General features: G+C 39.5%; 5 protein-coding genes across 9 annotated transcripts; 2 read left to right on the top strand and 3 right to left on the bottom strand.

The window, feature by feature from the left end:
• Positions 1-1,282: 1,282 nt before the first annotated feature.
• On the top strand, positions 1,283-11,769 carry LOC105050564 (cytosolic enolase 3). 5 transcript variants are annotated; one of them, XM_073244916.1, is made up of 15 exons: positions 1,283-1,453; positions 1,608-1,760; positions 1,902-2,056; positions 2,870-3,044; positions 3,372-3,470; positions 3,554-3,670; positions 8,473-8,553; positions 8,855-8,931; positions 9,390-9,493; positions 9,845-9,943; positions 10,033-10,118; positions 10,186-10,272; positions 10,796-10,993; positions 11,353-11,429; positions 11,535-11,769. In XM_073244916.1, the coding sequence occupies exons 2-14, from the start codon at positions 1,656-1,658 to the stop codon at positions 11,419-11,421; spliced, it is 1,452 nt and encodes a 483-aa protein (XP_073101017.1). In that variant the 5' UTR covers positions 1,283-1,453; positions 1,608-1,655; the 3' UTR covers positions 11,422-11,429; positions 11,535-11,769. The 5 variants fall into 5 exon arrangements, with proteins under 5 accessions (XP_073101017.1, XP_073101018.1, XP_073101020.1 ...); XM_073244917.1 differs by having other exon boundaries at positions 1,285-1,453; positions 3,399-3,470; positions 11,353-11,769; XM_073244919.1 differs by having other exon boundaries at positions 1,311-1,494; positions 11,353-11,769.
• Positions 11,770-12,671: 902 nt separating this feature from the next.
• Positions 12,672-15,151, bottom strand: LOC105050563 (proliferating cell nuclear antigen). Its single transcript, XM_073244921.1, has 4 exons — positions 14,566-15,151; positions 13,855-14,007; positions 13,628-13,725; positions 12,672-13,154 (listed from the first exon to the last, which is right to left on the bottom strand). Exons 1-4 carry the CDS (start codon positions 14,882-14,884, stop codon positions 12,930-12,932), a joined length of 795 nt encoding a protein of 264 aa, XP_073101022.1. The 5' UTR covers positions 14,885-15,151; the 3' UTR covers positions 12,672-12,929.
• Positions 15,152-16,704: 1,553 nt separating this feature from the next.
• LOC105050562 (LIM domain-containing protein WLIM2b) lies at positions 16,705-21,320 on the bottom strand. The gene is made up of 5 exons (XM_010930639.4): positions 20,824-21,320; positions 18,400-18,499; positions 18,268-18,302; positions 18,057-18,146; positions 16,705-17,132 (listed from the first exon to the last, which is right to left on the bottom strand). The coding sequence occupies exons 1-5, from the start codon at positions 20,956-20,958 to the stop codon at positions 16,923-16,925; spliced, it is 570 nt and encodes a 189-aa protein (XP_010928941.1). The 5' UTR covers positions 20,959-21,320; the 3' UTR covers positions 16,705-16,922.
• Positions 21,321-24,432: 3,112 nt separating this feature from the next.
• LOC105050560 (mitochondrial uncoupling protein 1) lies at positions 24,433-29,837 on the top strand. Its single transcript, XM_010930637.3, has 9 exons — positions 24,433-24,751; positions 25,958-26,176; positions 26,263-26,341; positions 26,509-26,642; positions 26,723-26,821; positions 26,934-27,038; positions 27,819-27,893; positions 29,024-29,110; positions 29,489-29,837. The coding sequence occupies exons 1-9, from the start codon at positions 24,668-24,670 to the stop codon at positions 29,522-29,524; spliced, it is 918 nt and encodes a 305-aa protein (XP_010928939.1). The 5' UTR covers positions 24,433-24,667; the 3' UTR covers positions 29,525-29,837.
• A 1,886-nt stretch (positions 29,838-31,723) lies between these two features.
• LOC105050559 (reticulon-like protein B12) lies at positions 31,724-34,575 on the bottom strand. Its single transcript, XM_019852190.3, is given in 6 exon segments — positions 31,724-32,434; positions 32,932-33,143; positions 33,618-33,810; positions 34,372-34,484; positions 34,486-34,544; positions 34,546-34,575. Coding segments are annotated over 6 exon segments (774 nt in total). The 3' UTR covers positions 31,724-32,267.
• Positions 34,576-71,698: the final 37,123 nt, after the last annotated feature.

Consider the following 71,698-nt stretch of genomic DNA (forward strand, 5'->3'; position numbering starts at 1 on the left):
ATGCCTATTTATAGGGGCTCAGACGGCTCTGATCTACTGACGAATTATCTCCCCCTGCTAATGTACGTCAAGTGGCAACCCATGATTGGTCAGAACATGTCTCTTGTGGATCCGATGATTCGACGGTCCAGATTTAAAGATTGTTCACCTTAAGAAGCCGATCCTTGACATATGTCAACAGAAAATAGTTCAACAAAGTCAGCCTCGACCTCGGACTAATATTCTCTTTGACCGACCTTATTTAAGTTCGGCCTCAAGAATGAGGGGCATTTGTTGTGGACCTATACCTTGGCCTCGGCTGGAAGGATCCTCGGTTCCGATCGATCTACGAGAGATGTATGCTTGTCAGATCATGTGTATATAATAGTCACAAAGGTCATCGGATACACTCCATCGAGCTAGCTGTGGCTGCTATTTGTCCTCAGTCCTTACCGACGATTTCATCTCGGCCTTGGACGACCTATTTTAGATCATCCATAGCTAATTAATTCCAAATTGCCTAAGGTCAACAACGTGCGCTCCACGATCTCCAAAATCTTGGTTTTGGACGATCTATTTTAGCTCGTCCATAACTGAGCTAAGCCCTTCACCGATAGATCCATCTCTCTCTCTTCTAAACTAGGAAAGTCCAGATAAAGAAGGATTCCTCCGCAATTGAGGCTCCCGCAAAAAGAAATAATTTTTCTGAATCAATCCACATGCCAAATCTGAAAAGCTATCAAGACTTTAAGACGTATACGACTCCAATTTTTTTCTTATAAATAAAAGGATACAGGGATCCTCGAAGTAAGTTCTCCACTCCCACTCTCTGATTCTCATTATTCTTTATCTCTCTATCTTCTAATTTGAGCATCGAAGGATCTTCACTGGAGGACACTCCGATGAGAATTTTTTGCACATATTCGGATGAAGCTTCAGCGACAGCATCACCTTGGCTATTCTCACCTCGGCATTCGATCTCAGACGTGAAGATCAGGAGCAACAACCAATGCTTTTATATCAGCTTCTTTTGTCATATAAATAATTTGATACTATATAAGCAAGCCGAGGTAATTCAATCATGGTAGGACAATAAAAATTAGAGTCAAAATTCAAATTGAAATAATTTAAAAAGTAGATGGCCTAATTGTATTAATAAAAATCAGGATGAAATTAAAAATTTTTGGTTTGGAATTTTCGTATAATCAATAATAAAAAATAAAAAAATATAAATAAGACCACATGAAATGACTGATTTAACCTTGACCCTAAAGGTCGGCGCCGGGGACTGTTCCCTATGACGTGCTCTTGTTCGTTCAGGCAAGGCAGGAGCGCGAGGGAGTTGGGACCAGGCGTCCGCCGATTGAAGAGATCACTGGTGGGCGGTTTTTTCTCGTGGAAATCGACGAGGCGGGTTCATCCGAGACATCGCAACCCGAATGCGCGATCAAGAAGGAAGAAGCATCGCAGCGCGGTAGAATCTTGAAATCCTCTTCTTGATTTCTCCTCCTCGAGGTAGTGAAAGAGAGATCTAGGGCAGAGTTTCGTTTCGAAATCAAGGACCTTATTCCTTTATTCGATCTTGGCGTAAAAGTAAAAAGGTTATCTTTTTAATTCTTCTTCCGGAGAAAGGGAAACGAGCTAGGGTTGCAATTCTTCGACAACGAGCAGAGAAAATGTCGGTCCAGGAGTATCTCGACAAGCACATGCTCTCTCGGAAGATCGAAGACGCCGTCAATGCGGCCGTCAGAGCCAAGACCCCAGACCCCGTTCTCTTCATTGTACGCTTCCTGGTTCCAACTTCTTTGGTTATAATTCTTCTTATTTTCTCCTTTCGAGTTCATCCAATGTTATGTGTTCTTCTAAAAGTATTTAACCTCCTCCTTCTTCTTCTTTTTAACTTGTTGTTGGGAATGACGCAGTCAAATCATATGAAGAAAGCTGTTCCTTCTGCGATCACAAAGATCAAAGCACGGCAGATCTTGGATAGCAGGGGGATCCCTACTGTGGAGGTGGATCTCTACACAAACAAGGGAATGTACCGAGCCTCGGTTCCCAGCGGCGCCTCTACTGGAATGTGAGCCATTTTCTCTATTCAGCTGCTCGTCTTTCTTATGCCTGCTTTTCTTATACCTTTTTCGGCTTCTTTGGAATTAGTAGCCGGGTCAAAATATCCAGGCTAGGGTGAAAGAAATATCTTCTGAAATCTAATTCTCCAGCTGTTCTATTTTCCTCTGAGATGGATGAGATATTAGATTTTTGAAGTAAAAGGGTGACTTGGAAATTAAGAATCAAGAATAGTAGCAGCATTGCTGGTAGTATGTACAACCAGAAGATAGTTGTCGAAGATATGGATCGATCAAGTTGTCTACAGGACTTCACGAATGCTTTAGAGAAATATAGAAGCGCAACCCTAGAAAATGTCTTGACAGCATATTTGGCTATTTAACATTGCTTTTTGCTTATTTTCCTTCAGAAGGCTGGAAAGGTTGCCTTTTCATGATGTGAATCACCACTGTTACAGCCTATCTGGGAATGTGAAAAGCCATGTAGGAAATATCATGACCCATATTAGTGGACCATATGAAGCTGCTTTATTCTGTGACTCTCTTCTTTAGTCTGTGACTCTCTTCATGTGATTTGTCTTCTGCAATTTTTAATGCATTATGCTTATGCTTCTATGTTTCTGTATTCATTTTCTTTCTTCATATGATTACTAATTTTGCTATCATTCCGGCACTAGGGAATAGCAAGCATATGAATGCCTAGTTTGTCTTTATTGCTTTGTGCTATTTTGAAAGGTCAACCACATTTGCTATTTTGACATATTTAAAACCTATCAACCAAACTGTAGTCAAGTTATTGACCTTGGCTTAATTACTGATCCTAGGTATGAGGCTGTTGAAATGCGTGATGGAGAGAAAGGGAAATACCTTGGAAAGGGCGTTTCAAAAGCTGTGAAGATTGTTAATGAAAAGATTTCTGAAGCCTTAATTGGCATGGACCCTGTGCTTCAATCCCAGATTGATCAAGCAATGATGGGTTTGGACAAAACTGAGAATAAGGCAAGTTGTCTTATCTGACTCTGCTTCTTGGTTGATTGTTTGCTTGAGTGTGCATTTTGGTTTATTGGGTTTTCATTTTCTTGAGTCCTGTTGTATTTTGTATTATGCTATGGAAGGAACCATGTTTGTCTATTACTTATGGAGTATTCTAGTTGCTTTCGTGAGTTATTTATCCATCTTGCATGCTGAAATTCCTCACAAGCATTGAAAATAATAAATATTCTAATATGATCTTTTTTTGTCAATAGATATATTTTGCATCAGAAATTTCATCTTTTTCCTCTGTAAATCTATAATAGTGGGACTTATATGACTTACATATAGCAGAATATAAGACTTGGCAACATTTCGCAGGCTGAGCTTGGAGCAAATGCTATGTTAGCTGTGTCAATTGCTGCATGCAAAGCTGGTGCTGCAGAAAAAGAGGCATGACATCATTTCTAATAAGTTTTTGGTTTCCTCTGCTTGAAATCATTCTAGTTATTTTGGGTTACTGCTTGATCTTGCAGGTTCCTCTCTACAAACACATTGCTGATCTTTCGGGTAAAAGCAATCCAATCCTTCCTGTTCCAGCCATCACCGTCATTAGTGGTGGAAAACATGCTGGGAATAATTTGGCTGTCCAAGTATGACCTATATTAATCCAGGTTATGAATCATATAGTAGATTAATATTCTCGATTTGGAGGATGGTGTGATATAAGTCATATACTCAAGGGAACTGTTAGTGTTTGAAAACAGAAGATGCAAAGTGCTTGTTGCTACAAAATTGTTAACCTGAACACCTGCCCAAATTAACATGGAATGGCCTGAGAACATGCATGTCGTATGGTGTTTATGTGAACTGTAATCTGTGTTACTTTATTCTGCACTGAATCTGTTGACAGTCTTTGTACTGTATCAAAAGGATGACTATTCCTAGCATGAAAATAAATACAAATAAACATACATTTTATATAGTTTAATGATCTTGTAGAAACTCTGTAACCCATAATCATGCCATTGTTAAAACAAGAACGGGAAGGAGATAAACAAAGAGTACAGCAAATCGGGGTCTCATTTACAAAACTAGTATACTGAAAACATCCATCAAGTCATTCTAGGCTATATTTAAAGTGCTATCAAGATGTTCAAGTGATTTTTTGCTGTCAAGGAACCTTTTTTATGTTGTGTTTGTCAGAATACAATCGCCTATAAATCTTATTCAGCATATCATAATAGTAACATAAAAGATAGGCCTTTTCAATCAACCTGGGTGGACTGTAAGAATTGTCTTTTGTCATTACTAATTCTTCCAATTGGATGACATTTTACTGTCCATAAAACATTTTCAACAATGCACATATGTTTCCTTTGGTTCATCACCCTCCTTTCAAACTCTTCAACCAATACACTGGAACCTCCCCTTTTCAGCCCATGTTGACTGAGTCATTGAAACAGTTTTGCTCTATTTAATCTTCTAAAACAGCTATTGATTTATTTTATCTTCTAAATTTTGAGTAAACAGCAAAGAAGTGTTCTCTTACAGATTCTCTTTTTTTCCGAAGCTCTTTTATAGCTTTTCAATCTTGCAGGATTGACTTTTATATCTTAAACTGCAACAATGATTTATTTGTTGAAGCCCTATGCATGTTGTACCTATTGGTTGCATTGTTCTAAATTTAGGAGCTTCTATATGTTCTCAAGTGTCTCCAAAACCATCTCATATATACCGGATGAGGGCCACTGGTGATTCCAAATTGTCGGATAATTTACCAATATTTTTAATGACAATGTACACGAGCTGCAAGTCCTCAAATGTTTTTCTATACTTTGATGATAATGGAGACAAACTTCTTTTTAATTTATGAAATATTATAAGGTTTGAAGTTCAAACATGTGAAATAAATTACATAAATATACAGATAAGAAAGGGGGGAAAAAAGGTAGTGGTGCTTTTACTTGTGATGTCATACTTCCCACCTTGTTTCATAACTAAAATTATAAATTCTCTAGCAGGTTGTAGACTATGCGTTGTAGGTCGTGCTACTTCTGTGGGATACATCCAACATTCCAGCTAATTCTGGTCTGCTCCAACAGAGGACGCACGTATTACGGAGAGATAGATTTTATTATTGCATGTGATCATGTAGCAGAACCATAACCATCCAGACTTTTCCCAACTATTTGGGGCCAGTTTTACTAGACCCTCATTCAACAAGTACTTCTATTTAGGATCACCTTTGATGTTATTCCAAGTTTCTCTATATCTTTCCTTATAACCTCTACCATGTTATCTTATGTCTCTTCCTTCTTTCCTTACGACCCTCTACACAAAATAAGGTGCTTCTCTTTACTGGATCTCTTCAGATTTTCATTGTATATGTCCATACCGACTTAATTGAACTTTCATTATTTTGTCGTTAATTTATGCAACTCCAGTAGTTCCTCTAATACCTTCATTTTTTTTATTTTATCTTGTTCTTGTTTTACCATAGTCCAGCTTAACATTCTCATTTCTGCTAAATCAGCTTGTTTTCATGTACTTTTTTTATTGCCCAGTAGTTTGAGTCATTCAACATGGCAGGCCTTACTATTGTTCTATAAATTTTTGCCTAGATCTTCAAAGTATGCAGTTATCACATAATATTCCAGATACACCTCTCCTTTTCATCTAATCAGCTCTAATTGTATTACATATTCTCATCGTCCATCTTCCAGTTATTTTGTATGATGTATCCAAAGTAACAAAACCCCTCACTTTGTGGTATTTCTTGGTCAGTAGTCTTAATTGATATCACATATTTATTTCCATTTTCACTAAATTTTGTATTTCGTACTTGGTGTCTGTTCTACTAATATTTAAGCCCTTATCCAAAAGGTTTTTTCTTCAGAAGTCTAATTTGGTATTTAGTTTAGTTCTCTTTTAATTAGTGAAAACTATGTTGTCCACTAATAGTAGACAATGTGGTACATCAGACTTAGTGCTGATCCTTGATGCAGGCCTAAGGTAACTAGAAATATTCATGGTGTACTGCAGCAACTCCTAACGCTCATCAATGCTCCAACAGATATAAGCTCAATTATTTTAATATTATCATTTATATGCACCATTTCTTCTTAAAGTTCACCAAAGTTCTTTTCTTGTTACCCTATCATAAGGTTTCTTCAAGTCAATGAAGACCATATGTAGATATTTTGCTTCCATTGTTGATCTTTCATGCATAAATCCAAATTGGTTATCTCAAAGACATTCAGTTACCCTTTTCCATGATTCCATAGAATGACTCATAAGCTTCCTGATAATTAAAATATTTTGGTATGTCGCTTTTATTCTTATAGATAGGTACACAATACCTCTTCTCATTTGGTATTTTTGTTTTTGTAAATAATTTTATTAAATAAACTAGTAAGCCAATATAGTCCCATAACTTTCATGATACAGATATTTTAGTGGTTATAATGCATTACATTTTTGTCCTCTTTTGAAAGCTTTCTCCTCATTGTTTTTATGAATTCTACGAATAAAACATTGACTTATCATTAATTTTACTTCTTCAATGAAGATTTCTTTAATAGAATCCTCATTTAACAATTTTTCAAAGAGTAATATCTCCATCTTTTTTAATTTTTTTTCATCTCTCACTAATATCTTATAATCGTCACTCTAACTCAATCGATGTCTTTAGATTCTTTTCCTAACCTTAGTTCTTTGTATAGATTTCATTCTTACCTTCTTTTGAACCCTATCTGTCTTATAAATTATTATATGCTATACTATTTATCCTTGCTAGCATTTTTGCATCTTTTTAGGAATATTTTGTCATTGTTCATGATGAATCCCTTTTATTTTAATTGCCTCTTATATCTCATTTTTCCACCAGCAAGTTTTTTTATTTGTATATCTTTTCTCTTTTCATTCTCCCTAAATATCTTTAGCTATTAATATAATTGGCCATTTGGTTCCATATTTTATATAGTTTACACTTCTTAAGTGCCAATGTTCCTCCTTTAGTAATGTATACCTAAACTATATAATATTTTTTTCTTTTTTAAATTTCACTATCTTATCTTTGGATATTTATTAATTTTTTTCTTTTTTTTTTTTGCACTTATTGTATAAATCTAAGACTAATAATCAATATTGTGTGGTTAAACTCTCTTGACAACACATTGCAATTCTTGTCTGCTGATCTTTTTCTTGTCTTGGTAAAAGGTAATCTATTTGTGGCAAACTTGATCCACTCTTAAAGATTAGTAAATGCTCATTTCTCTTCTTAAAAATATGTATTTGCAATCGATAAGTTATATGCTAAACTCAAGAATTCGATCTTTCATTAAGTTTATATTCTCAAAATCAAATTCTCCATGTACTCCCTCATGTTTCTTATTGCTCTTCCTACATGCCATTTAAGTCATCACCTATAAGTATCGTTTCCCTTTTAGGAATGTCTTGTATTAATCCATCAATTTGCTCCCAAAATTGTTTCTCAGTCCTCTCTTTTTATCCTACTTGCAGTGCATAAGCACTAGCTACTTTAGAAATTTCCTCATCTGAAACTAATATAATAGCCATTAGTCTGTCATTTTTATCCACTATTATTTTTACTCTATGTTTATTATTTTTATCACCTCCATATAATAATTTATTAGCCATCCCAAATATTCTTGGATTTTTACTTACCTTTCATTTAGTTTCTTGTAAGCAAGTGATATTGATTTTTCTATATGTTATTGTAGTCAAATTCAGATCTACTTCATAGTTATTGACATATTTTGACAATCAACTATCAACCTGACATTAACCCTCTAAATTTCTCATCTGCGCTTGGGACTAGCCATGGCAGTGTTTTTGCATATGATCATGATAATGCTTTCCAGAATCAATACCATGTTAATATATTCTCTCATTGCAGGTTTTTTTATTAGGGTGGTGATATTGCCAGAGCTAGTTTTGTCATTTCTAGAGCACTAAATTACAGAATTATTATGTCCTCCACTACACTTTTGATTAGTTAGTCAACCTATAACTTATTGCTCCAGAAATAACAAAACTAGCTATTTCAAGATAGCCACCCTTTTTTAAAATAATACCTTTTTAAGGTGTATGTATACGGTGACTTTATGTTAAATCATTTTATTCACCAACTAAAGTTGTCATGTTGACTCTTTCTTTTGGACACTGTTGCTTGCCTTCTATCTCTAACTTCATTAGACCATATGTTCGGACCTGCCCGGAGCTTCTCTAGATACTTTCATGTCAATTTTTCTACTTGACTATTTTATGTTGCACTTTCATGCATTTTCAGGGCTTAGCTGTGATCGCATCAACTTATCCCCTTTCTCAACTTAAAACTTCATGAGATCACATAATTATGTAAACATAATTGCATGTTAATGTTTTTATTATTGTTGTTAAAATAAAGTTTGACTGAAAATTGTTTTTTTAGGAAATTATGATTCTTCCAGTTGGTGCAAGTAACTTTGAGGAAGCAATGCAAATGGGTTGTGAGACCTATCACCACCTGAAGGTATTTCATTTGGATGCCCTGAACCAATTTTGTTGTTAATTCTTCCTATAATAACCCAATCATCTCCCTGCATATCCTTTCCAAGATTGCAATCTTAACTGTTGCTAAACCCACAACACTGTGTAACAACTTGATGAACTTTCTAATAGAGTTGACACATTCCAGTTCTTTTGGAGGTCTTAGTCATCAAACATCTGAAAACCAATCTGTATGATAGGATTTTAGAACAATTTTTATGTCTTGGTGGGGCTAAACCCCAACTTGTTACCTAAATTTTCTTACTAATTCTGGCTAAGTACAGGCTATAATTTTAGAGAAAAATGGTTCAAATGGGTGCAATGTTGGCGACGATGGCGGATTTGCTCCAAATATCTCCAGGCAAGCATCTTTATAATTTTATTTGTCATATGTGATGCTCTTGTGATGGTGGGCCTTGGCGTGATAGTAAAGTTGCTCCATTGTGACCTTGGTGTCATGGGTTCGAAATGTGGAACATGCTTTCTATATATGGGGATGAGGCTGCTTATATGTGACGCTCCTCAGACCCTGCAATGATGGGAGCCTTATGCACTTGGATGCCCTTATATGTGTTACTCTTGTATAATAGCAAACAACCTCTATTATAAAATAATGTGTTACTTCATTGGCTGTGACATGGTGGTTTGTTTCTCAGGTGTCACAAGTTGGCACATCTTTGTTGTGCTGTGGGATAATTCAGAAAATGTATTTCATTGCTAAATAGAACAGATTCAGCAATTCAGTGATAGAAGTTATTTTAACTTTTCTTGTTAGGAATTTTCTTTAACCTACTAAGCTAGTTTATTTCCGTGTATCAGCATTGAGGAGGGCCTGGATCTTGTTAGAGAGGCAATTGACAGAGCTGGATATACTGGAAGAGTTAAGTTGGCAATAGATGTTGCTGCTACTGATTTTTGCATGGGTAAAGATGAATTTGTTTGTTAATATTGTACAACCTCAATTTCATATAAAAGGCACTGTTGTATTCTCCAAGATACTGTCAATTTGATAAGTTTGAAAGCAAATGCCTTTTATCTCCTCTAGTGGTTCCAACTTTTAACAGGCAACTGATTATTCCTGCATCAAGCTTAAAACACTAATGGGGCAAAATCTTCTTATTATGGGATTATTATTTTTTCAATTCTTGTTGAACCATGCATGTGATTTCTATTCACCCTGGTTACCATGTGCACATTTGCCTCTTAAGAAATGCTGCCCAAGTGCACTGAGATATCACTGAGCTCACTCATGTAAGGTTATTTGTTCTGATTAGGAAAGAAATATGATTTAGACTTCAAAGCACCAAATAAGTCAGGGCAGAATTTCAAGACAGGAGAAGATATGGTTGAGATGTACACCCAACTCTGTAAAGGTATCCATGTGATTTGCATCATAATTTCTTATTTTGCTGCTTCTAAAATGCAGTATAAAACTAATAGACAATTTATTTATGTATGACAGAATATCCTGTTGTCTCTATTGAGCAACCATTTGACAAGGATGACTGGGAGCACACGAAGTTATTTACCAGCCTTGGAATATGTCAGGTACATCCAGTGTTTTGAATGATTTTCAGTTGGCCTGGAGACAACTCTTGAGAAAACAGTTTTGCAGGTTGTAGGAGATGACTTATTGATGTCCAATCCAAAACGCATAGAACGGGCGATACATGAGTCTACTTGCAATGCCCTTCTTCTGAAGGTACTCACTTATAAGCATGGTCTGGTTTTCATCCAAATATTGAGTAGAGTCAGCAATGCAACAATCTTAAATTACAACCTTGATATCTTTGAAAATAATATAACAATACATTGAGAGTGTTTTGAAGCTGGTTTGAGGCTTTATTGGGTTAAAATTTCTGAAATGTCTGAGTATTTTTTTTTGTTAAAAAAAATGAAGCAAGTGGATGACTCAAATGTACCTTCTTTTCATTTTAAACATAAAATGATACAGTGATAGTAAGCTTAATGCTGCTTGCAAGAGAATTCCATATTTAATCCCAAATGCACCTTAATCAATATTTCTATTCTAGAATTTAACATGGACCTTATTGGACTTCGATGAATCATGTGATGGTCAAATAAAGACTATAAAGTTAGAACTCATGATCAGACTGGGATAATCTATCGATCTGCATATGTACTTCACCAGTCAAGTTTTTGATCCAATTAACTTCTGCCGGTTTTCCTCAAAACTATGATAAAACATATCAACGTACAACCAGGTAAATCAGGTTGGAACTGTGACAGAGGCTATAGAAGTTGTGAAGCAGGCTAAAACTGCTCACTGGGGAGTAATCATATCACATAGAAGTGGAGAGACTGAAGATTCCTTCATTGCTGATTTAGCAGTTGGCCTTGCAACTGGCCAGATCAAAGCTGGAGCACCTTGTCGTGGGGAGCGACTTGCAAAATACAATCAGGTTTGTCAAAATTCAGGCATTGCTTTATGAGAGCATTGTCAAATTTAAAAATGGGCTACTTGTGATGTTATTCGACACAAGACACATTTGTGCATGCTCACGTGCTAGATGCAACACAAATACTATAATTTGGACACTAATGTCATTTTAGATGGCAGCCTTTCTAAATGCAATTGCAGTTATCTGTGGGGTCAGTGCCATGTTTGTGCATTCTAGATAGTACACCAAATTGCTCTTTTACAAAACTGCAACCATAAGTATACCCTATCGATATAGGCTAATCTAGTTTCAAATTGCAATATTGTTTTTGGTCACTAATTTTCTCATGATGGCTCTTTCCCCCCTTTTTTTTCCTACAGCTACTTAGAATTGAGGAAGAACTTGGAGCTGAAGCCACTTATTCTGGAGAGAACTGGAGACAACAATGATACAGCAGGTTTTTACTCTTACAATTTTGCTTTACATGTGATCTCATGAAGCTAATGGGGGTCGAGGTCATGTCGTTCACATCCAATTCTCTTGCATCTTGTCTTGATGATAGTTCGGACACAAGCTTTGCAAGTTTTTTGAGTTGAATTCTTCAGTGCAGTTGATGTGGTTGAGGGATGTTCCAATGGTTTCGGTGAATTATTGAGATTGCAGATAATTTGTGATTGAGCGTGGTACCTTCGAATGTAAAAGGGATTTGATATACTTTTTGAAGAGAGGGGTTGGAGATCATGATTAGATTCTGTTTTCTATTTTTGCAAATCTGCAATGAGATGATCTATTTGACATGAGTGGGATTAGATTGCTTTGGCACCTACAGCCTTTATCTTGCATACGGGAGGTTCATATAATGAATTTGAACCTCAAAACTCTCTGGCCTAAGAATTCATGCCTGTGAAATGTAAATGTAACATCTGATTCTTATAGGTCTCTTGAAATAAGTAAATCAGGGACTGTAATCAAATTGTTTGTGCATTGCACCATCAGAAGTTTACAGGCTCGATGGTAACGGTACTTCGTTTCAAGGAACCCATCTGAAATATGGATGTTTGTTCATTTGTTCCACAACAATTTTACAGTAATGCATATGAGCATCAGAACTGACCTAGATGTGAAAGTTGTTATGCATTACTAGAGCACATTTTTCCTCTCCTTTTGCGAAAACATGGAAATAGCTCCAGTTTTTCATATCCTCTTTGATGATCCAAATAAAATATTCCCCACGTTTTGGTAGATTCTACGAATTGCGTAGACTGGGTCATTTCTTCTCGTGCTAGAACCCCGGTGTACGAGTGGTGGTACATCCTGCTGATAAAATTAGCCTCGGTGAATAGGTGCAAGAGTTCTTTCCTCGCCATTACGGTAATGCACCATAAGGCGAATATGAAGGGTATACATTACAGCTAACCACGTACAGGTTACAATAAATTGGTGAATCATTTTTTATCAGTTACAATGCAGGCAGCATAACCAAACCACAAAAATCCTCGGCAGCAAATTACAAGCGACGACTAGTAACACGATGCATCAAGATATATCGTGTTCGACCAAGGAGCAGCATAGAACTGTCGTTATCGTAAGCACACTGCATGCAGAACGTTTTTTTTCTCCAGAGCAAGATGCTCCATTTGACCGCCATCCCGCCAAACAGGCTACCCACAGCAATCAGAGCTAAATGATCACCGATTGATGATGCTATAATGAATTTTCTTGCAGAACAGCACGAGGCTCTCGTTCTTGTTCATCAAGGCCCATGGCCTGGTTGTTACAAGATGGAAAATGCAAAATCTGCCATAAAAACTTGGGAAATATGATCATCAATCTACACAACCTTCCAGATGCTCCCAGCATTTAAAATTCTTCCAATACCCCCATACAAGTGGAACCAGACCAACCCTCTTGTATAGAATAAACTTAAGGAAAGAAAGGAGGAGAAAAATAGAACTGATTATGGCTTCATATCCTCCTCATCCTCTTCAATCTTGGGAGCCAAGTAATATCGTATGTAACCCATGTCAGCAATCTTGTATTCCACAACCACAGGCAGCTCAGAAGAAAGGCTGATGGTTACAGTTTCAGATAGCGGTGTTGCCTTGGTGAAGGAGTTCATATACCTAAGGGCAAAAGTCAAGGACACCGGCTCTTGCATCTCTATGATGGTTGCTTCCTCTGGCTGTACAGAACAAACAAAATGACTAACAGTTCAAGGCATTGTATAGGATATAAAGGCAACTAACTTATTAAGGAATTGAATGCAACAAAAAATCAATTCAATGGATGTTAGAACACCACAATTCTAGTACATTACTAGGCAAAAGCAATATAAATAATCATATAGTCCTGAGCAGAGGGGAGTAGCAACCAAGTTGTCCTATGAGTCAACAGAGAGTTAGACATAAATGTTGAAAGATTTTTGATTTTTTTCTGAGTAACTTAAATTCTGAAAGATTTTTTTTTTTCCTTTATTTCGTGTTAAGAAACAACTGTTAGAAGCATAATTGACCAGGCATCAGAGCTGGAAACAGGTACAAGTAAAGACCACAGATCTATGTAGGAAAATCACATACTAATTATCCAACTCTGATAGGCAAGTAAAATACATAGAAGCGGAACAATATTTGCAGATGTACTGATTTTAGTAGGCACCTTGTCAAAAGTCTTGTTCTGTCTGCAAACAATATTTGCCGTTCCAATGTCTCCCGCGGTCGAAAACTTCACACCTTCCTTCGTCACTGAAATAACAACTACCATCCCAAAACCACAAAAATTTATAAGACGAGCAGTATATATATATATATATATATATATATATATATATATATATATATATATATATATATATATATATATAAGAGATAAGAATAAGATAGTACCAGTATCGCCAATGCTGCTGAGATCTTTGCAAATCCTTGCAAATTCTGAGGACGGCATTCGCACAATGGCATGGTACTCCGCATCTGGAATGCCCAGATGCTCGCTATCAATGTCCATAAGCTTCATCTCAAAATCCGCAATCTTATCTTGATCTGACACAGATAGTGAAATGAAGTCGCTTACAATCATTGAGAAATCCATAGTAATCCAACACCGCCCTCCCAAATTTTCAAAATAATAAAGCTTATACATATTAAATCAATCTTTCTTCGACATTAACGGATAAGGAATGAAAGTAAAAAAATGCAGCAAGGCAAACAACAAATCTGGGAAACAGCTGGAATTATATAGAAAAGAAGCATGTTGTTGGTTCTAAATATTAACACATGGTAGGAAAAAGATTCTACCTCCCCAATCCCCGCAGCCCTCAACTGCGTACCAGCATAACCAAATAATTCCACGATACTACAGTAATAAAACTGATAACCCAAATGAGGTATTTAAGCCGATTTGAACCCCTCAATTCAATAATTTAGGTCGATTCTTAAGGAACAAAAGATCAATGGAAAGCAAGATCTGGTAATAGCGAAGCAAGTATATCTACAAAATTCCAAATATCTGCACAAATGACAGAAAGGTACAGATATACCAGAAGAAAACCCTAACCCAAAGAAAGAAAACGAGGAAAAGATGGGATCTTTCGATCTTACTGGGGCTTTCAAACATGAAGGTGACGGTGTCACTGCCATCGTCGGCCTTGATGGTGATGATGTCGTCGTTGCCAGCACAACGGAGCATCTTGGCCATGTTGTTGAGGTTCATGCCCATGGACAGGTTGCGGTCGCAGCGGTAGTGCTCGAAGCCCTCGGATCGGAGGAGGAGAGCAACCAGCGCCACGTGGCTCGAGTCCATGGCCTGGAGGGAGAAGCCCGTCGCCGAGCAGTCGAAGTTGGCGTCGTTCACCAACTCCCGGATCGCCTCCAGGACCTTCTTCAGGAGGCTCCCCTGCACCAGCCTTAGTTCCAACATCTTCTCGAGAGAAAGAAAGAGGCCTTCGTTATCTCTGGGAACGAGAGAGAAGAAAGGGGTGGGGAGTTTGGCGACTAGGAGTAGGACGAACTACGGCAAAGAAAGATGGGATTTATAAAGCGGAGGGTTTGGGTTTTGCTAGGGTTCAGGGCGGGAACTGCTTGCTTTTCCCGCCTAGGGTTTTCGCGACCTTGGCGCTAAATAGGGGTCATCGGGTAATTCCTTGAGAATATATGGGCCTTTACAAAGTCTTCCTCTCTCTGTATATATAAGCTCTTAACCAGACTTCGACTTTGTTCACGGGTGGCTCCATTAAGCCTCCCCTTTTTTCTCAAAAAAAAAAATTTCTTGCGCAGATATGTTAGAAAATAAAACAATGGGTAAGACGCCTAAAAAAAAAAAAAAACTTCGATGGATATGCTAGGAAATAAAACAAAGAGTAAAATGCCGGGAGTGAAAGGAGAAAAGATGCAGATATTGAGACTCCACTTGATATCACTAGATTACAGATTAAAAATAAAGGGCTCCAAATATAGGGTGGAATTGAAATCCTATAATATTTATTAAAATATTTTGCAAAAAAATACTATATTTTGTCTTTTTGTATGATAGGTTTCTTTTGTATTTGCAATTACTGGACCAAACAATCCTCACCATAGCATATCAAAATACAGAAAAAAGAGTGAGAGAATTTAGTAGAAAAGTTTAATTTGATAGAAAAGAAAAAGATTCATCATGAGTCGAATAAAGCAATAGATTAGATGATGAGATATATGGTAAATCACTTTGGTGATAGAATTTAGGCGGTTTATTCAATTATTTTATCTTCTAATTTAATTGATTATACTCAAGGTAGATGGATATAAACCATCGGATCCACTAATAAAATGAGGATTTAAAAAAAAATCATTTATCTTGCCACTCATTACATGCACAATTATTATCACCCCACTGCTACATACTATTGTTAGCAATTTCTACCATCATGCATTACTATCAGTGCTTCTCACTTCATTCACCACTGTTATTGATGTCCATCATCCTCCATCAACACCTATTATTGTCAATGATCTCTATCATGCTTGACAATCTCTACCATCAATCTCCACCCACCACCACCATTCTTTTCAAACATCTTCGGTCATGGTTATCTCCACCGCTGTTCACCATTGAAAATCTAACACCTCCCCCCACCAATAATATCCACCACCACCAATAATTCTTACCACTACACATGAGCATTGATAGTGGATAATTCTCATTGAAGATGATACATATATTTTAAACATATAACATAAAATATAAATTATTGATGCACATGCTTTAATACCATCTGCTACCATCAATAATCTTCATTATTATCTACTTCTTCAACAATCTCCACCATTATCCACCGTCATCAGCCATCTCCACTTTCGATAATAGAGATGATATCTATCATCGCCGACCATTACCAACAATCTCCACCACCCACTAATAAGATCGTGGAGCTAATTTCAAACAATCATTTGTCGTTTAACACGGCTAAAATAGCTGGCAGAAGGATTGTATTCTCATCAAACATTTAACTAAACCTCCCAACACAAAACTAGTTCCCTGAACTATAAAACAAGACCATAAATAGACCGTGCATGGATTTGTGAAAATTACAATTAAACAGATCACCAACAAATTCAAAGCTTTGACTTACCAAGCCACCATCCCTCGTAGGAAAGATAAAAGAGCATGGCCATAGGCTTGCACCCAAAATAGAACCTCCATTAATATTGTGGCATACTGTTATAAACCGCACCTTGTTTCATATAGCTTAGCTGCAAAGCTTTTTGGAAACACGCATCACATGCATTGAATAAGAAATACCAGTTTTTTATGGTTTGGCATGGTTATAGATTTCACACAAGAAATTAACAAAACAGAGGAATGCGAGTTTGCCAATTCCTCAATTGAACAAGCAGAAAGGATGGAAGCATCCAAAATCAAAAATATATGATGAGATCGCACACTTGGGTGAAAATCCATTTCAGTAAACAGAATGAACTCAGAGATCTGGGGTGGATGCTGCTGTGCGCTTGATGGAAGCACATTTGATGAGATGGTTGTAACTCCCCTTCTCCTTGAAAAGCTGTGAGAAGTGGTGCTTGCAGTAGAGGATGCCTTCGAGGGCTGCATAGTTTGAAGGGCTAATGGGACAGCCTCCATGGGAGCACTTGAAACAAGACTTATGATATGCTTGCCCTTCCACAGTCACCTGATAGCATTCACAATACAGCCATTCAAAGTGTAAAGGATGTTATCAATGTTGGATGCATCCTTCTAACAACTAAAACTAGATATAATGGTTTTGCAACAAAAAAGATGCTTCTAAACTGAGATATTGCCCTTCCATATGGAACTAAGAAAAACCAAAACTAAGAACAGTTTTATTTCACCTTTTTTCTTAAGTAAAAATATAATTTATAAAATTTAATTTTCCCCATGTATTAAATTTGCATAATTTGGAGTCTCTAAGGATTTCCTAGAAATAGCAAAAGGACACAGGAGCAATTCAGCATCAACTTACAAAGTTTTAATGCAGCTAGGCAGCCACAAGCACCGGGCTTGTTTAGACACCGCATTTTATATGGACTTTAAATGGGTTTTAGAAAAGAAAACCAAGAAGAATAAGGATTAGTCAGAGGAAGCCACAAAAATGCAAAACAATAAAAGCCAACTCCTGGATGGGTCTACTCCTAACTTTCCACAATGTTCTCATTTAGAAGAATGCCAACATCAGAAAGTAGGAAAGTTTTGTAGTAAATGATTGGTGGAAACACAACCTACTCAGCTGCATGCATAGTTGAAAGTGTAAAAGGAAGAGCTAGTGCTTATTCTACATGGGAATCACAAAGAAATCAGGAGATGTACGCAAACGCTTTTTATGGAGCAAACTAATTCTAGCAACTACAGCATAACCTGATTAAATTCCATAAAATTTTAGAGAGTCGCCGACATCCAATGCTACATTTTATATGACTTGTATTCGCTATCAAGACATTTAAAGAAATGCAACAATTTAAAACATTGCCATTAAAGTAATTTCTGAAACCACACATTGCAAAAGTGAATCATGGAGCATTGATTAAAAGTAAATTATGAAGCAGAAGTTTATAATACAAATATTCCTAGGTCAAACCTTTTCAAGCGGATATGCTGTTTTGCCACAAGTGGCACATTTTTCTTGAGTTCCTGAAAACATGCCAGCAGCTTTGCTAGGAGATCTAGTCTGAATTCAAAACATGTCAGCTGACATCTTATCAAACCATTTTTTTTGGTTTGAAATCTAAGCTTTTTTCTAGTAAAGGATGATAACTGCAGAAACAATCAAATGAAAATTCAGGATTTACCAGCTCTGGAGTTAACTTCTCAGCTGACTTTGCAGCTGCCAAAGAGTACAAAATATCGAGCAATCAAACATTGAGATTATACATGAATAATATAATTGAACTATCTCTAACCAACTCAAATTGAAGTCTTACGAGACTGAAAGCTCTTGTTGAAACTGCCTGTCTCCTTGAAGAGCTGCTCAAAATGAGGTTTGCAATACAAGACACCTTCCAGTGAAGAATAATTACTCAGCTGACAAAGAACAATAATATTAGGTAAATATTCATGATGTTGGTTTCCTATCTATTTCTCGTCTCATAATTAAGGTAGAACAAGTGCATAGAATTGCTTATCAGTCCAAAGATTGTCAAAGGTCTGCAGTTCCTCCCACAACATGCAAAGCTTATAGAACACAGATTAGAAGAAGAAAAGAAGTTTTGCAATAGATCAGACTAAATGTAATGTGTTTTGATTTTTGGAGATAATAATCTATAATTTTAACAGTTGCAGTCTTGACCGCCCCACCACAACCTATTCCAACTCTATGTGCTCTCCATTTATCCAAGTCCATCACAAATCATGATGTTTGGAACACCACATGTTTAAGCACATGCGACAAACCTATGAAAGATCTCCAGAGAAGGCAATTTGTGTGCCCTTGACAGATAAGCCATGTTAGGTTATTTTGAATGATGCCATGATGTGCAGCATATTGGCACATTGGCAAGGCCATAAGGCCTACGACATTAGCATAAAACAAGAAAAGAATGTATAACCTTTTTAACAACAACTAAAGTGAATGGCTTGTCATTGTATCTCAGGAAGTGAAAATTACTATCTAATTTTGTTCGCTATGCTACTTTGAAGCATGTGTAGTACAGAATTTCTGATCCCTTTATCAAGTCTTATCCCTGCTCCTGCTCCAGATGAAGCATGTCTTCTAAGTGCAGCAGCATATGGTTATCGTAAAACTGAAAAAGCCTGTATCGTGAAGTTGAGGACGACACTCATGCATACATGCTAGTCAATTGCTCATGCTCGGTGCTTGTGTTGGATAATTATTCTGATGTTTTAGCTAAGTTGCTGCCCACTTAAATTTACCCACAGTACAGGCCATGACAATGTCTAGTTCTGCTCTCTAAGCAACAGGATTACCCAGAAACATTTCATTATATCTTAGATATAAACAAATAACCTTCAATGCAAGTTTGAAAGAATGCCACTTTGTGAATCTCTGTAAAGAATGATGCTTAATTTTCAATGGCGTGTGTTCTAGAAAAATGATTTGAATCATGATATCATGACAGTAATTTTGATATAAGTTGATGCAATGGGGGCAAATTATCATCCTAGGACTCATTTAGTTTGTCGGAAGAATTTTCTTCCTTGGAATATTATTCCTGGGAAGTTGATTCCTGAAAAAATAGTTTTGACATGTTTGATTGGCCATAGGAAAGTGACTAATTCCAAAGCAGCTTATGTTTGGTTGAGCATCCACTTCCCTAAGAAAATCATATAAAATACTTATTATACCCTTAAGACAAGAAAAAATCTTATCTTATTCTACGTATTATCATAGTTTGCAAATAAAAAATTATGATGATTAAGAATGTTTTTGGCCGTAGATCATGGTGGAGGAGGATTTAAGGCATTATGATGGAAAGAATATTTATTGCAGCTGCAGATCTTTTGATGGCTTAAAAGAATATTTTTGAGAAAAAAAGAGCCTCCAATTTCCATCACATGGGAAAGCCAAAAACCCATGTCCTACGTGACTTTTCTTTCCCATGAAACATGGGAATTATATTTCCATGCGAATACATTTTTCTGATTTATCTCCTTTAAAAACTACAACCAAATAAGAAAGGTTTTTCCACTTCCTGTTTACCACAGTTCCCCCTCTACTTCCTGCAAACCAAACGAGTCCCAAGAGAGAGCAGAAATATCATGTGCCTCAAAGTGACATGCATGACAAGGGAAATTTGAAATGGATCAACTGTTCTTGTTGCATCTTACCCTGCATTCAACACTACAGAAAAGAGCTAATTCAACACACTGCACCAGTGCATCTAGCGATCAATATTTTTATATTCTGGGTTATGCAATCCATACAAGGGACACCAATTGAGCCATGCTCACCCCCCACCCCAACGTAAAGAGAAAAAGGAAAAAAAGAATCATGGATTAGATTGCCTGTAGTTTATCTGTAATGAACATTTTGTGTAAGAGTTGCCATCTTTTCGAGAGCTCACGGGACCATCAAAATAAAAACGTGATTGTTGATCTAAAAGACTTCAAAGTAGACGTTTAAAGACAGTTTCCTTCTCGAACAATTGCCGGTCAAGCATTTGCAGTCATCTACCTTCTGGGAAGAATCAGACAGAAACTATGCCAAAATTTTTTTTTTCAAAAAAAAAAAAAAAGCATTGTGGATCTGCATCCGGAAAAAAAAAAAAAAAAATTCCCCCGGAAAAAAAAAGGGCATTTAATTTTTTCAGAAAGTGTCTCTCAAGAACAACTAGAGGAATCGAAGAAATAAAAGGGAAAAAAGGTGAAAAGAAATTAAAAGGGCAAACCTTTAAGGTTCCTTTGCAGTGATTGCACTTGAAGCAGGACTTGTGATAGGCGATCCCATCGGCGGACAACTGGTCCATCAGGTAGACCGTCTTGTTGCAGGCCTTACACTTCTGCTGCGTGCCGCTGAAAGCCATCGATTCTGGATCAGACGGTCCGCGATCTACACGAACTGATCCTTTTCAAAATAGACGCCCAAGTATCTTCTCGGACCTCCTAAACCTGCGTCCAGAGATCTACAGACTGATGGCCACCAAAATCCTTAGATCCAATCCTCGAAAAATAATAAAAAAAGATGACAAGATCTCAGAAAAATGAGGGAGCGAAATGGCCGACGACGGGTTCGCTTCGTTATTCCGAGCAAAACCTGGGGATAAAAATTGGAATGGAGGAGCTGGGAAAGAGAAATAAGAAGCGAAGGGGGTCTGCGCGTTGCGTCCCGAGAGGAGGGAGCAAATAAAAAAAAGAGGAGGAAAGGTCGGGAGCGGGTAGCGGAAAAAAGAGGGAGATATGATGATCACGAAGCCAAGCCGGGATAAAAAGTATCCCGCCAGTGCTGGGGATCAGGAGTTTGGACACCAACGCGGAGAAATAGAGTAAACGGTTCTTCGCATGACACGTGCAAAATATGGATGAGGCGCGAGCAGTATTTGGGATGTTGGGTACGCGTTGCGAGCGCTAGAGTGGAGCTGATGGGATAATCCAGTTGGAAAGTTTGCAGCGAGATGGAGTGGCTCTATTTTTCCCTTTTCTTTGTCGTGGGATAGTGGAATACCTTAGCGCGCGCTATTCCATTGGTTCGTGGCAGGGTTGACAGGCTTGAATTGCGATGCCGTTTGGGCTTTGTTTCTTCTACCACCCGGGATATCTTCCGTTTCGTAAGACACCAGCGATTCTTACTGCAATTTAATCGTGTCCGTCCAATGAATGGACGTTCCATTTCAGTCCATTTTGCTGATTGGATGGACGAGATGGTATGGTACTAGAAATTTTCGGAAACCCCGTCTGCCGGCTGCGGTTCCCAATTTCAGCGAGTGTGCTGTTGCTTAAAGAATAATTTTTATAACTTTAAAATAAAAAATATATATATATATATTTTGAAGTAATTAAAATCTTGATAATATTATTTGAGGGTTTCTGAAATTTACTCCTATATTAAGCAAAAAAAAAAAAACACAAAAGCAACCCTCGAATTGATTCAAGACAGTAAATAAGAGAGGCAAGTTGATCCACTAAGCAGAGCTAAACAAATTATACAATGTGCCACCTCTTCTGGTATTCCTTGCTCTAATACCCTTTTGAAACATCATTTTCTCATTCTTATCATGCACCCTGTTCAATCCACATCCTTTTATTTTTCATCAAATATAGTCCAATCTTCCATCACTACAATTTCTTGCCCTATTTTAGACAAACCAATCTCACCACAAATGAGCCAATCGTTAGTCATGGATGCAAACTCGGATTGAAGAACCAATCAATGGAATATTGAAGTATTCAGCAGCCAATAAATTGAATCTATATAGCATTGAATAAACCAAGTCCAACAATGTAACAACCTTGCAGCATGGAAATGAGAGCAAGAGGACTATCGGTCCATCTACTTGAAACTCGTGCCGGCACTGACAATTTCAGTAAATCAATGACACGTCATTATTGAGGAAAAGATATGTATGGTTCATGTATCTTCATTCGATCTAAAGCCCACACGCACATACATGCATGCGCAAACTATCATGCATATTTCATCCCATGGACGCAAAATGTGAAACTGCAAGCCAAAATTTACATGTGCCCAGACCGGCCGCTCAAAAAACACATTGTATATTCTGCGAGGGTCCCACCCAATATTTTGGTGCCTTGTCTAGATCAACTGTGCATTTTTAATTTGGATTGTGATCAGGTGATTTGGAGTACTTGGCATCTAGACTAGATTAATCGAGATTAATCAATCATGTGTGATTAGATAAGAAAAAAGTGGTGAATGGTTTGGATTCGCCAAGGACATCACAGAACAAGGATATGCTGGCACTTGGCACCCAGTTTGCATGTGCTTGTTGGCAAGTTGTAACAGCAATTTACTCTGACGAACCTCCTCTTGCAGCATATCCTGTTTGGGATCGATACCTTGAAGAAGGATCATTTGTGTCACCAGCAAACTTGCTATCTTAGAGCTTTGTTTTTTTTTTTTTTTTTTTGATATTAATAGGGAGGCTTTCTGGATTGTATGCAAAGGCACTATCGAAGTAGAGTATCATATAAGCTGGCCACATAAATATTTCAGCCATGAACGGCCAAAGAACGACGGCATCTAGAAATTTAAGGACAACCAAGCCTCCTGCGGCAGGTAACTCCTCTGACCATGGTTAAGATATCAAATCTTACAGACAGCATCTGATTCTCTGGACATATAGATTAGGGTGTTATCCATGTGCATGAAACAAGCCAGAGAGATCATTCTAGATAAAAGTAAATTATCACATGTACCTAGATCTACGAACGTATTTTTAAAATCGACTAAGCTGTTCGTGCATATGTCTTATGCCAGGCCATTTATGATCGAAGTCCTCTCTCGTCCTTTTCATGCATCTTTTCTTTTTTTTTTTTTAATGCTAAACTTAATTTATTGGCCATCATCAACAATGTACACGAAGGAATCATCAACCAGACATAAAAATCAATTCATTCATTTTTGGCGATCTATTTATCAGATGGATTCTCTTGATCAAACTATCGCAATGATTATAGAAAAAAAATCATACTTTAAAATATTAGACCATTTATATCTTTCCTCTTATTTATCTATTTATTCTATTGATGTGTGTTGAGAATACCATTTTCTTTCTGAATTCATATTTTGATGTTATTCATTAATATAATATTTTATTATTAAATTTATTAAAATCTTATCAAATTTATGAATTAAACTAATTCAACTAGTAATATCATAGAATTATACATTAGATTAGATTTATATTTATAAATGCTTGAGATTAGATTCAGAATGGATCAATCTAAATTTTATAGGAAGAAAAAAAAAAAAAAAAAAGCTATGTAGAGACTGATTTTTTTTTTTTTTCTCCATATGAAATTTAGGCCAACATATTTCAAAACTAATTTTAGATATTTATAAATATATATCTAACTTAACTTATATTTTTATAAATTTATCAATTACATCGAATCTAATTTATTTAATAAAATTTTTAGTTCTACCACGCAAGTAGACCAGATGGATTTGTATTCTTGTCTTGGTTCAGGATTTCCTGAAAAGACCATTACACATCATCAGTGCAAGCACGCACAAAATAAAGAGAGGGTTCGGGTCGGGCGAAGGAACGATTGATCTACTTTCGAAATGTACACCGTTGGCTCGATCCAGGCACAAATCTGAAAGCATCCCGAACCGCTAGTCATCTAACTACACAGCTCTTGAGGCGACCGTTGCACGATCCAACGGCGGTTCTGGCTATGGAAGCTATATCCTTCTTTGGCGCAAAAGATACAACCCCTGTCCGGACAAAATTTGCAATAAGGTCGCATACTCCAAGTGGATGCACGAGGAAAACGAATAATAAAAGGTCGTGACGAGGACTCGCAAGAATGGAGGGTGGAGACCCAATTGTTCCCTGCTTTCCATCAACTATCAAGCCATCTTTCGGGCGCCAAATCCCTACATTTCTGATTTCCCTTCGCTGATAGATTTCTCTCCACCTCTCCGTCTGTACATTTTCGAACCCCTTCCTTCTCACAGAACCCTAATCCCTTCCCTCCCCCGGATCCATCCATCCGGCCGAGCTCTCGGCCATCTGATCGCCGGCGGCTGGTAGCGATTTCTCGGCAACCATGGTGGCCGACCATGGCTCCAAGACCGAGATCTCGTTTGCCGGAAGATTCGCGAGCAGCGCCATCGCCGCCTGTTTCGCCGAGGTACGAAGCTCAGTTCCTTTTATTTCCACCTCTATGGTTGCTAGATTCGTTAAAAATCAGCTCTCTTGGACATCGATCAATTCCGTTTCCAATAGACTGCTCTTTATCGCTATGCTGATGCTCAAGTCTTTGCTCTGTAATGATCTTCATAGCTATTACCCGCTAATTCCTAATCTCGCCCGATCTCTCTCGTTTTTCAGAATAGACTATTATGCTACTTGCAAGTGTATTGCTATTTTCGCTATGTATTTTTTTACGAACAGTGTTGTGTATGATAATGACTGGACTGTTGGCATTATTGCGATCTGTTTGTTATACAGGTATATATTGATCTTCTTCTACACTGATAGGATGGAAGCGTCCATTCCTCCTAAAAAACGAGATTAAAAAGAAGTGGAATATTGCTAAAATTTAGAGATCGGTTGATCCTTCCTGTATTTTCATGAAAAGAGTGTGAAATTTTATCACTACAAGGACGGTGCTTGGTTAGGATCAGATGCCGCATCAGAAAGCTATCATTTTGCTGTCTAGTTTATGCCAGAAAGAGAATAGCCGTTCTCTTGCTCCGAGCTCTCTTTTTTATTTTTTGGCACCTTGGTTCCTGCTGCATATTTTTATGTTAGAAGAGTACGATGATCTCCTTTATGGTTATTCCTGCATACTCCTGTTTGCCTGTCTGTCTAATCAGTTTATGGTTAAAAAGCTTAGGTATTTTATAATGTTGCAGAAAATATCTTAGACTAATTAAAATCATGGTTCATGATCCTTATCTTGTAATTACAGTATTCTCCGATAAAACATGTAAAAAGGAAAAAGGTGATGCTTTTGATTTTAAGTACAGTTACAAAAGAAGGGCGTGAGACTTAGTTGCCAAGGGGAAAAGCTCTTTATTTAGGAAAGAAGCTGGAAAGAATTTGCATATGGTTAAACATAATTGAGACAAAAGAGAGTTATAAAGAATATTGGAAGCATCTAAATCTGTAAAACATTATATATTATTTACTAAAATTTGCAATGACTGAAACATAAAAAATGCATTTAATTTCCTATTCTTAATAAAATCAGCAAGTGAATGTTTGATAAAGAAATTTGATCAGATTGGGGATTTTCAGTAATGTGGATAATCTGTGACTAGTGTTTTGAAACTAAGAATTATTTAGTCATCATCCTCGCTCACCATCTATTACTCATTCGGATGTCTTGCAGCTCTGCACCATTCCTCTGGACACTGCAAAAGTCAGGCTTCAGCTACAAAAGAAAGCAGCTATGGGGGATGTGGTGGCTATACCTAAGTACAGGGGATTGCTGGGTACTGTTGCAACAATAGCCAGGGAGGAAGGCTTGACAGCACTTTGGAAAGGTATCATACCTGGGCTGCATCGTCAATGCCTTTTTGGAGGGCTTCGGATCGGATTGTATGAACCAGTAGGTTTCAAATGTTCTACTAGTTCCATTGCTCGATGTCCTGTGAACTGCAATCATAAATTCTATATCGTTGGCCTTGTTGACAGGTTAAGTCTTTCTATGTTGGTGATAATTTTGTTGGAGATATTCCTTTATCCAAAAAAATTCTTGCCGGGCTTACAACTGGTGGGTGTTGTGGAGTGGATGAAAACACTGGTTTTGAGCTTCAGTCCTTATTAGATTGAAGTCATGAAAATGGTGCCACCAATCACCATTTTCACATGCTGAAATGGAGGTGCTCATTGGGCTACTTTTATTTGACATACTAACATGATGTGATGTTGTTCAACCAGGTGCCCTTGCAATTACAGTGGCAAATCCCACCGATCTTGTCAAAGTACGACTTCAAGCTGAAGGAAAGCTTCCCCCTGGTGTACCAAGACGCTATTCAGGAGCAATGAATGCTTATTACACAATACTTAGACAGGTTATAATTTGAAGATAAATAGCTAATTAGACTTTAGTTAGTTAATTTTTTCAGCAAACCTGTCTGATTTTGAATTTTAGGAGGGACTTGGGGCTCTATGGACTGGGCTTGGTCCTAATATTGCACGCAATGCTATAATTAATGCTGCTGAATTGGCAAGCTATGATCAAGTGAAACAGGTACAAACATCCAACATTGTTAATTGTTGGTGCCCCTAATTTCTTTTTCTTCCCTGGTGCCTTTTGATGTCATATTTCCTTTCTATGTTTTTTACTTTCTTTTCTGTTGCAGACAATTTTGAAGATTCCTGGGTTCACAGATAACATTTTCACTCATCTTTTAGCTGGTTTGGGGGCTGGCTTTTTTGCTGTCTGCATTGGTTCTCCTGTTGATGTGGTAAGCTTTCAAGCGAACTGCTCCCTCGTTTGGTAAATTTTTCTAATTGAAGGATGCTGGATTTGCTGAATGGTTGATGAAAAGATTTACGTTTTTATTTTTTATATTTAAGTTCTTCCCAGTAACTCTAGGAAACAAGGGGCATAAATGTTGGTTTAGCGGCATAGTCAAAAGCTATCATTGATGATTTTTAACCAGGCTTAAGTGCTGTTGGTGATGTCTTGTATGCTTACCAAATCTGATTCTGTATATTTTTTCCTCTAAGTAGGTTTACTTTGATGGAATCTAAAGTTGGGCAGATAATAATCTGATGAAAGCTTTGATGTGTCTCAACAGAAATGCATGGTTGATCTTTATAATGTTTTCATACCTTCCCCTGCTTGAAACCCCTAATTGATCTCTTTCCCTTTATTTTTTCATTATACAATATCTTTTCACTACCTTCTTTTCACTACCTTATTTACATTATGCTTCCAATGTTATTTTGGCTACATCCCTACATGGCTGTTGTACTAAAAACAAGATATTCTTTCCAGTGCAGATACTAGGAATATAAAAATAATCATTGGTTCATTGTGGTTTAAAAAATTGTCATGTATTTTTGCCTGCTTTAAGGCTTTTTCTTTAAGTTATATTTTAGGGTTACTTTTGTATAATTTGTGACTAGATAAATAGGTGGCTATTATTGGATAGAATCATATAGATATGGAGTTTAATATGCAAGCAGATATTGAGGCCTTTTGAATTACCTAGCTGACAAGCTTGAATGGACTTTTGCAGGTGAAATCGAGAATGATGGGAGATTCATCCTACAAGAGCACACTTGATTGTTTCATCAAGACACTGAAAAATGATGTATGTTCATTTCTTGTACCATCTTCCTTCTTTGTTTTCAAAGTAGACTGACTCATTTATGAGTACAAGATGTTGTCACTAGAAGAACTATGTCATTTTAGACTATGGGTGTTGCTTCAAGATCTCTCTTTTAATGTCTTTCCCTCTGGGATCTCATTATACTAGTATTTCGTGGATTCTAATGATGGCTTGTTTTTACTGAAACTAAGTCATGATATTGCTGACATTACACATGAAACTGCTGGTCTTAGCCATTTCCAATTTGCATGACAAAGTTCCACATGTTTCAGATCTGTATGCATATCAGATACATCTATAACTGGCAACGGATGTATGTAATCACATTACTTTCCAAAGTTTCTAAACTCTTATATGTGCCCAAGTGATAGAGCTTTGACTGTTCATGGTTTGTGTGGCTGAGTAGATACCTGGAGGTAAAATCCTTTGGTTTCTCATTGGATGAGTGCTGGTTAGGGAACTAGTTGAACTAATTGTTAACCTTTGCTGTATTGGTCATACATGTGTATTCTTATTACTTTTTCTTATTAAATTTTATCCACAAAGTTTCAGCTGCTTGATTTTATAATATGCCAGACATAATTTGAACCAAAACTGAAACTTGAGCACTGTAATACTTGAATCTGTAGTTAGAAAATGCTGTATATAAATATTATAGAGTTATTTGCATTTCAATTATTGAGAGCTAATGATAAAAGCACTGTAAATAATATATGAATTTTTAGTTAGTAAATGCTGTATATAAATATTATAGAGTTACTTGCATTTTGATTATTGAAAGCTTGTGATCAATGTATTTCTTTGGTTTTGATTATGTAATATTTATAAAACATTGTCATGTGCAGAAATTCATGGTATATATAACATATCAAACATGCATATGCCGACACATTAATACACACGTAGCTAGAGATGACTTGTGAAATCATGCTGGAAAACTATGTTTTGGATAAATTGTGTGGGATAAAAGAAGTAGATGGTCTGTTTCACTCTTAGGAAATCTGGCACCTTTCTTCTCTGGATATTTATACCATTAATTTTAATATTTAAATAGTTACAAGTTACGGTGTGAGTAGAGTCATCTTAGATAAGAAAATGATTTCCTTTTGCAGGGACCTTTTGCTTTCTATAAGGGTTTTGTTCCTAATTTTGGTCGGCTAGGATCATGGAATGTGATTATGTTCTTGACTTTGGAGCAGGTAATGTCAAGTTCATATCCTTACACCATATAGTGTGATTATAATTATTCTGTATTTTATGTGCACAGACACTTGCACCGTTACACACTAGTTTCTAAAACGAAAATCTTTCTAAAATAGCTGATTGTTGACAAATGCTATTTAAATTAGCTGATGGAGGCAGCTGTTTGATGATTCAGGCATAGAATCTTCTTAATTCAACTGAGTTACCACACTTTCTGTTGTAGAAACTTATACAGAAGATTTTCCTTCTATGTTTAACATTAAAGATTTTTCCATCTTACAGAAAACGTTTTTTTACATGTACAAACTGGCATGTGCTGATTAAGACGTTGTAGTGCAAATTGTTTTACCATCTTTTTTGTCCTTCACTGACAGGTCAAGAAGTTATTTACGAGACAAGTGCCAAGTTGATACATTAACTTTGGGGATTTGTGGGGAGTTTAATAAAGTTTATTTTGGCGAGGTAATCAGCTGACGGTACTCGGCAAATGATACCAAAATCCCCAAAGTGGCGCTGCTGTGATGTGATTCATAAACATTTTGAACTCAGAGCTTTTGTTCCCGAACATAAAAGCTTTTAAAATCTGTGTTATGTCATTGTCTCATCAACCAATTTCTAGGCATTTAAGGCATCAAGCAGATGAAGTTGTTGCTTGGTTTGCTAATCTGGAAACTGAAATAATCTATTTTATGTTTGAACTTAAGTTTTATTCGATTTATCTCATGGAGTTGCATCCTTTTCCACCATTCATCATCATCATTTTGAATGTAGAGGAGCACTGGAACAGTGCATCATTGTAAATCAACGTAAAACCTTCCACTTTTGATATCAAAGATCGGATGGGAGGTTTAGAATGCCAAGATCACCCCATATAGTGGTTCCTTGAAGCTGCAATCTTATGCCGCTACTTGATCATCGGGGCATTATAATTCAAGAGGCTGTGCATGATTTAATGCGGCTTCGTCTGACTGAGGACAAGTAAAAGGAAAAGAATGATATGCCTTCCAATTTATTTGTGTGCAGGGTGATAGCCTTGATGTTGATCGTTCGTAAAATATCTTCAGCTATGTTCATCAGCACCAGAATCCTGCTTTGCAAAATCAGAGTATTGCTTAGGTCCCATAGCTCCCCTTTCGGATGATTTTCTGCTTATGTTCTCCATCACTTTATTCTTCTGAAGAAGGCTAATAAATAAAGCTAATCAACGGTATGTGGATCAAGACTGACAGTTAACAAAGCCACGAGCATCCAGCTGTGGCGTATGATATAACAGTGAGAACTATGGTAGGACATAAGTAGAACTCAACAATAATTACTTGAGGCTGCTATCAATATGAGATATTGCCTGACACATGACCTGCAGAATGGGAAATTTTTTGTGCACCGTGGATGGTGTGAAAAATCTGATGTAGAGCATATTGCTTTATATAATTGATTTGTGTAGTCATCGTTTTTCAATACGTATTTATTGTCTTTAGATCTATTTTTTTATTTAAAAATTTTGTATGGCGAAAATATCTTTATTTTCTGAAAAAAATATGTCATCTTGTGACATATTATGATTTTTTATACGTAGGATGTCATAATACGGTTCAGAAAATTATGATATCCTGTAGCATATTATGATATCATGCGTCAAATTATGACTTCCTACATGTAGGATGTCATAACATGGCTCAGAATGTCATAATACAATCCAGGATGTCATAATATATAGGGGATATTTTTGTCCAACTATTTTTCAATGTCCATTTAATGTCTGCAGTTGCATTTTTTCGTTTGAAAATTTTGAATGATGAAAATATCCTTTCTCTTTGAAGAAAATTATGATATCCTGTGAAATATTATGATATTTTCAAAATTATGATTTGCTGCATGCAGGATGTTATAATATGGATATAAGATGTCACAATTTTTTCTAAAAAGTAAGGATATTTTCATCATTCAAAATTTTCAAACGAAAAGATAAAACTGTAGGTATTAAATGTACATTGAAAAGTGATGGCAACGTGGATCAATCACGTTAAGCGGTATGTTTTATGTCGGATTTTTTATGCTGTCCGCGGTGCACAAAAAATTTCTCCACGAGAACATGCGGGAAAGTGATACGGAGGAGGCTTTCTTGCTCTGGCTGAGGAGATCAAGAAATTCAAAGGCAAGTCATCGTTACAATCACAAAACACCATCTGCTACTGGTTCTGTTATCAGATCTGGCAGCATTCTCATAATAGCATCGCCCCTTGTATTTGCTGTATCCCCTTCTATGAATGCCCGGACACCCAGCCATGCTACCCAACCTCAACCAAACTGTAAATCTGTAAGTAGGTTTCTCCTAAACTCCTCGAGGAAACCTGTGAAAAACCTCAATCTACACCCTTTGTTATAAAGAATGAAGTTCCCAAGGGCTGCTTTTCATGTGTATGCTAGTAAATTGCTGCCAAATATAGCATGAGGAATGGCATCTGTTTCTTGTTACAGCTATTTATGGTAAGCTCATCATCGTTGCAAATTGAAAAATGGTTTGGCTTTAAATAGGTGAAATATGAATTGAGCTCAACTGTTTGAGCTCGTTGTTTTTGGTGTTTCATCAGATAATTTGAAAGTGACAAGGCTAAGAGGTTTCATGAATTTATTGCCTCATGGATCATATACAAGTAGAATCTGTTACATAGCCACAAGCAACAGTTTGTGTACTGAAAAAGAGCAACAATATTTAAAAAAAAAAAAGCCTTTAAACCTGCTTACAATCACACTGACATGTCCATTTCCAGTAACTGAATGGAAGGACTTCAGTAAAACAAAATAGTCGATAACCATTTTATACTTTAACGAATACCAATTCTTTAGTGCAACTTGTGTTAACAGATGTTGAACCTACGTATTATTTTGCAAATCACATCTCGTTACCTCATCCCTGTTTCCTAGGTTCATAGTATGTACTTGAACATGCTCTCCAAAATCCAACCCAAGAAAAAGAACCCTGTAAGATCTCCTTCTATTAATGTCAAAAAGTAACAAAAAAAACTCACAAAGTGAACACAGCGCCCAATGTCATAAAATGCACTCGGAAGTCCAAACCTTTGACTTGTGACATAGAAGAAGAGCAAAACGGGGGATAGAATTCTTGGTCAATCACAAAACTCGTAGAGACCATCAGCTTAGTTTCTTTTTCTCCAGAATCCAATTCTTAACCTTCTGCAAATACTCGGCATACGTTCTCTTGTACATTTGCACCTCCATATAAGCCACTTTCATATGCCTGTCAATAAAATCTTCATACTTCTCATACAGCACCGGGATGGTTAAGATGATAACAAGGCCTGCAAAGAAGAAAATAAGGAAACTGAGCTTAAGGCCATTTAGTGAGGTGATGATAATTCCAGGATAAAAACCCTGGTATATTCATTCTCAAAAGCTTAACCTCTATGATAAAACTGCTACCCTGATGCCATAAGTTTAAAAAACCATTTCTGATATTTTATGTTAAAATCTTTCTTCTGATATTTCAGATGATCAGAAACTGATAAGTAGTTATATTTAATCCAGGTTTTCATGACCAGGTCATTCTGTAGACCCCTCAAATAATTTTTATGTAATTAAACTGCAAATTTCCAAGTTGATGAGAAATCAGTAAACCATTGCAACTCCAACCTATTCCTGACAGTTAGCTCTGTACTATTTTTCAGCAGTTGAATTCAAGGAGGTATGTCGCCACATGTTAAACCAAGTAACTTTAATTGGCTTTTCATAGAATTTGAGTGTACAATTAGCTTAATGCTAACAATCGAAATCTAAAAATGCCTTAAGAACCACTTACTTGTGTAAACCAAAGTAAGAAAATCAGACAAGCTACCAATGATTGAGATAAGCCATAAACTTATGGCGACTCTATAGAAAAGCTTCAAGTCCTTTCCAAGTGCAATATAATGAAATGCCAAGAGTACCATATTCACATGAGAGCGCACAAGTACTGCTGCTTCATTCATGACTTCTTCTGTGAGGCGCATCTCAGGTATGGGTGGAGGGAGCCTGCATTTTTGTCAACAAGCTGCTTTATGTTTATTAATTTGGCATAATATGAGGGGAAAAATGAAACAACACCTTAATGTAAAAAATGAAAATACTGGAAAATTATTCGAAGAAGTCAGGATTTGAATGTCTGAACTTGTTCTTGAACTATTTTTGTTGCTCACAGTTAACCAGAAACCATTGCTCAACTCGTACATTATGTGCTGGGTATGCATCAATACCTGAGCAACATCCTAAACTCAAAGGTCATGAATAAGGGTTTGCAACAACAGTATCCTGAGCATTTCTGCTTCTTATTCACTATGATTTAACAGAGGACATAAATTCCATCAGTGCTTTATGCTACGTGTTAAATTCTTGACCACATGCCAAAGATTCATAAAACCCAAATGTGTAACTGAATATTGAAATGCTAGCAAGCTCAATTGAGTCAAAACAAAGATTATGCTAAATGCTCCAAAAACTCTCCATTACCTGTTAAGAATTGCAGCTGCCTTTGCCCATGTAAAAAGGATGGAAATCAAGAGCAGCAGAACATTAGAAACAAAGGACAGCAGAGTATAACCAGATCTTTCAAAGATCAACCAAGCAGCCAGCATTCCGAGCACTATCCCGATCGAAACATCTCTTCTCCTCCACAGCACCACATCTGCAACTGTGTCACAAACTGACATAGATGCTCAATCCAATTATCAAATATGTAGAAACCACTGATCAGAGTTCAAATTCGTATAGCAGTTTCCACCATAAATGTAGATCGCAATCCTTAGCAACCCCAAAAGCTTTAATGAATCTAAAATAAACAAAACCAGAGAAACAAAACTTTCAGCTTGGAATGAAAAAGTCTGGACTGAAGGAGAAATCCGCAAACAATTCTTAGAGATCCAAGGTTGATTATGACACTCAAAACTTTGGAGAAACCGAGAAAGTAAGAGGTCAGACATTTCGCAATCTGAGACTATGGTCATATTTAGCTGTCAAAAAACCATCAAACGGCAGAACCACTTTTACCATCTAAATAGACTCGAATTGCTACAAGAGAAAGTCCTCTAATGCAGAAGATGGACAAAAACTCCACTCAATTCCAAACTCCTAGCCAACACTAAAACCAGATACTGAACCAATCAAAAAAAAAAAAGTTATCGAAAGATATTCTTCTTCTCAAACAAAAAAATCTAAAGATATTCTGTATAGAGAGCTTTGCGTTATTGATTCCGATTTCGCTTACCGATTCCTCCTCCGAGGATCTCATGCACGGATCTCTCCCTCCCAGACAATCTAGTGGAGGAGCCCATGAACCGATCTGGAACTCGCTGGAGGATAATCGGTGAAAAGCGGCTCGCCCTTCCGTCTCTTTTGCCCGGGATGTGCGCGGTGTGGTATGGAATGGCTTTCACAGGGAGAGAGAGAGGCGAGGTGGGGCTGCTGGCATCCAACTCCAGGCTAAAAAACAACAAAAAGCGGCAAGGCTGGTTACGGCTTTAGAAAAAAGCGACTGAAAGAGAGAAGAGTACTACATCATCGTACTCATCGCTGCTGTTTCACCTCTCTTTCTCTTCTTTCTCTACACAATTCGTATTCCAGTCTTTTCGCCATAACATTACGGCGTAGGATTGTTTACGTCCCTTCAGATATTCTTCTTCTTTTTCTCTTTTTTATGTAGTGGCACAGGAAATGTTTTGATTAACAGACAACTCTCCCACTGTTCCTGAGTTCGGCCGTATGCACGGGGCCAGCTCAAAAGCAACGCATTAACCGGTCGACCTACACATCTGCTAAGCCAGGTGGCTGATTCGTCTACAATTGTGTCACGTCAACCAGTTCTGTCGAGTCTGATTCGGTGCCGCAGTCTGGCTTAGAAAAACGAGTTTTTTTTCAAAATAATATATATAAAAAATTATTTACAAAAATAATTTAAAATTTATTTTTTTTATCAAAATAATACAAAAGAGAAAAACGTTACCCCTTTTTTCCACGTTACCCCTTTTTTCCACGATGACATCGTCTCAAAAAAAAAATAAAATAAAATATCATTTAGAATGGCGTTTTTAAAAACGTCATTTTGAATGACGTTTTTACAAACGTCATTTTGACTGACATTTTTAAAAACGCCATTCAAAATGATGTTTTCTATTTTTCTCATGAAAAAAGAAGATAAAAAATCAAGAAAAAATCGAAAAAAATAATTTTTAAAATTTTAAATTAATAAATAAATTAAAATTTTAATTTTGACTGAAATTTAAAATATAAAGATTTGAATTTGTAATTCAAATAAAAAAATAATTTTAGATATTTTTTTCAATTTTTTTTAAAAAAATGTCTAAAAAAAATCTTAAGAAATTTAAAAATTTAAAATATCATAGAAAAAGAAAAAAAAAGAAAGAAATATGAAAGAAATAAAAATTTTAAATTTAATAGAAAAACATCATTTCAAATGCTTGTCAAAAAAAATTAAAAAAAAATTTAAAAAACAAAAAGTATTATTAAAAAATAAGAATTTTTATAAAATCGAAAAGAAATAAGAATTATAATTTAAAATTTAAAAAAAATAAAATTTTAAAGATTAATTGAAATAAAAATATTATTTCAAATTACTTTTTCAAATTAAAATTAATTTATTTAAAAAGAATTCGAAAAAAATAAAAAAAATTGCCTAAAAAAAATCATAAAAACAGAAAGAAATGTAAAAAAATAGAAAAATTATATAATTATAAATTTGACTTAAAAAAAATTTAATTTGAATTAAATTTTGATAAAAAATAAATGCATAAAAAAGTGAAAAAATGAGGAAAAATGTGGAAAAAAAATTATAAATTGAACTTTAAAAAAATATATATTTTTTAAATTATTGTAAAAAAATTATCTCAAGAAAAGAAAAAAATATTATAAAAAAATAAAAAATACCCTAAAAAAGAAAAAAAGGAAAAAATAGAATTGAAAAAAATAGAAATTGTAATTCTAATTGAAAAACAAAATTTTTAATTTTTAATTTTAAAAAATAAAAATTATAATTATAATTGAAATAAAAAATATCATTTTAAATAATTAAATTAATTTACACATAATTGTTTAAAAAATATTTTAAGTAAAAGAAAAAAATACGTAATAGAATGCTAAAAAGATAAAAATGGAAGAAAACTGAAATTATAATTTCAAAAAATAAAAATTTTAAAATAAATTTAAAAAATATCAAAAATAAATAAATAAATAAATAGTAATAAAATAAAATTATAATTATAAATTAAAAAATTTTAATTTTAATTTAAATTAAAAATTATCATTTAAATTATTATCCTCATTATTTAATTAAATTTATTTATTAAAAGATCATAAAAAAATAATTAAAAAAATTAAAAAAAATTAAAAAATCAAAAAAAAAGAGAAAATACCAAAGAGAATGGCATTTTCTCCTCCCCAAATCCCTTCTTCTCTCCTTCTCCCTTCTCCCTCTTCTCTTTCTCCCTTCTCCCTTCTCCCTCTTCTCCGGCATCTCTCTTGCGGCACGGCGGTGAGCTCTCGGCAGCGGAGTGCGGCGAGCTCTCGACGGCGGTGAGCTCTTCCCGCTTCTCTCTCCCTCTTCCTCTCTCTCTCTCTCCCTCTTCCTCTCTCTCTCTTTTCCCATTTCTCAGGTGCCGGCGGTGGGCCGCGCGTCCCGACGGTGGGCCGCGCACCCCAACGGCGGGCCCCATGCCTCGACGGCGGGTCCCGCGCCCCGGCAGCGGGCCTCGGCCCCCTCCTTTCCCTCTTCCTCTCTCTCTCTCTCTCTTCCTCTCTCTCTCCCTTTTCCTTGGCCGCCGGCCACAGACGGCCGGCGGCGGGCCGCGCGACCCGGCGGTGGGCCGCGCGACCCGACGGCGGGCCCCGGCCCCCTCCTCTCCCTCTTCCTCTCTCTCTCTCTTCCTCTCTCTCTCCTTTTTCCTTGGCCGTCGGCCACAGACGGCCGGCGGCGGGGCCGTGCGCCTCGGCGATGGGCCCTACATCCCGACGGTGGGCCCCGGCCCGGTCCCGACTGCAAGTTGGAGTTGGTTTCTTTTCCAGCTCAGAACACATCGTTAAAGATAGAAATGGAATATACTTAATTTCTGATAGGCATCCAAGTATATTAAATGCCATCGCAGATGAGTTTATTGGATGGAGTCCACCACGTGCCTATCACCGATACTGTTTAAGACATATCTGTAGTAATTTCAACACTCATTTTAAAAATATGCAGCTGAAAAGAGCAGTATGGCAAGCAGGAAGTGCTCATCAAGTTCGCAAATTCAACTTTATCATGGGTAGGATCAGAACAGTGAATGAAGAGGCTTGGAGCTGGTTGTCCGAGATAGAAAAGGAGAAGTGGACATTGGCACATGATGATGGCCTGCGCTATGGTGTCTTAACTACAAATTTGTCGGACGTTTTTAACAGTGTTTTACGAGGAGCTAGAAATGTGCCAATTACAACTTGTGTTCAAATGGTATTTTATCGTCTTGTCAAATATTTCAATACGAGGTATGCCCAAGCCTTGAGATATGTAGAGGAGAATCCAAATAATCTTTTTACTCCTCATATTGCAATTAAGATTGCTGAAGATCAAGTTAAAGCTAACCAGCATCGAGTAACAGCATTCAACCTTCAAAGAGGTATATATGAAGTGCTTACGAGGAGAGCAAGCGGAGGGTTACGAGGTGGAGAAAATTTTCATACTGTTACTTTAGCTGAAAGAAAATGTTCTTGTGGAAAGTGGAGCATGTACAAATATCCATGTTCACATATTTTAGCTGTGTATCAAGAAATTGCGGTACATTTTAGTGGTTTTGTGGATGATGCATATACAATTACAGCATATATGAATGCTTGGAGCGGTGATTTTAATCCATTACTACATGAAGATTATTGGATGCATACACGTATGTTCAAATGTATTCCTGATCATCATCGTTTGAGACCCAAGCAGAAAGATAGACCAAAGTCAACGAGACTACGAAATGAGATGGATGATAGGCAAATAAGAAGTAAGAACCACTGTGGCATTTGTAGGGAACAGGGTCATGACCACCGTCGCTGTCCCAGGATACTTCAACATACTTCAACTTCAAGCAGTGGAAGAAATTAAAGGCTTTGAAGATTTATTTTTGTCATTGTTTTATGAATTTCTGTGAGATTGTATTTGAATTTACGTGTTTAATATCTTGGGATGAACTGAATTTTATGTTTAAGTTATATTGTGTGACAATATTGTGTTTAAAAAAAAAAATTAAAATATATTATCTTATTTTTTAATACATCTATAATAATATTACTTGAGACAGCGTATTATGGCTTACGATCTGCAGTATCCCGATCCTCGAGACAGCAGTATTCTTACATTGCAGGAGCACCATCGATCACAGACTATTTTAGATGGCAGTGTAAGCATTACAATCTTATTTACTATTTAAATTTTTATTTTAAAAATCATGTACGTTATCTAATTATTATATTTTATTGCAGGAGCCCAGACACCTTCGTCTACGACGATCCGATGCTGATTTCTGGAGGACAGAGGACATCCCTCATAAAATGTTAGATTATTTATGATATCTGAGATTTTATGGAGTATATCGGATTGGTCATATACAGATGGATGTTGGTCTTATTACTGCTTTGCTTGAGAGATGGCGTCCAGAGACACACATTTCATCTTCCATTTGGTGAGGCGACCATCACTTTACAGGATGTCAGCATCCTTACTAGACTACTAGTTGATGGAGATCCAGTTATCGGAGTTGATCCCACGCTTACCATTCTGGAGTGGCAGGCTTTGTGCTTGCGATTGTTAGGGTTTGAGCCCGACGCATATTTTTTCGATCATTCACGACTCAGGATTGAGTGTTTGGATGATCGTTATCGATATTTTCATATTGCGGATGATGCACCAGAGGAGATGGTGCAGCAGTATGTTAGGGGTCAGGTGTTGCGATTGTTAGGTGGTGTCCTGTTACCCGATACTTCATCAAATAAGATGAAGTTGATGTTTTTACCATTATTAGAGGATTTAGACTTCGCTTGTCGACTCAGTTGGGACAGTGCAGTACTAGCTTGCCTATACAGAGCTATGTGTCAGGGTTCTTATGCTGATCAGAGCGAGATTGATGGTTATCTTGTATTATTATAGGTATGTGAATTATTTTTTTTTTAATATTTAATTATATTTTACATTGGATATATCATTTATTTAATTTTTGAAATTTACAGATTTGGGTATGGGAGCGTATGCCGACTATCAGTCCATTACAATGACAGTTGCTCGAGATGCCATCAGAGCAGCAGGATCCTGATGTTCCATTCAGACTAGGCGGACCATTGGGATACAGGTATCGAAATATTATTTTTTTTATTTTAAATTTACTATTTTAAATTTATTTAATATTAATACATTGTGAAACAGATGGAACATTGCATTCAACGTTCATCACGTATCGACGAGAGTGGCACGGGTTTATAGGTGCCAGTTGGATACATTAGTTGATACATCTAGACGGGTAAATTTTAAATTTTTTATAAATATCATTTTACAATATTCATAATCTATTAAAATTTTAGCTTACTAATTTTTTTTATTTTAACTATATCAGTTTTTGTGAAAGCCATATACAGATGGGATATTGGCTATACTGCCACAGATGTGTACAGTTGGACGCGACATATGGACTACTAGGATGCCACTTATTTATTTTGATGTGGTAGAGTGGCATCTTCCCGATCGTGTCCTGCGACAGTTTGGTCAGACTCAGGGCATCCCAGAGCAGTTTAATACCAGCCAGGGACTTCATCGTATTGATCGACGAGGGAGAGCTCGTATTGACTGGTGTATCAGACATGCACAGTACATCGATATTTAGGATGCACGTCGAGATCACATTGTTCATGGTAATCCTATTTTGAGAGGCCGTTCATATACTGAAGACTACATGGCTTGTGTTGGGTATAAAATCCCCCTCCAGCCGAAGTTCGTGTCAGGAGTGACCACTCAGGGATTCTACCGGCGTCCGACCTTCGGCGACTTCTCTCCTGCGGCCGAGTCTCCACAGCATTCCTGAGTTCTGCCGATGGATAAACCCCCACCAGCATCGACCAGATTCATCACGACTGCAGGAAGACTTTATCCGGACTCCTACGGGAGCCGGACTTCATCCCCGATTCCGGCTGCAGGAAGACTTCGTCCGGACTCCTACGGGAGCCGGACTTCATCCCCGAATTCAATTGCAGGTAGACTTCGTCCGGACTCCTACGAGAGCCGGACTTCATCCCCGACTCCAATTGCAGATAGACTTCGTCCAAACTCCTACGGGAGCCGGACTTCATCCCCGACTTCAATTGCAGGTAGACTTCGTCCGGACTCCTACGGGAGCCGGACTTCGTCTCCGACTCCAATTGCAGGTAGACTTCGTCCGGACTCCTACGGGAGCCGGACTTCGTCCCCGACTTCAATTGCAGGTAGACTTCGTCCGGACTCCTACGGGAGCCGGACTTCGTCCCCGACTTCAATTGCAGGTAGACTTCGTCCGGACTCCTACGGGAGCCGGACTTCGTCCCCAACTTCAATTGCAGGTAGACTTCGTCCGGACTCCTATGGGAGCCGGACTTCATCCTCGACTCCGACTGCAGGAAGACTTCGTCCGGACTCCTACGGGAGCCGGACTTCATCCCCGACTTCAACTGCAGGAAGACTTCGTCCGGACTCCTACGGGAGCCAGACTTCATCCCCGACTCCGACTGCAGGTAGACTTCGTCCGGACTCCTATGGGAGCCGGACTTCGTCTCTGACTCCAATCGCAGGTAGACTTCATCCGGACTCCTACGGGAGCCGGACTTCGTCCCCGACTTCAATTGCAGGTAGACTTCATCCGAACTCCTACGGGAGCCGGACTTCGTCCCAGACTCCAATTGCAGGTAGACTTCGTCCGGACTCCTACGGGAGCCGGACTTCATCCCCGACTTCAATTGCAGGTAGACTTCGTCCGGACTCCTACGGGAGCCGGACTTCGTCCCCGACTTCAATTGCAGGTAGACTTCATCCGGACTCCTACGGGAGCCGGACTTCGTCTCCGACTTCAATTGCAGGTAGACTTCATCCGGACTCCTACAGGAGCCGGACTTCATCCCCGACTCTGACTGCAGGAAGACTTCGTCCGAACTCCTACGGGAGCCGGACTTTGTCCCCGACTTTAACTGCAGGAAGACTTCGTCTGAACTCCTACGGGAGCCGGATTTCATCCCCGATTCTGACTGCAGGAAGACATCGTCCGGACTCCTACGGGAGCCGGACTTCGTCCCCGACTTCAATTGCAGGAAGACTTCGTCCGGACTCCTACGGGAGCCAGACTTCATTCCTGACTCTGACTACAGGTAGACTTCGTCCGGACTCCTACGGGAGCCGGACTTTGTCCCCGACTCTAATTGTAGGTAGACTTCGTCCGGACTCCTACGGAAGCCGGACTTCATCCCCGACTTCAATTGCAGGTAGACTTCATCCGGACTCCTACGGGAGTCGGACTTCGTCCCCGACTTCAATTGCAGGTAGACTTCGTCCGGACTCCTACGGGAGCCGGACTTCATCCCCGACTCCGACTGCAGGAAGACTTCGTCCGGACTCCTAGGGAGCCAGACTTCATCCCCGACTCTGACTGCAGGAAGACTTCGTCCGGACTCCTACGGGAGCCGAACTTCATCCCTGACTCCGACTGCAGGAAGACTTCGTCCGGACTCCTACGGGAGTCGGACTTCGTCTATAGAAAGCCTCTGACTGGGCTCCTATAGCAAATGGCCCTTGCCTATAGTACTAACGCTCAAGGCACCCAATGGTAGACGGCCCGCCAGCAACATCCGAGCTCCTTTCAGATGGATAGCCACATCTCTTCGTCAGGCGCTTCAACCGAACTTCGGTCGACAGGCCTGGACTCCCTGACAGGCCACAGTAACGGCCACGACTCTGCTCCACCTCCTGCGATGAATTCTGCGCGGCTCCATCACTCCCCGTAACAGGCTCCACGCGGCAGGCCACAGTAATGGCCACGATTCTGCTCCACTTCCTGCGACGGATACTGCACGGCTCCATCACTCCCTGGCGGCTCGCGACAACGGACGTCGCTCCACTCTCCGCAACAGACTCCATGTGGCGAGCCATGGTGACAGCCACGACTCCACCGCATTACTCTTTATAATAAATTCCTTCTGGCCCCGAGCGGCCCACTACTAGGCGGTTACAAACATCGTTATCAGTCTATTACCCCTTCCGCCTATAAAAGGGGAACCCCAGATACGTTATTCTCTAAGCTCTAATTTCTATCCCAAAAACTCTGCTAAAATTTTCGTTCAAGCACTCCATTCTTGTTGAGGCAGAGAACTGACTTGAGCGTCGGAGGATCTTGCCGGAGCAACCCCAACTCTGGTTTAGACTTCTTTTGCAGGTTCCGACGGCGATCGCGACTCCCTCGACTCCAACTTCTCCGACGCAGGCAGATTTTTGCACCAACAGGATTGGCACTAGAGGAAGGGCTTGTGTCTTCGCAGTACCCTTATTCTTAAAGGAGCGCTTAACGGGACCGCCTCCGATCATCTTCCCCGATATCTTCTCCTCCAGTTTCCTGTCTGGCCTCCACTTGATGCCTCCCCGAAGGGCATCCTCCGGGCGATCAACGACCTCCACGGCCAGGTCCCAGCGAGCTCCGCAAGCCCCGGCCCCATCTCCGACCTCCCAAGCTCCTTCTCCTCCGGCAACAGCAGTCGACATGGAGCAGTCCGATGATCGACCTCCGACAGATTTCGCCAACACCATCTCGGGAGAATCCCGACAGGAAACAACCGATGTATTGGTCAGACCTCTTAAGCGACAAAGGATTGGGGAATCCATAACCTTTACTGAAGAAGATGCTCGGGGAGTTCAATTTCCTCATGACGACGCACTTGTAGTTTCTTTAAATATAGCTAATTACGATGTCCGCCGCATTCTTGTCGACAATGAAAGTTCGGCCGATATTTTGTTCTATGACGCCTTCTAAAAAATATCCATCCTTGACGATCATTTGGGGTTGATTAGCTCCCCCTTGGAAGGGTTTACCGGCGATGATGTCCCGATGGAGGGGGTAATAACTTTGACTGTGGTTGCGGGTCGATATCCAAGGCAATCCAGGGTTTTGGTAAATTTTCTGGTGGTGAAGGCACCGTCAGCCTACAACGCTATCCTCGGCCGACTTGGTCTCAACGCTCTCCAGGCCGTGGTGTCAACCTATCATTTGAAATTGAAATTTCCTACTAACCAGGGGGTCGGAGAAGTCAGGGGAGACCAGGCCCTAGCCAGACACTGCTACAACATAACCTTGCAGAGAAGTGACCAATCTGACCTCTGTCTGGTTGTGGATTGGATGCCCACGACGATCTCGCTGAGGAAAAGGGTGGCCCAATCGAAGACCTGGTTTCGATCCCTTTGAACGATAGGAATGCGAAGCATGTGGTGAAGATCGGCTCCAACCTGAGGGAAAAGGTACGAACGCAGCTCATTGATTTTCTACAAAAGAATGTGGATATTTTCGCTTGGGTCCCAGCAGACATGCCAGAGATTGATGCGGAAGTCATGGAACACCGTCTGGCCGTCGATCCAAAGCATCGACCAATGAAAGAAAAAATCCGAGGTTATACACCGGAGAGACAGAAAGCGATAGCCGAGGAAGTGGACAAACTCCTAAAAGTCGGATCCATTAGAGAAGTCAATTATCCTGACTGGATTTCCAACGTTGTCCTAGTCAAAAAGGCAAACGGCAAGTGGAGGATGTGCATAGACTTTAAAAAGCTGAATAAAACCTGTCCGAAAGATAGCTACCCTCTACCCAGAATTGATCAACTGGTAGATGCAACCTCGGGCCATGAGCTTCTCACCTTTATGGATGCATTCTCTAGCTATAATCAAATCAGGATGGTGCCAGAAGACGAAGAAAAGACTGCTTTCATTACTAACCGTGGTCTTTACTGTTACAGGGTCATGCCTTTCGGCCTCAAAAATGCAGGTGCGATCTATCAGCGGCTGGTGAACAAAATCTTCATGGAGCAGATCGGCTGCAACATGGAGGTCTACGTAGATGACATGCTCGTGAAAAGCAAATCTTCTATAAACCATGTCGCCGACCTCGAGGAGACCTTCAGCGCCTTCCGAAAATATAAGATGAAGCTGAATCCGACTAAGTGTGCTTTCGGAGTGACCTCGGGGAAGTTCCTGGGCTTCATGGTATTGGGGCATGGAATTGAGGCCAATCCAGAGAAAATTTCCGCCATCCAGGAGATGGCCACCCCAAAGTCGATAAAAGAGGTTCAGCGCCATACAGGGAGGGTGGCAGCCCTGAATCGCTTCGTTGCGAGGTCGGCCGAACGATACTTACCCTTCTTCCAAACCCTCAAGCGACCGAAGGACTTCTGTTGGACCACTGAATGCCAACAGACGTTCGAAGAACTAAGGAGCTACCCTGGCTCACCTCCGCTGTTGGCGAAGCCCAAGCCCGGAGAAGAGCTATTCTTGTATCTGGCGGTCTCCCCTATGGCTCTCGCAGCAGTTCTCATCAAGGAAGAAGCAAAAATTTAACGGTCGATCTACTACATGAATCGCACGTTGAGAGACGTCGAAATCAGGTATACTAAATTAGAGAAGCTAACTTATGCCTTGTTGATTGCAGCCCGAAGGCTCCGACCCTACTTTCAAGGACACACCGTAACGTTGCTCACCGACCAGCCGATCAAGGTGATCCTGCACCGGACAGATGCCTCTGGGAGGATAACGAAATAGGCGATCGAGCTTACAGAATTCGATATCAACTATCGACCCAGACCGACAGTGAAAGCCCAGATATTGACAGATTTTATAGTAGAATGCACTATCTCGGAGGAAGCCGAACCTGAACAGGGTGAAATTGTCGGCCTGGAGCCCCGACCCAACTCCTCCGAAGAAGAAGCAGCTCCCCCCGATTGCTTTTGGGCCCTCTACGTGGACGGATCCTCCAACATGTCGGGCGCAGGCGCGGGCCTGATCTTGATCAGTCCGGAGGGAATCGTCGCGGAGTACGCTCTGCGCTTTGAGTTCCCTGCAACTAACAATGGAGCGGAATATGAAGCTCTGATCGTAGGGTTGAGGATCGCCAAAGAATTGAGAGTAGATCGGCTCCAAGTTCATAGCGACTCCCAATTGGTAGTGGGACAAGTCAGCGAAAATTACGAAGCATGGGAGGACAACATGGCTAAGTATCTTGAAAAGGTAAAGGGGCTCGTCCCCTCCTTTAGTAGCTTTCACCTCAGGCAGATTTCAAGAATGGAAAATGCTAGGGCCGATCTTCTCTCCAAGCTGGCTACGCTGGCTCCGACTGAGTTGCCCAAGGGTGTTCTCTTTGAAGTTCTAAAGTGCCCAAGTATGGAAGAGTCACGGTCTGTGATGGAAATTGATCATGAGCCCAGTTGGATCGACCCACTGGTGGCATATCTCAGGGACGGAGTTCTCCCTCATGATGCAAAAGAAGCTCGGAAGCTCAGAAATCAAGCCTCCCGGTACATCCTTTATGAGGACAAGCTGTATAAGAGATTATACTCTTTGTCCCTTTTAAAATATCTCCGGCCTTCGGAAGCTGACTACGTCTTGTGGGAGGTGCATGAGGGAATCTGCGGAAGCCATCTAGGGGCTAGATCCTTATCCCACAAGTTGCTCCGCCAAGGGTATTACTGGCCGACAATGTATCGTGACTCCATTGAATACGTCAGAAAGTGTGACCGATGTCAGAGGTATGCCAACATCCAGAGACAGCCCGCCACTGAGCTTACACCCTTGAGTGCCCCATGGCCGTTTGCGCAATGGGGAATGGATATCCTTGGACCCTTTCCCGTGACGTCGGGGCAGAGGAAGTTCCTCCTGGTAGCAATTGACTATTTCATCAAGTGGGTCGAAGACGAACCGCTGGCGAAAATCACAGAAGCTAAAGTGCAAGACTTCGTCTGGAAGTCAATCGTTTGTAGGTTCGGCCTGTCGAGAACCCTAATTACCGATAACGGACGGCAATTTATGGGAGCGAGATTCGCCGAATTTTGTGAAGACCTAAACATCTCCCACAACTTCACATCGGTAGCCCATCCTCAGGCGAACGGTGAAGCCGAAGTGACCAACAGAACTCTGCTGCAAGGGATCAAGACAAGGCTCGAAAAGGCGAAGAAAACTTGGGCAGACGAACTTTACCATGTATTGTGGGCGTACCGAACTACCCAAAGACTGCCCACGGGGGAGACCCCCTTCGCTCTAGCCTTCGGCACGAAGGCTGTTATCCTAATTGAGCTCAAGCTCCCGTCGGCACGAGTCGTGGCATTCGACGAACATCACAATTCGCAAGGTCTTAAAGCCAACCTCGACTTGCTGGAAGAAAAGCGGAAGGTAGCTCAAATTCAGATGGCAGCCTACAGACAGAAAGTCGCCCGCTATTACAATTTTTGGGTCAAAAAAAAAGTCTTTAGAGCAGAAGACCTAGTACTTCGACGAGCCGCTGTCTCGCAACCTCAAGATCGAGGGAAGCTTGCCCCAAATTGGGAAGGCCCATACGAAGTCAAGGAAGTAGTCCGGCCCGAAACTTATTACCTCAAAGAGCTCAGAGGAGCAGACCTCCCGCGACCAAGGAGCTCAAAAAATTTACGAATGTATTACCGATAACTTTATTTTAAATAAAAGTCTTATATTCACATGTCTTCTCTTTTGGCATGAGCCTATATCGACAGGACGATCGGAACAAACCGCGTCGAGAGCAGGAGGAGACCTCGACAAAGTCGAAGGCCCGGTTACATTTAGATCGGATGGGGAGAGAGGCCCTGCAATGCCCATATGTGCCCCCACAGCCATGTTAGGAATAGGAGGAGAACCTCATCCTAACATGAGCAAAGTCGAAGGCCCGGTTACATTTAGACCGGATGGGGGAGAGGCCCTGCAACGCCCATATGTGCCCCCACAGCCATGCTAGGAACAAGAGAAGAACCTCATCCTAACATGAGCAAAGTCGAAGGCCCGGTTACATTTAGACCGAATGGGGGGAGAGGCCCTGCAATGCCCATATGTGCCCCCACAGCCATGTTAGGAACAGGAGGAGAACCTCGTCCTAACATGAGCAAAGTCGAAGGTCCGGTTACATTTAGACTGGATGGGGGGAGAGGCCCTGCAACGCCCATATGTGCCCCACTAGCCATGTTAGGAACAGGAGGAGAACCTCGTCCTAACATGAGCAAAGTCGAAGGCCCAGTTACATTTAGACCGGATGGGAGGAGAGGCCCTGCAACGCCCATATGTGCCCCCACAGCCACGTTAGGGATAGGGGGAGAACCTCGTCCTAACTTGAGCAAAGTCGAAGGCCTGGTTATACTTAGACCGGATGGAGGGAGAGGCCCTACAACGCCCATATGTGCTCGCATAGCCCTGTTAGAGACAAGAGGAGGACCTCGTTCTAACCAGAGCTGAAACCGATTACGTCAGAAATAGGAGAAGAACCTCATCCTGACACCAATTATGGTCTGGTCATTCAAGACCGGATGGGAAAAAGAGAACCTTCCCAGCAACCCCTCCGCACTCCCGCAACCCCATTAAGAGCAGGGGGAACTAAGAGCAGGGGGAAAACCCTCACTCGAAAAAAAAAAGGGGGAAAGGGGGAAGGGTTCAAAAGGAAAGCGACGAACTACATCAGCGACAGCTGAAAAATAATTTACATTAAAAATACAGGGAACCTCGTCTCGGCAAGGATGGGGGTTCTCATCAAAATCTCCGATCTCCAAAAGAGCTCTCAACACGGGCCAAGGACAAGATGGCTCCCTCAGGACGACGAGAAGCTTAGACCTCTGAGCTCGAACTCTGAAAGGAGGCGTCAAACTCAAGCGGTCCTGAACAAATCAGCGGCCACAAACAGAGAGACGGGTCAATGCGACAGCGATCGGGTACCTCCGAATGGCATCGATATCGAGCGAGGCAAAAGCCGAAGGAAGATCGGCAAACGACAATTCAATATGTGAGTAAAAGAGATAGCGAAAATCTCCTTCTCATGTTATTTGCTAAATATGCATTACAGAGCCCTTAAGGCTGAAGAAGAAAAGAAAAAGAGGAGGGGAATATAACAATAACAATAGCGAATGAAAGAAGCTCGACAGGCGATGATTTGACGCAAAGTGTGGACAAGGTAACAAAATCTCTTTCTCATTCTCGATTAACAAGATGCACGTTACAAGACCTTGAGGGCCGAAAAAAAAAAATTACTACAAGACTCGAAAGGAACACATTAGGGACCACTTCAAGCTTTTGACTTCTTCTTCCGGTTCTGTCTTTCTCAGCAGTATTTTTCAGTGCGTGTGATAAGCCCCTCGGCTCTCACCCCCCGCCTCATTCCGCTCCATCGCCAAAACTCCAACCCTAGAGGAAAAAGGGGGGATAGAATTCAAGGGGCAGCGATGGCGGCGGTAGCAGCGACGATGACCTGCATCAAGAAGAATCGAAAGTACCCCGGAGGCCGCGATGGCGCCGGAGGCATGCACCACCACCGTGTGCTCCACGACGACCACCGTCCTAGGTACTTCGACAAGGTCGGCATGCGCTACTTCCACCGTCCCCGCAATAAGTTCTATTGCCCCACCGTCAGCACCGACCGCTTCTGGTCCCTCGACCTCGACGACATCAAGAAACCCGCCATGGCTTGTGGTGACAACTCTGCCCCCTTGACCGGTGTCACCCCGTTCAACTACTCCAAAATTCTCGGGCAGAACACGCTCACCGGTTGTTTCCATTATTAAATCTCTATTGTCGAAGGAATTCTCCCTCGAGCCCCCTTTGAGGTGGTGGGAACCCTCAGTGACAGTTTGACAGCCGAAGAATTCGCAGGCTGCTGTTTTTTCTCTCCTACTCCTCTCGATCCGTGGCATCCTCTCGAGATTGGCCTCCAGGGCAGAAGCCCCGATGGGAGAACCCCTCGAAGGGACTTGGAAGACTGAAGGTGGCGGGGCACCGACGGAGATGGCGAAGACTGGTGCGAAGAGTGCTTAGAGTCGAAAAGGGCACCGATGGAGTGACTAAACTCTCAAGCGAAAGAAAGGTGTCGACTCTCAGGCGAAGTGAAGCCCCTGGAGGGAAGGAGGGGGGCTTAAATAAGCGACGGGGCCTGGTGCAATTATGGTGGCGGATATCCCTAAGTCCACCGGTGCCCGCCATGTGCCCCACTCACCGTGACGTAGGGCTGGCTGCTAGCGGAACCATTATGGTGTGGCGCTTAGGACTACGCTCTGGGGGAAATTTTGCAAGGACTCTTCGGATCGCCCTAATCGAAAAAAGACTCCAGCACGCGCGCATTGAATGCCAAGATTTTCGAGGGCGGTCGTGTGCAGAATTCAAGGAAACAACTTCGGCTGTGAAAATTTTTCTGTACTTCCTTCGTTCGAAACTCGAACCCGAAAGTAGGGGGACTGGTGTTGGGTATAAAATCCCCCCCAGCCGAAGTTCGTGTCAGGAGTGACCACTCAGGGATTCTACTGGCGTCCGACCTTCGGTGACTTCTCTCCTGCGGTCGAGTCTCCACAGCATTCCTGAGTTCTGCAGATGGATAAACCCCCACCAGCGTCGACCAAATTCTTCACGACTGTAGGAAGACTTCGTCCGGACTCCTACGGGAGTCGGACTTCATCCCTGATTCTGACTGTAGGAAGACTTCGTCCGGACTCCTATGGGAGTCGGACTTCATCCCCGACTTCAATTGCAGGTAGACTTCGTCCGGACTCCTACGGGAGTCGGACTTCATCCCTGACTCCAATTGCAGGTAGACTTCGTCCGGACTCCTACGGGAGCCGGACTTCGTCCTCGACCTCAATTGCAGGTAGACTTCGTCCGGACTCCTATGGGAACCGGACTTCGTCCCCGACTTCAATTGCAGGTAGACTTCGTCTGGACTCCTATGGGAGCTGAACTTCATCCCCGACTTCAATTGCAGGTAGACTTCGTTCGGACTCCTACGGGAGCTGGACTTCGTCCCCGACTTCAATTGCAGGTAGATTTCGTCCGGAATCCTACGGGAGCCGGACTTCATCCCCGACTCCGTCTGCAGGAAGACTTCATCCGGACTCCTACGGGAGCCAGACTTCATCCCCGACTTCAACTGCAGGAAGACTTCGTCCGGACTCCTACGGGAGCCGGACTTCATCCCCGACTCCGACTGCAGGTAGACTTCGTCCGGACTCCTACGGGAGTCGGACTTCGTCCCCGACTCCAATCGCAGGTAGACTTTATCCGGACTCCTACGGGAGTCGGACTTCGTCCCCGACTTCAATTGCAGGTAGACTTCGTCCGGACTACTACGGGAGCCGGACTTCATCCCCGACTCCAATTACAGGTAGACTTCATCCGGACTCCTACGGGAGCCGGACTTCGTCCCCGACTTCAATTGCAGGTAGACTTCGTCCGGACTCCTACAGAAGCCGGACTTCATCCCCGACTTCAATTGTAGGTAGACTTCGTCCGGACTCCTACGGGAGCCAGACTTCATCCCCGACTTCAATTGTAGGTAGACTTCGTCCTGACTCCTACGGGAGCCAGACTTCATCCCCGACTCCGACTGCAGGAAGACTTCGTCCGGACTTCTATGGGAGCCGGACTTCGTCTCCGACTTCAACTGCAGGAAGACTTCGTTCGGACTCCTACGGGTGCCATACTTCATCCCTGATTTCGGCTGCAGGAAGACTTCGTCCGGACTCCTATTGGAGCCGGACTTCATCCCCGACTCCGACTACAGGTAGACTTCGTCCGGACTCCTACGGGAGCCAGACTTCGTCCCCGACTCTAATTGCAGGTAGACTTCGTCCGGACTCCTACGGGAGCCGGACTTCATCCCCGACTTCAATTGCAGGTAGACTTCGTCCGGACTCCTACGGGAGCCGAACTTCGTCCCCGACTTCGACTGCAGGAAGACTTCGTCCGGACTCCTACGGGAGCCGGACTTCATCCCCGACTCCGACTGCAGGAAGACTTCGTCCGGACTCCTACGGGAGCCGGACTTCGTCTACAGAAAGCCTCTGATTGGGCTCCTACAGCAAATGGCCCTCGCCTATAGTACTAACGCTCAAGGCATCCAACGGTAGACGGCCCGCCAGCAACATCCGAGCTCCTTTCAGATGGATAGCCACCTCTCTTCGCCAGGCACTTCAATCGAACTTCGGTCGACAGGCCTGGACTCCCTGACAGGCCACAGTAATGGCCACGACTCTGCTCCACCTCCTGCGACGGATTCTGCGTGGCTCCATCACTCCCCGTAACAGGCTCCACGCGGCAGGCCGCAGTAATGGCCACGATTCTGCTCCAGTTCCTGCGACGGATACTGCGTGGCTCCACCACTCCCTGACGGGTCGCGACAACGGACGCCGCTCCACTCTCCGCAACAGACTCCACGTGGCGAGCCATGGTGACAGCCACGACTCCACCACATTCCTTTTTATAATAAATTCCTCCTGGCCCCGAGCGGCCCACTACTAGGCGGTTACAAACATCACTATCAGTCTGTTGCCCCCTCCGCCTATAAAAGGGAGACCCCAGATACGTTATTCTCTAAGCTCTAATTTCTATCCCAAAAATTCTGCTAAAATTTCTGTTCAAGTACTCCATTCTTGTTGAGGTAGAGAACTGACTTGAGCATCGGAGGGTTGCCGGAGCAACCCCAACTCCGGTTTAGACTTCTTTTGCAGGTCCCGGCGGCGACCGCGACTCCCTCGACTCCAGCTTCTCCGATGCAGATGGATTTTTGCACCAACAGCTTGATTTTTTAGCATTACGGTGCGAGTCATTGGACAGTCTCAGTATGCAGTTTCTGAATACGAGGGCGAGAGTTCTACTGTGCGTCTTTTGGTAAGATTACAAAAATTACTTTATATTATTTGTGTTATATTTTTGTTTTATATTTTACACTATACTGACTGTTTTATACTGACTGTTTTATTTTTATTTTGTAGACTGATTCTATGTCGGATCTTGTGTTGGACGTTCGTCGTGCATTATCTACGACTGATGAGGACGAGCGGATTCGGATACTGCGGGAGATAGAGAGAACAAGTTCTGAAACATTGATGGCGATTGGTGTTGATCCACATCCTGTGCGCCTTGGTATGGAGCAGCTCCGGTGCCAGATATGTGTTATACGCCGTCACCATATGTTTCACATATGCCATCACCGCATATTTCGTAGATGTCATCATTCGATATTGCACAGATGCCACGCCTTTTGATCCACAGATGGTAGCGCCTTCTTCTTCCTACATCCCTCAGATGATATCACCGGATACCAGTTGGCCGCATGAGTATGATACTTTCTTTTCAGGTCCATCCGTGTATCCAGATGAGAGAGTTGAACGGATCTCTCAGTCCGTAGATGATCCGACAGCATCAGTTATTCCTGAGCAGCATGATCAGCAGATCTCCTCCACTGATATAGGAGAGGAGCCATCACAGCAGGAGCAGCCGGCGAGGACCTTCCTGAGAAGGTCCAAGCGACCACGGGCACCGCGACGTCCTTGTGGGACTTAGTCTTTGTTATATTTGTATTTAGTATTTTTTACATTTTTATTGTACTATTTTTTTGTACGTTTGATATTTTTATTCTATTTAATAATATTAAATATTGATTTTATTTTATATTATTTAATTTTAAGTGATCGGATATTATGATTTGTGCATATGGATACACATACTCGAACGTGTCTCAGAACATTAGGAGAGAAAAAGTTATGCTGAAAGGACTATAAAAATTATAACGTAAATAATAATATATCGAATGTTGCTCTTTGAATTGATTTTGATCGTTACAAAGCATTTGAAGGGATTACTAATGATTTTGGCTTGAAAAAATATTTATTGTATTTCAGAGTTAAAATCATAATTTTATCAGATCTGATTCGGAAGTCTCAAGAGTAAGAACAAAAGATGTGTAATCTATTGGAGGTAATTTCAATATTTTTCGAAGTGTATTTTATAAGAAAAATAGGTTTATATTTTTGAGTTGACCCCATGAATCGACTCATGGCTAAAAAGGTTTAACGGCACGCAAAATTTTTGGCTACCACACTCTGTAAGTCGATCCCTTGGCTTTCTTTCTGGTAATTTTTATTTTTTAAATTTATTTTTTTTGATATTTTTTTTAAAAATTTTAATTTTAAATGAGAAAAGTAAGTTGAAATGATTTTTTTTATTTTATTTAAAATTAAATTTTTTTTTTAAATTCAAAATTATTCTTTATATTTTTTTACCGACTTTCTGACGCCGGTGGCCAACGAAAAAGAGGGAGAGAGAGAGGAAGAGGGAGAAAGAGGAGGCGGCTCACCGCCGTGCCGTCGGAGAGACGCCGGAGAAGGGAGAAGAGGGAGAAGAGGGAGAAGGGAGAAGCGAGAAGAGGGAGAAGGAGAGAAGAAGGGGGGAAAGGGGAAAACGCCATTCCCTTCGGCGTTTTCTTTTTTTTTTAATTTTTTTAATTTTTTTCATAATTTGTTTAATTATTTTTTTCTGATTTTTTTCTGATTTATTAAATTTTTTAATGAAGATAGTAATTTGAATGATAATTTTTAATTTAAATTAAAGTTAATTTTTTTTAATTTATAATTATAATTTTTATTTTATTACCATTTTTTCTCTTTTATTTACTTCTTTTATGATATTTTTTTAAATTTAATTTATAATTTTTATAATTTAAAATTATAATTTTAGTTTTCTTCTATTTTATCTTTTCGACATTCTATTACGTATTTTTTTTATTTAAAATATTTTTTAAAAAATTATATTTAAATTAATTTAGTTATTTAAAATATTATTTTTTATTTCAATTACAATTATAATTTTTATTTCTTAAAATTAAAAATTTTGTTTTTCAATTAGAATTATAATTTCTATTTTTTTTCAATTCTATTTTTTCCTTTTTTTTCTTTTTTAGGGTATTTTTTATTTTTTTACAATATTTTTTTCTTTTCTTGAGATAATTTTTTAAAAAATATTTTGAAATGGACAACGTAATTTGAAATTATATTTTTTATTTGAATTAAAATTAAAATTCTTATTTTTTTAAAAATTTAATTTACAAATTTCTTTTTTTCACATTTTTTTCTCATTTTTTCACTTTTTTATGCATTTATTTTTTATCAAATTTTACTTCAAATTAAAATTTTAATTTTTTTATTCAAAGTTACAAATATATTATTTTTTTATTTTTTTCATTTGTTTCTATTTTTATAAAATTTTTTAGGCTATTTTTTTATTTATTTCAAATATTTCTTAAATAAACTAATTTTAATTTGAGAAAGTAATTTGAAATGATATTTTTATTTTAATTAATTTTAAAAAATTTATTTCTTTGAAATTTTAAATTATAATTCTTATTTTTCTCGATTTTTTTAAAATTTTAATTTTTTAATGGCACTTTTTATTTTTTAAAAATTTTTTTAGACATTCTTTTAAAAAAAAATAATTCGATAAAAAAAATCATCTAAATTTTTTTTTATTTGAATTGCAAATTCAAATTTTTATATTTTAAATTTCAATCAAAATTAAAATTTTAATTTATTTATTAATTTAAAATTTTAAAAATTATTTTTTTCCATTCTTTTTCGATTTTTTTCCTTTTTTTTGTGAGAAAAATAGAAAACGTCAGTCAAAATGGCGTTTCATTTTTTTTTTTTTTTTTGAGATGATGCCATCAGGGAAAAAAGGGATAACGTGGAGGGAAAAAAATGTCATTCAAAATGATATTTTTTTCTTTTGTATTACTTTAATAAAAAAAAAATTAGATTTTGAATTATTTTTGTAAATAATTTTTTTTATATTATTTTGAAAAAAAGCTCTAAAAAAACCGACTGATGCCTCCTTGTTCCGGTATACGAGAGAATATGTCTGATATGATGTGCCCGCGATGCGAATTGTGCATCATGGATGGGTTACAATGATTGTGCTCGGATGGGTATTGTTCTGAGGTAAGAGATTTGTACGAGCACAGGCGGACTGCCACCTTTTTGCTTTCCCTACCAAACGAAATGGTAGTGAATGCAGATTTTTTATTTAGTTTTAAATACTCATAAACGAGATGATGCATGCAAAAGTGCTGCAAACCATGTTCATCTCTGTAAAAAGAGCAGCTTAGTTTCTCCTGGGAGGCAATTGGGAACCGTCCAATTCCAATAAGGCAAAGGTTAATCAATCAGGCCCCACTCACTAGGCTAGCAGGAGACACGGCCGTCTATTATACTAAATCAGGACATCATTTTTTTCTCCATTTTTTGCTCAATGCAGATATCGAGACCCGCCATCAGGTCATCCACCACATTAGCGCACTCGCGGAGAGAAGGCAGGGGAGGACGCGCACGCGGGCAGGAAGGGAGGAGATGGAGGGGTTGTAGGTGACGCCGATGGTGGGGTTGGGGGCGGCGGAGGCCAGGAGGAGAGAGAGCGAGGCGACCAGTTGAATCATGAGGATTGGGGGGGTGTGGGGGGGGGGGGGGTGGGGGGGGGAAGGGGGGTTGTGGGGTGTGTGGTGGTGTGGGGGTGGGGTGGGGGAGAGGGAGAGAGAACTGAGCGGGAGATGCATGCGTTCGGACACCTGATATATGTAGTTTAAGCTGGGTCCCTGGAGTTTTAAATAATACTGCTCCTGCATATTTTATATTTCTGACCGTATAGAGATAGCTGAAATGAATTGGAGACCATCGAAATGATATTTTTGTAAAATAAATTTCAATCGAGATTAGCTCTTATGGAAACCTTCGGGCGGTCAAATAAAAAATCTAATACAACAGAGGAAAAGAAGAGGACATCATAAAAGAGTATCAAGTATGGTGGGCACACACACACATATCTAGGGTCTCTTCTTTATCTCAATTTATAGGGGATTGATGATGACAGTGGGCCGTACAAGTCATGTCGCATGTGTCATTATCAAGTGAATTTTTATCCAGCATGCAACTAATAAGGAAGGTGACATGACGTGGAATTAACAGGTATGCGGAAGGCGAGTGGAATGGCACACCAAGATGATGTGTCCTGTGAAGGAACCAGATCTAGGGTTTCAAGGTTAGATCTTAAAATTTTTTCAAGATCAGACAGCAAAAGATTAAAATAAATCAAAATTTATTTTTCAAAATCAGAGAATCCTTAGATCTAAGATCCTATTACATGATTATTATATAATATTAAATTAAAAATTAAAATATATAGAGCATGAACTACATATTGATCATATCAATATGTTTCTATACTACATCTAATGTATGTATTAAACAATAGATCAGATCTATTACTTTGCAAGTTAGACGTTCTAACCTTGCTGATCCGGGCTTGAGGATGATGTTGCAAACCGCACATGCATCCGGTCTCTAGGAGTCGTCAATACGAGCCCACGAATCTCGACCAGAAGTCCTGCTTCAGGAAATCAGCACAGTATGCTAGTACTGTGCTAATCCTTCTTCGATGGTTGATCAAGTGCCTCCTTCTTCTTGATTTGGACTCTTCTAAAGATGAGAAGTAGGAGGAGGAGTTTCAGATCTGAGACGCTCTCAGAAAACTCAAGATGGAAAAAGGAAAGAGATGAAACTAACAACCCTAGAAGAAGACCCTCTTCTTCTTCTCTTTACTCTCTCCTAGACACCTTGTCTTGTATCTATTATATCTCTACGACCCAAAGGTCTTTCTCTCTGATTTTTGGATGCCCCAAAGGTCTCTTAAATCTCTGTGTACTCCGAATATTTCATGAAGAAACTCATTTTATAGAGAGAGATATGATAGAATCCTTGTCTAGATCAAATACCTAGTCAAGGCTTATCCAAATATGGCAAGATAAGGGGCGCCCAACTCTTGGGTGCCTCCTCCTTATTTTCATGCATGGACTACCAGCAAAGGGTGTACAATATGTGCCCTAAAAGTCACAAAAATTTCAGAAAAAATCTGAACAAATTCGGTAAAAAAAAGAAAGAGTTTTGGATTTCTAAAACTCTATCTCATAGAATTTGAAATCCAAACTTATTCCTACTTTGATTTGATCTACAATCACTTTCCATGTATGAAAGAAAAGAGGAAACCTTTTGGACGTGGGAAAGACCTGGGAGAGGGCTTTTGTCGCACAAAATAAGAGGGGATTGGCGTGGAATAAGAGAGAGGGCGTGGGGGGGCTTATGTGGCACAAGGTGGAATCCTAGTCTTACTAGGATTCTATCTTATGACTTGTTTTAATTTAGTTTCTCAAACCAAATCAAACCAAAATTAGATCAACCCAATTAAAGTAGGTCTTAACCCAATTAAGAATCTAATTTAATCAGATTAAATTAGATTTAAATCTGATTTAATTTTCTAATCAAATTAGAAATTAGGTTAATCCAAGTCCTAATTGAACTAGGACTAGTCTTTTTCTTGCACTTGGCTTATCCAATAAATCAATTACACTTGATCCAATCAAGCCCAAACCAAATCTAATTAAATCATATTCAATTAGACTTAATCTCAGCCTATTGGCTTAATCAAATTAAGTCAATTAACAATCGAATTGCTAATCGATCCTCCTGCAATACTTGCACTAGGTTAAATGTCAATCGTATTGATCATTTAACCCTAGAACGATTCTTAATCGTTGATCAACCATCCGATCGGATCATGAACTCTAATGTGTGTGATCTCATAGGTCCAAACCTAAATCGATAGCATAGAAATAAATTTCTGTACCAATCGAAGTGACCATCTAGCAATGGTACCCGACGATCGGATAGGTCGAATGTGTAGAACAATATCCTTAGAACCCATGCGGATATAGTTTCCATATAATTCATCTCCTTGATCAAAATGATCATAGGACACCTCAGAGTTCAACTGTTAACTCTGATCAGGTTGTCCACATTGTATTTCAAAATATCGAATCCATCTGATGGATTATCTTGGCCAAAGTTTTGCTAAATTGAAATACAGTGACTCATTCTTCTCTAACTCTTGGAGTGATCAATTCCATCTCGATCACACTTTGACTTCGTAAGTACTTGACTATGCCCAGAAGCCTTCCGTCACTGAATTAGAAATTTAGTTAGTCCAGTACCAAATCACAGTGAGTTGCTTGCAAGTCACTGAGGCGATCTCAGGTCTAAGAGACACTTATACCTATATCCCATCAGAGACATTCTCGACAGTAGAATGCTCTGGAGTTGGTCACGTTCGATGATGATGTATCCTTACATCTCACCTGTATACCATACCAGTGTCTCCACACTCTTTGGTTAAGAGGACAACCAACCCATATGGCCTACAGCGACCTATGCTCGATAGAAGATGTCGTCCTTCTTAACAGCCTATCATTTGGTCGTGAACAGTTTTAAGGGCTAATCGATAAATCCTCTCTTTATCGAATCTAAATAGTCTTAAGGACTTCATCATAACAATGGAGTTCATTAGAAGATGAAAGCTTATGATGAAAATATCAAATATATTTTATTTATTAACAAATCAATTACAATACTTGGTTGCTCAACCGTCAACAGCTTGATGATTGGCTTTTGAGACATATTTTCCAACATCTCCCACCTATCCTAAAGCCATTCGGCACAGTATCTAATGCCCATCTTCAACTTGTGGTTGTCGAACTTCTTTATTGTCAGGGCTTTAGTGAAGGAGTCGGCTAGATTCTTTTTTCCATCAATCTTTTGAAGGTCGACGTCACCTCGATCCACGATCTTCCGGATTAGGTGGAAGCGGCGCAAAATGTACTTCATCCACTGGTGTGCTTTGGGTTCCTTCGCTTGAGCTATGGCACCAGTGCTGTCGCAGTAGAGCAGGACCGAACCATCGAGGGAGGGTGCTACTCCAAGCTCGGTGATGAATTTTCTCAGCCACACAGCTTTCTTCGTGGCATCCGATGCTGCGATGTACTCTGCTTCACAAACAGAGTCTACCACAGTATGCTGCTTGAAACTCTTCCAGCAGATGGCTCCACCATTCAGAGTAAAGATATAACCGGACACGCTTCTGCTATCATCATGGTTAGATTGAAAGCTGGAGTCTGTGAACCCCATAAGTTTCAGATCTGACTCGCCATAAACCAACCATTAGTCCTTAGTATTTCTCAAATACTTAAGGATGGCTTTAACCAACTTTCAATGGTTTTCTCCAAGATCAGATTGGTATCTACTCACTACTCCTAGTGAGTATGCCACATCTGGTCTTGTGCATATCATGACGTACATGATAGATTCTACAGTCGAAGCATATGGGACTTTACTCATACGCTCTCTCTCTTTAGGAGTTGTCGGACAATCCTTCTTAGAGAGAGAAATTTCATGGCCTATCGGTAGATAGCCCTTCTTGAAATTCTCCATGCTGAACCTCTTCAGCATAGTATCTATGTACGTGGACAGGGATAACCCAAGCATCTTTTTAGATCTATTCCTATAGATCTTCATCCCTAGAATGTAGGATGCTTCATCCAAGTCCTTCATGAAGAACTGCGATGACAACCAAACTTTTATTCCCTGTAGTGTGGGGATGTCATTCTCGATTAAGAGAATATCATCTACGTACAAGACAAGGAATATCACAACTAGATCATTTGCACATTTATAGATGCAGGGCTCTTCTCCATTCTTAACGAAGCCATACGTTTTGATTATCTTATCAAAATGCATGTTCCAACTCTGAGAAGCTTGCTTCAATCCATAAATGGATCTTTGAAGCTTACACACCTTGGACTCATCTGTGGATGTAAATCTCTCAGGTTGTATCATATACACCTCTTCGATCAGCTCTTCATTTAGAAAAGCTGTCTTTATATTCATTTGCCAGATCTCATAATCCAGATGGGCAGCTATTGCAAGCAGTATCCGAATAGATTTGAGCATTGTCACAAAAGAAAATATCTTATCATAGTCAATACCATAACGTTAATGATACCCCTTGACAACCAGATGGGCTTTATAGGTCTCCACCTTTCTGTTTGCACCCCTTTTCCTTTTGAACATCCATTTACACCCAATGGGTTTAACCCCTTCAAGTGGGTCAACCAATGTCTATACATCGTTAACCTTCATGGACTTCATTTCGAATTTCATGGCTTCAAGCTATTTTTTAGAATCAGGTCTCTGCATTGCATCCATATAGGTGATCGGATCTTCATTGTTCTCATTGAGTTCGATGGGATCTCTGTCCCGGACCAAGAAACCATAGTATCTGTCCGACTGACATGGTACTCTATCGGATCGCCTTAATGGTGCAGGTACATTGGGCTCCAGATCTGATTTAATCAAATCCGACTCAAGTTCAGCTATTGGTGTCGGTCCTTCTACCTGTTGAACTTCATCAAGTTCAACCTTAGAGGCAACGGTTCCTTCATCAAGGAACTCTTTTTCTAAAAAGATTGCCTTAAGGCTGACGAACATCTTTTGTTCATCAGCATGATAGAAAAAATATCTTTTGATCTCTTTGGGGTACCCGATGAATGTGTATTTGTCAGACCTAGGTCCAAGTTTGTCTGTGAGTAATCATTTGACATAGGCTGGGCACCCCCAGACCCTAAGGTGTGAAAGTGCTGGCTTACGTCCTGTCCATATCTCATATGGAGTCTTAATTACAGACTTACTTGGAACCCTATTTAATAGATAACAGGTCGATTCGAGTGCATATCTCCAGAAGGATATCGGTAAGCTGGCAAAATTCATCATGGATCGGACCATGTCTAATAGAGTCCGATTTCTCCTTTCAGACACACCATTATGCTGTGGTATTTCTGGAAGAGTCCATTGGGAGAGAATCTCATTCTCTCCTAGATATGTGAGAAACTCACTAGAAAGATATTCTCCTCCTCGATCAGATCGAAGAGTTTTAATGCTCTTCCCAGTTTATTTTTCTACTTCACTTCGGAATCGTTTGAATATTTCAAATGAATTCGACTTATGTTTCATCAGATAGACATATCCATATCTAGATAGATCATCCGTGAAAGTTATGAAGTAAAAATATTCACCTCTAGCACTTGTGCTCATGGGCCCGCATACATCAGTATGTACTAGGCCCAAGAGCTCAGTAGCTCTCTTACCATTTTCAGTAAAAGGTGACTTGATCATTTTACCAAGAAGACAGGACTCACAGGTTGGAAGTGATTCACAATCACTGACTTCGAAAATTTTCTCTTGAGTCAACCTGTTTGTTCTATTCTTATTTATATAACCTAGCCTACAGTGCCATAAGTAGATATCTGACACACTATCTAATCTAGGATGCTTGCCAGTTGAATAGACTACATTAACAGGTTGTGATAACATATACACACCATTGTTCAAATATCCATAAAAAATAGTAACACCATTCATAATGATATTACAAACTTGTTTCTTTATTGAAATTTCATAATCATTTTTGGCCAAAAGGCCTACAGAAATGATATTTAAAAAAAAACTGAGACAGAAATGACAATCATTAAGAACAACGATATGGGATTCAAATACAAATTTCAAGATTCCTAATACTAGAACTGAAACTGGTCTTCCATCTCTAACGTTCAGGAACCTCTCGCCTTGCTTGAATCTCCTACTGACCTGTAACCCCTGCAATGAATTGCAAATATGGTAAGGGCTACCGGTATCCAATACCCAGTCAGTTGTATCACAAATAGAGAAATTGCAAGGCGTTATCATATAAATACCTTGTCCAGCAACAACTTGCTGCTTTCTCTGCCTGTTCGGATCCAGGGAGGCAATGTACTGGGGACAGTTCCTCTTCCAGTGCCTCCGCTTCTTGCAAAAGAAGCATTCAGCTTGACTCTTATCGGGCTTGATCTTTTTGGTCTGCCCCTGCACTGATGTCCCAGCCTGAACTTGTACCTTTTTTACTTTTTTCTTCTTGTTCTTTTTTCCTTTCTTAAAGAGTCGAGAACCAGAAGATGAACCTCCCACTAAGTTCACCGACTCGTGGAGTTGGTGATCTTTCTCAAAGTTCTGAAGCAACCCCAGTAACCTGTGATAGTTCACTTCAGGCTTTGTCATTCTATAATGAGTGAGGAATGGGAGATAAGACTTGGACAGCGAGTTTAGTATTGCATCCTTCCCAAGCTGTTCATGCAAGGGAAAGCCGAGCTTGCTCAATCATTCCATCAGCTCGATCATGTACAATACATGATCAGTGACAGAGGCACCATCCCGTATTTTGATGTTGAAGATGGCATAACTAGTCTTGTGCCTCTCCATGTCATCAGGTATGTCAAAGGCATCCTTCAACACTTGAAGCATATCCTTTGGCTGAGCCGTCTCGAATCTGCAACTAAACTTGTCACTCATGGCAGCCAGCATGATACAGCGCACCATGGTCTGGTCACTGAGCCACTTCTGGTAAGTGTCTCTAACTGTTCCACATGCATTGGCAGCTGGCTCCTCAGGTGCAGGATCCATTATCACATATAGGATCCGTTCATGCTCCAGGACTATCTTCAACTTTCAGTACCAGCTATCGAAGTTGGATCCCACCAACTTATCATTATCCAATAATGATCGGAGCGATAGAGAAGTGGACATATCTGCACAAAAAAAATCATAACCTAATTAGTAATTGATTCATTAAACCTAAAGATTTGAACTTTAATCAAAAGATTTCTCTCACTATTTTATTCGAATTGGTAGCCTCTACCTCCAATTCGAAGAATTACCCTAATTCCTTAATGGGTACTAGAATCCACTTAGACTGCACACAAGCCCAACTTTGGTTGGCCAACCCATGTACATCTAAGGGTAAGTTTATAACCCATTGTTTCTCTAAATAATTTTTAGTAATTTTAATTTTGCCCTAGAAACCTAATCAGTAGGCTTTGGCCTCCACTGTAAGGATCCGGTTAGGTCTAACCATTAACATAACCATACTTAGTCATCTAACCAACGAATGATTAAGTCCAACTTTGGTTGGCTCACCTAACCACCATCAGAGAGACACTTCCAAGTCATCATATGATGAGTGATAATTCCATTAGTCAACAAACATCAGGCTTTTGGGTCTACAGTGATTATTGAGTTAATGGACTCATTATCAAACACCTTAATGGGAGGCTATGACTCAGTTATCTCCATAACTCTATCATTTTAAGGACCTATTAATTTTAGAAGATTTAAATGATTTAGAGGATGAGGTCAGATGAACCAGCTTATCATGATCCTCCCACTGGCTTCACCAAGTCAGCTTAAGGGAGACCATTAAGAGGGCTGGTCTAGGAGCACCTAAATCAGTCACACTGATTTACCTAGCTGATATGGTTCAGCTCGAATAGTCAAGTGATCTGATCAAAATATAATTTCATCAAGAGGCCAGGTAAGTTCGATCAGCTGGAGGGTCAGCTAAAGCTTGCCTTAGATACCATCAAAAAAGGTCAGGTAAGCGGGTTCCCAATTAAAAATTACCGGTCTGGTTTACCTTAGACACTAACTGGTTTAATTAGTTTCGATTAGATCAACCTAACAGTTTCGATTAGACACCAACTTAATTGTAATTCTTAATTAAGTTTTGGGCTGAAGGTTGGGTTTGACTTTTTGAAAATAATTTTTATATTTATAAAATAATTTTACAATATGGATCTATCAATCATATTGCATGTTTGATTCATAATCAAGATGCAAGTGAAATAAACATAAAACTACTTTAGATCTAATCTAAACAGGTTCATGCAATTGAAACAATTTCAACTTTAAACAATTTTTTTACACAAAAATTATTAACAAAAAGATTTTATTTTAGATTTGAATATCTTTTAAATCTAATAAATTATAAATTTAATTTAGATCATATCTAACAAATTTATGATTAAAAATAGATCTATACAAACTAGGACAACATTTGCACTGTAAGGGATAAACCTTACAGCAGGTCAACTTTGCAGTTCGTGATTGATCCAAAATTTTAATTTTAGATTTAATAATTAGATTATAAATTAGAACTAATTTAAGAAATAATCTAAGCATGTATAAATAATCATGTAATAAACAACCTTAGGCTCTGATACCAATTGAAGGAACCAGATCTAGGGTTTCAAGGTTAGATCTTAAAACTTTTTCAAGATCAGATAGCGAAAGACTAAAATAAATTAAAATTTATTTTTTAAAATTAGAAAATCTTTAGATCTAAGATTCTATTACATGATTATTATATAGTATTAAATTAAAAATTAAAATATATAGAGCATGAACTACATGTTGATCATATCAACATGTTTCTATACTACATCTAATGTATGTATTAAACAATAGATCGGATCTATTACCTTGCAAGTTAGACATTCTAACCTTGCTGATCTGGGCTTGAGGATGATGTTGCAAATCGCACATGCATCCGATCTCTAGGAGTCATCCACACGAGCCCACGAATCTCGACCAGAAGTCCTGCTTCAGAAAATCAGCACAGTATGCTAGTACTGTGCTGATCCTTCTTCGATGGTTGATCAGGTGCCTCTTTATTCTTAATTTGGACTCTTCCAAAGATGAGAAGTAGAAGGAGGAGATTCAGATCTGAGACACTCTCAGAAAACTCAAGATGGAGGAAGGGAAGAGATGAAACTAACAACCCTAGAAGAAGACCCTCTTCTTCTTCTCTTTACTCTCTCCTAGACACCCTATCTTGTGTCTATTATATCTCCACGACCCAAAGGTCTTTCTCTCCCAAAGATCTCTCAAATCTCTATGTTATTCAAAAATTTTATGAAGAAACTCATTTTATAGAGAGATATATGATAGAGTCCTTGTCTAGGTCAAATACCTAGTCAAGGCTTATCCAAATATGGCAAGATAAAGGGTGCCCAACTCTTGGGTGCCTCCTCCTTATTTTCATGCATGGACTACCAGCAAAGGGTGTACAATATGTGCCCTAAAAGTCACAAAAATTTCAAAAAAAATCTGGATAAATTCGGTGCAAAAAAGAAAGACTTTTGGATTTCTAAAACTCTATCTCATAGAATTTAAAATCCAAACTTATTCCTACTTTGATTTGATCCACAATCACTTTCCATGAATGAAAAAAGAGAGTAAACCTTTTGGATGTGGGAAAGACCTGGGAGAGGGCTTTTGTCGCACAAAATAAGAGGGTATTGACGTGGAATAAGAGAGAGGGCATGAGGGGGCTTATGTGGCACAAGGTGGAATCCTAGTCTTACTAGGATTCTATCTTATGACTTATTTTAATTTGGTTTCTCAAATCAAATCAAACCAAAATTAGATCAACCTAATTAAAATAGGTCTTAACCTAATTAAGAACATAATTTAATTAGATTAAATTAGATTTAAATCTGATTTAATTTTTTAATCAAATTAGAAATTAGGTTGATCCAGGTCCTAATTGAACTAGGACTAGTCTTTTTCTTGCACTTGGCTTATCCAATAAACCAATTGGACTTGATCCAATCAAGCCCAAACTAAATCTAATTAAATCATATTCAATTAGACTCAATCTCAGCCCATTGACTTAATCAAATTAAGCTAATTAGCAATCGAATTGCTAATCGATCCTCCTGCAACACTTGCACTAGGTTAAATGTCAATCATATTGATCATTTAACCCTAGAACGATTCTTAATCGTTGATCAACCATCCGATCGGATCATGAACTCTAATGTGTGTGACCTCATAGGTCCGAACCTAAGCTGATAGCACAGAAATAAATTTTTATACTAATCGAAGTGACCATCTAGCAATGGTACCCGACGATCGGATAGGTCGAATGTGTAGAACAATATCCTTAGAACTCATGCGGATATAGTTTTCATATAATTTATCCCCTTGATCAAAATGATCATAGGATACCTCAGAGTTCAACTGTCAACTCTGATCAGGTTGTCCACATTGTATTTCAAAATATCAAATCCATCTGTTGGATTATTCTGGCCAAGATTTTGCTAAATTGAAATACAGTGACTCATTCTTCTCCAACTCTTGGAGTGGTTAATCTCATCTCGATCACACTCTGACTTTGCAAGTACTTAACTATGCTTAGAAGCCTTCCGTCACTGAATTAAAAATTTAGTTAGTCCAGTACCAAAGCACAGTGAGTTGCTTGTAAGTCACTGAGGCGATCTCAGGTCTAAAGGACACTTATACCTATATCCCATCAGAGACATTCTCGACAGTAGAATGCTCTGGAGTTGATCATGTTCAATGATGATGTATCCTTACATCTCACTTGTATGCCATATCAGTGTCTTCACACTCCTTGGTTAAGAGAACAACCAACCCGTATGGCCTACAGCGACCTATGCTCGATAGAAGCTGTCGTCCTTATTAACAGCCTATCATTTGATCATGAATAGTTTTAAGGACTAATTGATAAATCTTCTCTTTATCGAATCTAAATAGTCCTAAGGACTTCATCATAACAACGGAGTCCATTAGAAGATGAAAGCTTATGATGGAAATACCAAATATATTTTATTTATTAACAAATCAATTACAATACTTGGTTGCTCAACTGTCAACAGCTTGACAATTGGCTTTTGAGATATATTTTTCAACATCCTAACTCGACGTATTTAGATAAAAATAATAATTAATCCTTCGACCTATTTTTTTAGATGAATGGCCATAGTCTGATGTCTGATTTCTCCCTTGATGCCGAAGTTTGGGGGCCAACAAAAGTCCTTACCATTAGACAGAGAGCATCAGTCAGGAGGGGTCGGTCAGTTTGCCCAGACTCGCCCATCCATTGGTTGATGGAGGTCGAGATCGACGACAGGAGCGTGGACATGGCTCTCTATGAGGTCCTATTCGGAAGGTCAGTATAATAGGGGCCAACCTTACCGGAATGATAAGTTATAATAGTGAAGAACCTAGAGTCCAATTAGGAATAAGGATCGACTTAGAATTCCCAGAGATAACACCAAAAATGAGCTTCTGTTGACCTTGAGCCCTATGTCCAGGCGGTCCATTATCCGCATGTTCCCCAAGAGCCCCTTCTGCCTCCCATTAATGGAGGAGGGGGGCAAAGGTCAAATGAGGGGAGACGGAAAGTCATTCCGATCGTGTCCCATTATACAGAGCTGTATGGTGCACAGTCAATCAGGGGAGGCTACGTAATGTAGGTTTATCCAGTACATGGATTACAAGTGGAATGATGATGTGGGATGGTGTATCCTGATTTGACTTATGCAAACAAGAAGCCATAATTAGTGTACTTTGATCCGAATTTTAGATGGAGGGCTGTTGTCTGGTGCGCTAAAGTCTGAAAGCTAGTGGCCACCCTTGTTGCTAAATGGTGTCGGTCATGAGGATCGACCAATCCGTCGGGATCGGCCCCTTCATTAACTAATAGTGGCAAGGATCGGTGACTGGGAGGGCGAATGCCAAGAAAACTCCCCAGAACTCGCCATCCAAAGTTGACAAGAGGTCAGACAAGCGGGGCTTGGTGCGATCTAAGGGTTGGTTTAGCCTACCGCACGGGGCTCGAAAAAGGGTTAGCCTCCCTATTTACGATAAGTTGTAATAGTGTATGATTTGAAGACTGATTAGGAGTAAGAATTGACTTAATATCTCTAGAGATAATTGGGCCTCCCTTGGCTTAATGCCTGGCGCTCGTATGTCACTTTGGGGTAGATCGGCTATTATATGGATCGATAAGGTGCTGGAACCCATGGCCGAGTCAGGGGTCGGTGCCGCAACTTTGGTTAGGATCCCTTCTCTAGGGGGATTAAAGTCAAGGGTGAGAGGACAAGGGGTCATTATGATCATGTCCTATCATATGGGACCACGTGAGGTGTTTAAATATCTCTGACAGTGGCCATAAATTTACTCAGCACGTGACTGACCGTAGAAGAGATGGTGATGCGACATGGGCTTGACCGATGCATGGCTGATAAATGGGATGATGCGATTGGACAATAAAGCCTTATGGGTCTATGCAGATGGAATTAATTGGCATTTTCCAATTTGGATTCTAGGCAGAGATCATCCATCCGATCTTTGATCATTCTCTAAAGTAAGCGGTCGAGGGTTCATATCCTTGGATAGCATACTAGCTGCAAAGATCGAAATAGATAAGATGATGTCGAACCCTTGGGGACCGGTTCCACCTCATCACTGAAGAGGGGGATCTCTGGCTCGAGTGGAGTACTTCTCCCTCACGATAGTAACATTTTTGCATGTCATTTGACAGGACCCTCCTTTTTGGTCTGCCTTTGATTTCGTCTTAGCATTATCTCAGTCACTTCTTCTCTTAGGCGCTCTTTTGGAACACCTAATCGGCGAACTTCTAGATCAGTTATCAATGAAATTCAGACAGTACTCAGGGTACATTACATAAAGAAAGTCTCCAGCTTCTTTAATTATTTTACAGTAGATGAGGTATTATCCCCCCAACATATGGCCCCCTACTCCCAAGTCCAAAGCTCAGATGATTCGGAGGATAGGAGTATAATAGGTGATAGAGGGGATACACCCATTCAGAGTTAGGAGGGTATCTTTTCAAAAGAGAGGCTACTGCATTGTCTAGCCATTAGTAGCTAGAGGAAAGGGACCAATTTTCTTGAGATTTGAAGGGCAGCGCGCTTCGTTCTCGAAGCTCCTCATTATGGGCTATTTCTTAACTTGCATTGACCAATGAAGGGGTGCCAGATGTTACCTGGCCATCAGTCACCTGTGATTTCAAATTTGGGGTTGCAGCTGTTCCTTAAAAAGGGATTTAGGGTAAGCGACTTCCTTAATACTTTTCTTTGAGTACTTCACGGTGATTTTCGTTCCTTCTTTCTCAAGTCGTTGGTTACCTTCTTTGGCGGTCTCTTCCTTCTCTTTTTCGACTGTCAGGTGGGTTTTCGTTTCTCCCCACCATTTTTATTCTCTTGCTTTTACTCTTTCTTTATTTTTTTTTGATTCTCGATGGCCGGCATCGAGGGTTCATGCGGGAGTTGGTCTTCAAGCTGTTCCCTGATGCCGGGTGAAAGCATCAAAGGGGATGGTGTCGGGCATAAAGGTGAATCGACTTTCATGCCCGATACGATCAAGTCTATTTTGAGCCCAAAGGATTTGGATATAATTTGGGCTCGACATGGGATTCCGGCTTTGTTCAAGCTAGAACTCTTGGGCATTAGTGGCCGGATTAGTAACTCTCCTGTAAGGTGGATCAGCCTTTATGAGGAGTTGTTTTAGGCCGGGCTTTGGTTGCCTGTGCATTCCTTTATCATATAGGTCTTTTTCTTCTTCAACCTCTCTCCTTGTTCTCTTGTTCCAAACTCTTTTTGTTTCATCATTGGATTTGTGGATTCCTGTTCCTTCATCGATGCCCACCCATCTATTCTCCTCTTTCGATCTTTCTTTATCCTAAAGAGATGTACTATAGATTGGTGGTACGTTTCTCCTCTAAAGAGTACCCTTGCTTTGATAAAGGGGGCTCCTTCCTCTGTTCATGGGTGGAAAGAGTGATTTTTCTTTATTTTCGATCTCTTTCTCGAGTCACTAGCTTTATCGAGTTGAGATCGGTCAGTATTAGATGTATGTCTTAAAAGTCAATTGTTGGCTGACATATTTTTATTCTATGACATAAATTTATACTTAAACTATTCATTTAATCAATAAATGATAAGTTTTCATTTTTCATTCAAGTGTTATGTGTCCTTGAATCATCTTTAAAATTGATGTTACGATACATATTCTCAAGTATTGAGAATTAGAACTATGTATGATCAATTTCTAAATTGCTCTCGATCGTAGGAGTATTGAGAATTAGAACTATGTATGATCGATTTCTAAATTGCTCTCGATCGTAGGATAGTCATGGGGACAGTGATCCATCCAGATAGACTGATACACGGTTCATTTTCTTTAAGGTAGATGAGTCTTTAGTCTATAATGTAGAGATACTGAGTGGCAAGTGCGGATAGTTGTTAGAGAATAACTAGTACTAAACGTGACCATACGAGAGATCACATGGATTTCTATCCAATTATCAGTGATCATCTCGATACTGTAGTTATATGACTGATCTTTTAACCTACGTTGTCACAATTACTCACAGTAAGACTGTTATAGTTTGATTACACATAAGTATTGATTCGATTATGAGTCTTTATAGGAGATGTTGACTTCAGTTGGTCAAGCTGTGTAGCAAGATGTGCATCTAGATGGGATCTATCGATCTTGACAGAGAGGAGTAGTCTTATAAGATTTGAGAAGCTGAGTCCATAAGTCTATGACCATAGCAGTGTGATTAATAAAAAAAAATTATTTGGAATCACTAATGGACTTGAGCTGATCAAATCTATAATATGAGTGATGATGAGGTTTAACGATTTATCCATGATCTGCCATCTAGTCGGGACTCACGATAGAGGAACTGTATCACATATTAATTACACCTAGAGGTTCTATTTCGATTCTACTGGGTTGTCACTACATATTGTTAGATATCACTGATGAATTGTGAGAGCTCAATAGGATCATTTTGGATCAATGATCCTTATCGAGTTAGAATGAAACTGTTCTGACCTACTAAAAGGGATTTCAATGATACCTATGATAGAGATCATAGTATATCTTACTACTAGATAGAATTGAATCTACAGGGTCACACATAAAGGAAGAAGATCTAGATTGATTATAATTGAACTTATGTAGCATCAATTAATATGGATTTAGAAAAATCCTATTGGGTTCATGTTAACATTGCTAGCACCTAGGTGAACCAATTTCTCTTATAGTTAGTTTGCTTATGTGATAAGCATTAGTCAATTTCTATACTTGATTTTTTAATCTAATTGAATTTAATTCAATGGGCTCTAATAGTTGGATGCTTAATTTATAGCTTGAATTGAATCAAAAAAGAGTTTCTTGATTTTATTTATCTTGATTTGATCAAAAATCTTTGAAGTGAATTTACAAAATCATGTAGGCTGATTTGAGACTTTTAATTGGATCCCATATGATGGGATGCCTAGCATTGGGTGTGGGCATAGGTGAATTATGGATGGCACCCCATTTAATTGATCCAAGTATATTGTGGCTAAGACTTCTAATATGATTAAGAGGAGGGATCCTAATTTGATTAAGACCCCTTTATGTTGTCTATTTAAAGGATCCTAGCCTTATCTCTCTTATAATCTTATGATCTCCACCCCTTTATGTTGCCACCACCTGTTACTGTGCCCATGCCTCCTCTCCTCTTCCTCTCTCTAGCCCATGCCCTTTCTCTCTAGGTGTCCCTTATTGGATCTAGAAGAGAGGTGGACGACAATCCTTTTGTTGGTGTCAAGGGTTGGCACCATAAGTTGTTCATGGTTTCTTCCCTTTTCTCTCAAGTTTATTGAGAGTTAGTTACAATCACTTTTTGGTTGTTGTTCTTCTTGATTAGTTAAGGGATCAAGAAAGATTCTTGGATTCTTCAAGAATCAAGAAAAAAAGATCAAAAGGATTCACGATTTGATCCCTATCCAAGCTTGGTTCAAGCCTATTCAAGCTTTCGGTTTCAGCAAGCAAGAGTCAAAATGATCTATTTCAGGTCGGTCCTATAGATATCCATAGAGATAGGATACTTGTACTGCTAATTCAGAGCCTGTTCAATCTCA

Source organism: Elaeis guineensis, chromosome 10, assembly GCF_000442705.2.
Source record: "Elaeis guineensis isolate ETL-2024a chromosome 10, EG11, whole genome shotgun sequence".
Lineage (NCBI taxonomy): Eukaryota > Viridiplantae > Streptophyta > Magnoliopsida > Arecales > Arecaceae > Elaeis > Elaeis guineensis.

Bases quoted from the DNA above. Each gene is read 5' to 3' on its own strand.
- LOC105050564 (XM_073244916.1), top strand. From the start codon at position 1,656: ATGTCGGTCCAGGAGTATCTCGACAAGCACATGCTCTCTCGGAAGATC. The intron at 2,057-2,869 runs GTGAGCCATTTT...TACTGATCCTAG, and splicing joins AGCGGCGCCTCTACTGGAAT to GTATGAGGCTGTTGAAATGC. The intron at 10,994-11,352 runs GTTTGTCAAAAT...TTTTTCCTACAG, and splicing joins GACTTGCAAAATACAATCAG to CTACTTAGAATTGAGGAAGA.
- LOC105050563 (XM_073244921.1), bottom strand. From the start codon at position 14,884: ATGTTGGAACTAAGGCTGGTGCAGGGGAGCCTCCTGAAGAAGGTCCTG. The intron at 13,726-13,854 runs GTACTATCTTAT...TTGGGATGGTAG, and splicing joins CAGCAGCATTGGCGATACTG to TTGTTATTTCAGTGACGAAG. The intron at 13,155-13,627 runs GTGCCTACTAAA...TGTTCTGTACAG, and splicing joins AGAACAAGACTTTTGACAAG to CCAGAGGAAGCAACCATCAT.
- LOC105050562 (XM_010930639.4), bottom strand. From the start codon at position 20,958: ATGGCTTTCAGCGGCACGCAGCAGAAGTGTAAGGCCTGCAACAAGACG. The intron at 18,500-20,823 runs GTTTGCCCTTTT...GTTCTTTGTCAG, and splicing joins ACTGCAAAGGAACCTTAAAG to CTGAGTAATTATTCTTCACT. The intron at 18,147-18,267 runs GTAAATCCTGAA...TTTTGAATTCAG, and splicing joins AGAAGTTAACTCCAGAGCTG to ACTAGATCTCCTAGCAAAGC.
- LOC105050560 (XM_010930637.3), top strand. From the start codon at position 24,668: ATGGTGGCCGACCATGGCTCCAAGACCGAGATCTCGTTTGCCGGAAGA. The intron at 24,752-25,957 runs GTACGAAGCTCA...GATGTCTTGCAG, and splicing joins TCGCCGCCTGTTTCGCCGAG to CTCTGCACCATTCCTCTGGA. The intron at 26,822-26,933 runs GTACAAACATCC...TTTCTGTTGCAG, and splicing joins GCTATGATCAAGTGAAACAG to ACAATTTTGAAGATTCCTGG.